Source organism: Pan paniscus, chromosome 19 (genome assembly GCF_029289425.2).
Source record: "Pan paniscus chromosome 19, NHGRI_mPanPan1-v2.0_pri, whole genome shotgun sequence".
Taxonomy (NCBI): domain Eukaryota; kingdom Metazoa; phylum Chordata; class Mammalia; order Primates; family Hominidae; genus Pan; species Pan paniscus.
The window spans coordinates 20,581,835-20,649,802 of record NC_073268.2 but is presented as its reverse complement, the minus strand read 5'-3'; the positions used below and the strand labels follow the sequence as shown (position 1 = coordinate 20,649,802).

Here is a 67,968-nt window from a genome sequence, read left to right as displayed (position 1 = left end):
GACCCAAAGGGATGCTGGAGAGGCCACTGGGGAGGGAAAGGAGTGGGAAGCAGAGGCCTGGCGGGCCGAAGCTAAAGGGGACTTTGGAGTCATTGGGTCAGTCTCCAGCCTCTGAGATTGTTCGTGGATGTGCTTCAGCATGTCCCTGGGGCCAGGTGGTTGCTCCAAGGGCCATAGCTGAGGGCCGCCCCAAATTCCTAACCAGTTAGACAGTTCAGTGCCCAGTGGGGACCTGAGGGGCCTGGGCAGAGGAGAACAAGTCTTTAATTCTGTGCTTCCCCAGTGATGCCCGACAGCCCAGCCAGGGCCTGAGGGCCTGGGGACTCAGCCCTTGTCAATCAGGTTATCTCTGCCCAGGGTGCTCCTGGAAAGGGGCCCAGGCCTCCCCATCAGTGGGGCGTCCCTCTCACCTATTTCCTGGGATCCTCACTCCTCTATCTGCTGCAGGGTCTTCCCTAGCCTGAAGCTGCCTCTATCCCCTTGCTCCTCTCTTCCCTGATCAAATGGTGGGTCCCAAAGGCAGCATGGGAAAGAAAGGGGGAGGCTGGGGTCCTCACCTCGTGGATACCCGGGTGAAATGTGGTGCGGTAGTCTGTGGCTGTTGCCTCGGTGTCGTGAGCTGAAAACCAGAGGTCGGTTAGTATTGACCTGACTGTCCCCCACCTGAGGCTCTTCACCATCCACTGTGAGCCTCAGAGACCCAGGCATGGGCAGATGCCCCTCCTTCCCAGTGCCCCTGGGCTGGGCCTCTGGTGCCCCATCCCACACTGGCCACTCAGCAGAATGAGGCTCCCCACACTTGTGTGCTGGGCCTAGCCTTGGGCTCCCTATCTGAGCCTTGTTGAGGACACCCAGGATTCAGCCAGGGAGGCCTAGCCCCTCCGCAGTGATGAAGTGCAGGGACCTCTCCAAGGTGACTGCAGAGCCCTGAGTGGCAAATTTCAGGATCCTCCTAGGACCTCCTCCCTCCCCTGCCACCTCTGAGACCAGACTCCCTTCTCTCCTCCCACCTGCGTCAATGAGCCCGTCAGGTCAGCGCAGTGTCTCACTGAGCTCAGGCACCAGGGTGGGTCAGCCCCTTATATTCCCCACCTCCCACCCTCATTTCCAAGAGGGGCCTCTTAACTTTAATCCCAATCTCCAGCACTTAAGTCCTGTTGACAGTAAACAGGTCCTGCCTGGGGCTCCCCACCTAAGACCTTGGACAGGCCAGGGAAGGCAGGGTGGTTCCTGGTGTCTTTCTACCTAGGAGGTTCCCCACAAGCCCCTCATTTCTCAGGACCTCTTTCCCCAAGAACAAGCCCATTTTCTGGCCTGGAAGCTGGCATTGGATGGGCACAGATGGCATGTGGGCTCATGCCCTTGTCCCAAACGGGCTGCCCGCCCTTCTCACATTGCAGGGGCACTGGATGGGTGACTGCCCCTGCTCTCCCAGCCACCTCCTGTGATCATTTCAAACAAAGCTCTGTTTATCCTTCAATCAGCCAGAATTGAGGGGAGAACGGCCCGTGGTGCTTGGGAGGAGGACTGTGGAGAAGGGGAGAGGACAAGTGCCCCTCCTGTCCCTGTCTAGGGCTCAGCAGCTCATCCCAGCTGAGGGAGGGAGAGGGGCTCACCTGCCGGCTCCTCCATCTGGGGCTCATCTGCTGGCTCCTCCATCTGGGACTTGGGGATGTCTGGGTCTTCATATTCCTCCTGCTCCAGATTCTCCTCCATCATGTCTTCATAATCATCCTGTGGGAAGTGGCCGCTGAGGCTGGGCTGTGAGGGGCTCTTCCACCCCCAGTGAAGATAGGAGTCTAGGACCGGGTCCCCAGAGCCTCCAGGTGGGAGCACTGCTGATGCCAGGGAACACCCACCTGCAGCTCCTCCATGGCGCGGTCCTGAGTGTCCAGTTGTCTACGGTGATCTGAGCCCCCAGCATAACCCGCACCGCGGGTCCCTGCAGCAGAGGGCACAGGCTGAGTGGGGCACAGGGCATCCCAGGGTCTCCTGGTCCTCCTCCAGAGGGGGCCACATGTCAGTGGAGGGGATCCACGTGTTGGAGGTGGTAGGGCCAGAGGAAGGAAGTGTGGAGGGAACGGGAGAACGAGCTGGATTTGCAGGTGTGAGGGTAGATGAGCAGGGACCGGGAGAGAGGGGCAGTGCAGGGAAGAGGTAAGTCTGGCTGGCACCAGCGAAGGATGTTTGGGGAAGATGGGCAAGTGACCCTCAGGTCCATCTCCCTCCTTCATTCTCTAGTCTTCACCTGGCTTCTTTTCTTGCCCATCCCTGGGACTCAGCTAATGCCAGGGGACCTGCTGGTCCCTTCTTCAGGGGGGTTTAGCTCCCCTGAGGGGCTCTAAACACATGCTCTTCTCTCAGAAATAGCTGCTGCCCACTGGGCATGGGCTGCAGCATCCTTGGGAGTGGTCTGCAGGTCTGGACGATGTGGTCCTGCTTCTTTCCCTGACCCCATCTTGCACTCCGTCTCTCTCGCTCTCTCCCCACCTAGCCTATTGGCCTCCTGTGGTTCCTAGAACTCACTAAGCCCTTTCCTGTCCCAGGGCCTTTGCACATCCAGCTATCCATATCCCGGACACCCTCCCCGCAACACCTCAGCCCTTCTCACATCTTGGCCCAAATGTCTCCTCTTCAGAGGCCCTCCCTGGCCACCACCTTGACCCAATCTGTCATCTTCTGGTTTCTTTTCCCTCCCTCCTTCCCTTCCTTCCTTCCTTCCTTTCTTCCTTCCTCCATCCCTGCTTCCTTCCTTCCTTCCTCTCTCTCTCTCTCTTCCTTTTTGAGACAGTCTCACTCTGTCACCCAGGCTTAGAGTGCAGTGGCATGATCATAGTTCACTGCAGCCTTGAACTCCTGGGCCCCAGGGATCCTCCTGGTTCAGCCTCCTGAGTAACTGGAATTATAGGCATGCCACAGTGCCCACGTAATTTAAAAAAAAAAAAAATCTGTGTGTAGAAACAGGGTCTCACTATCTTAGCCTGGGCTGCTGATTTCTTTCTTCTTTTTTATTTTTTTGAGAGAGGGTCTCCCTCTGTTACCCAGGCTAGAATGCAGTGGCATGATTACAGCTCACATCAGCCTCAAACTCCTAGACTTAAGTGATCCTCCCACCTCAGCCTCCAGAGTAGCTGGGACCACAGGCACACACCACCATGCCTGACTAATTTTTAAATGGTTTCTTGGTTGGGCATGGTGGCTCACACCTGTAATCCTAACATTTTGGGAGGCTGAGGCAGGCAGATTGCTTGAGCTCAGGAGTCCGAGACCAACTGGGCAACATAGTGAAACCACGTGTCTACAAAAATACAAAAATTAGCTGGGTAGGGTGACGTATACCTGTAGTCCCAGCTACTTGAGAGGCTGAGGTGGGAGGATTGCCTAAGCCTGGGAGGCAGAGGTTGCAGTGAGCCAAGATGGCACCACTGCACTCCAGCCTGGGTGACAGAGTGAGACTCTTTAGAAGAAAAACAAAACAAAACAAAACAAAAAAACCAATACATGGTTTCTTGATTGATTTGTGTTCATATTGTCTGACAATGCTTTTGGAAGGGAAACTACCTGAGTGCAAAGACCCTGTATGTCTCAATCCCCACGAAATTCCCTACTCCTAGCAGAGTGGCTGTCACATAGTAGGTGCTCAATAAACATTTACTGAATGATTGTAAGAATGGCTCTCTATTGTGGGGTTGGGGCTCTGAGACTGGGGAGCCAGGATGACTAGGCCCCAGCCAAGAGGCCTCTGAGCTCGGGGTCTCAGTTTTCTCAATTGTGTCCCTAGCAGAGAGGAAGGTGTGCCCTCCCCAGGAATGTGAGGGCAGGTCCAAGGGGAGGACAGGGGTCACCTAAGGTGGCCCCAGACTGGGTGTGGAGGTGCCTCTTTTCCCTTCTCGCCCACTACAGCACAAGGCATTGAGGTGACAGGCAATTGGGTCAGTTCAACAAAGGTTCCCACTCTGTGCCTGGCATTGTGTTGAGCACTGGAGGCTGTGGGGAGGGGGTGCCGAGCACTGGGGGCTGTGGGGAGGGGGTGCCGAGCACTGGGGGCTGTGGGAGGGGGTGCCGAGCACTGGGGGCTGGTGGGAGGGGGTGTCGAGCACTGGGGGCTGTGGGGAATGGGTGCCGAGCACTGGGGGCTGTGGGAGGGGGTGCTGAGCACTGGGGGCTGTGGGGAGGGGCTGCTGATCACTGGGGGCTGGTGGGAGGGGGTGCTGAGCACTGGGGGCTGGTGGGAGGGGGTACTGAGCTGAACAAGGCCTGTCCCTACTCTGGGGAAGCTCCTAGACGTGACAGGGAGGCAAACTGGGAACACAGGGCAGCCTCAGTGCTTCCGAGGTGACATGGACCCCAGGGGCCGAAAGTGCTGAGTGCCAAGGCTCTGTATGGCAGGAGGAAGAGCAAGACGCGTTTGCAGCACCTGGGGGTGGAGTCATCGGAGGAGGGGTCACTGGCGCTAGCCTAAAAACACAGGTGAGTTTTTCTTTTTTTTTTTTTTGAGACACAGTCTTGCTCTCTCTCTCCCAGTCTGGAGTGCAGTGGCGCGATCTCAGCTCACTGCAAGCTCCGCCTCCTGGGTTCATGTCATTCTCCTGCCTCAGCCTCCCGAGTAGCTGGGCGCCCGCCACCATGCCCAGCTAATTTTTTGTATTTTTAGTAGAGACGGGGTTTCACCGTGTTAGCCAGGATGGTCTCAATCTCCTGACCTCGTGATCCACCCACCTCAAAGTGCTGGGATTACAGGTGTGAGCCACCTTGCCCAGCTAAGCACAGGTGAGATGTGAAGGGCTGGGAGTCCAGGTGTGAGGCATGGCTGGGTGGAGCTGCACAGGTGGGCTGAGCAAGGTGGGAAAATGCCACGTGAGGGCATGGGGCAGGGAGCCTGGCCAACACAGTGAAACCCCATCTCTACTGAAAATACAAAAATTAGCCAGGCGTGGTGGCACATGCCTGTAATCCCAGCTACTCAGGAAGCTGAGGCAGGAGAATCCCTCGAACCAGGGGGCAGAGGTTGCAGTGAACCGAGATTGCGCCACTGCACTCCAGCCTGGGCAACAGAGCGACACTCCGTCTCAAAAAAAAAAAAAAAAGAAAAGAAAGGGATGTGCAAACAGCCTTCTTTCTGAGGAATGGGTGACCCTGCAGTCCTGGGGGTAGGGAGGGGATTACTGGATCTCACCAGACTGGAGAATGGGAGAGGCCCCCGCCTTGGCAGGTGGGGCAAGTGACGGGGTGCGGGGGAGGGGTCCTGGACCTGAGGATGAGGTAGTCCCTACTGCAGGGTTTGGCTTTGCTCCTGAGGACCCTGATGACCCACCTCTTCTCTCTCTTTTTCCTCCTCCCTCTCTGCTTCTCCGAAAGTTCCTCTTTCTCTTCCATCTTTATTCACTTTCTTCCTTCTCTGGACTTGCCCATGCACTTTCTTAGGCCTCAGATGCTGAGGCCTCCAGGGTGTCTAAGCCTTAGGTACTAAAAGTCCCACCCATGGGGCTGGGACTGTGGCCTTGGTTGCCTATCTGAGGAGTGGAATGGTCAGAGGGGCCCTCAGAGCTGGAGAATCCAGAGGTTCAGGCTGCCTCCCTGCCTCTGACTGGCTGAAGGGCCTTGGGCAGCTTCCAGCCTGTAGGCCTCAGTCACCCCATCTGTACAATGGGAGTGCCTTCCTGCCAGGGTTCTGAGACATCAGTGAGAGAGAAGAGGGGAAACAGAGGTGCCTTGAGCTCAGCTGGAGAATTACAGGGCGCACCCATGACCTGGATTGCCACCCGCCAGCCAGGCTGCCCCCCAGCTGCAGGCCTTGTGCTGCCTAGCACTGATAAGGGCCTGGACCCAGATCGCTGCCCCAAGTTTGGAAGTGCACCAAACACCTGGCCTGCTAGCCAGCTGGCCAGGGCCAGGCCAGATAAGGGTGAGCGGGACATCTGAGCCTAGAAGGTATAGCACAGCTGGGAAGACACGGCGGGAGAGGGGATTGACCAGATGACAGGGACAGCTTCCTAGTGGTATGGCACCACCTTTGTGTAATCAGCCCGAACTGCACAAAGAACTGTACTGCTTTAACTCTTAGAATCCCCAAAGCATTCTGTGAAGTGGTTTGGGGATTCTAAGAGGAAGAAGAGTAATGTCATTAATCCATTCTACAGATGCGAAAGCTGAGGTTCAGAGACATTTACCTGCTTCAGCCACCCAGCAGGTAGGTATCAGAGCCAGGTTACAGCCTGGACTACCTGACTCCAGCCACATCCCTAAGCACTATGCTGAGTTGCCTCCAACAAAACAACTGTTAGCTGGTTTAGAGTTAGTTGTTAAGATCACGGACTCTGCAGTCGGACTGCCTGGATTCAAAGCCCAGCCCTGCCATTTACTAACGGCACGTGACTTCAACTCTCTGTGCCTCAGTTTTCTCATCTGTAAAATGGGGGTGATGATAATGATGCCCATCTCATAGACCTGTTGTAAGCATTAAGGAAATTTACATCTGTAAGGGGCTTAGAACAGTGCCTAGCATATAAGGAGCTCTATGAAAATGTTTGCTGTCATTATCCCTGCTGCTGGGGTTACAGTCAGACTTGCCATCTTCATTTCCCCTCTGATTTGCCCTCAGTTCCCATGGAATTAGCCTGAGCTAAGTGTTTTGAGATTCTCATGTGGTAGGAGGCTCTGCAGTTCCCTCCAATACTGACCACGCTGGGCGTGGAGCCAGGTGCCCCAGGTAGACCCCTGGAAGTGTCCCAAAGGGGATACTGTGTCAGCTGACATCCTGCCTCCTAGGTGGGAGAGGGGGTGGCCTGAGGACCCCATTAGGAAGGAAGGAGTCTGGGGTGGACAAGACCTGACCCTGTGGGATCCAACAAGCTGACAAGGGCCCATACCTGGAGGGGATCAGATACTCCCCGCAACACACGCACCGGAGCCACACATACCTCTGCTGCCATTGACCACCTGCCACCCTCCTCTTTTCAGGTGCCAATGGGCCTGTTCCCTTAGGGGCAACATATGCATGGTAACATTCTCACCCCACCCACCTGCACCCCCTTGGAGGTCAGGAGCCTGGCCCACCTGGGCATAGATTCAGGCTGGGCACCTGTAGAAGCCCTCAGGGCAGGCACCGAAGGACCATCCCCAGCCCCTCCCTGCCCTGCCCACCTGCTCACGAGCCTCAGGGTCCCTCGGTGAAGTCCTGCAGCCGCTGGTGCCCTCTGCGACCAGCTACGTTCCCACTCGTTCTGACAGCACCAGCGCCCCAGGGGCAGCTCGCAAACCCCTGACTCATGCCCCCGCCTCCTAATCTGCCCGCCCCACTGGCCCTGGGAGCCCCTTCCCACCCCCCCCACCCCGCTCCCACTGGGTGCCCAGTAAACAGAGTTATCTCTTACCCACATCTGGACAGCTGTGAGTCTGGCCCACCCCACCCGCCTGGCCATCCCCCAAGGCCTCTCGGGGCCCTCCTGGTCCCCATGGTTCTCCTGACTCTTCCTTTGTGGATGAAGGTTTGATCGCTCTGTCCTCAGGGCTCCCAGTGCCCTGGCAGGAAGGCACCAGCCTCCAGAGGTCCCTGTCCTGCCTCTGTCCATCCTCCACTCTGGCCAGGCCCTTCTGCTCTGGCCCCAAGGTGCAAGGGCGCCTGCTCCTCTCGTCTCTCTTGATATCCACGCTAGGACTCACTCCTCCTCTGCAGTTTTCTCCACAAGGAACTGCTCAGCGCTCACGGGGCACGGACAGCCCCCTCCCCTCCTTGATCCAGACTAGGATGCCCCAGCCACATTCTCCCCAAGACCCTGGCTGGTTCTAAAGAGCTGGCTCCTGGACACTAAGACACTGACATTCAGTCAACCTGAAACAATGTCAGCTCAACAAAACAACCATCCCCACACCGAGCTCTTCAACTCACAAAGCTCTAATGTCTGGGCATACTGGCTCCTCTGTAGGCAGCCTGGCTCAGGCCCCCAGGCCAGAACAGCCACATTCTCAGCCCCTGCCATGCCCCTCCCCTTCAGTTCCCACCCCTACACCCCCAGTTTCTCTGCTCTGGGGGGTGACCAGAGCCTGGTCACCTCTTCGTAGGCTCTGGTTGCTAAAGAGGCAGAGACTGAAAGATGAGTACAGATCAGCAGAATGAAGAGGGGTTTTCAAGCAGACAGAAGGGGGTGTTGTGGCCATCGCTCTGGGCACAGAGAGGAGGGTGTCCTAGTACAGCTCCGGCATGGACTGGCTGAAGGAACCTGGACAAGTCCCTGGCCCTCTCTGGGCTTCCGTTTTCTCATCCATAAAGTGAGAGTGTTGGGTTCTGTGGCCACCAGCCTGAAGTTCAGACTCAAGCAGAAGAGACTCAAACACAGGGACACACAGGTGGACAAATCCCGCCACTGCAAGACCATTCACTGTCTGCACCACAAGCCTGCCAGGGGCTGAGTCCTGTGGAGAGAGAAAAGAGGAGGGACACGGGTCCTGAGGCAGAATCCTGTTTGTGGAGGACCTCGGTTCCAGGAATTATGCTGAGGCCTTCATCCTGTGGTCACGCTGGATTCCTACAAACCCCCCACTTCACAGAGGAGGAAACAAAGCCACAGAGAGGCTTTCCCAGGAAAAAGAATGCCCAACGGACCAGCATCTGCCCCGTGCAGTGCACTATGCCTGGACTTCACACGCTCTATCTTGCCAAGCTCTCTAAGCCCATCTGAGGACAACACTGTTTACGATGTTTATTCACCTCTCACAGAGAAAGGGCAGCAAAAGGAGAGCAGTGACTTGCCCAAGTCCTCTGGGCTGGTGAAGCCAGCGTGGGCACTCCGACCTGCTAATCTGCCTGGACAGCTGGTGTTCTGCCGGATCTGAGCCCCTCCCACCACCCAGGCCTTGGTGCTGGTCAGGAACAGAGAGAGGCCCTGGCCAAAGGGGGCTGGAGGTGCCTTCTCCTGCTCCAGCTGGTGGGATCTGTCCCAAACCCTGGGCCCACACTGGGTTGGCTTCCTATGGCCTGTGGCAGTGAGTGCCAAGTGAAGACCTTTGACTCCCTGACCCAGCCAGTGTGCCCAGTCCCCTTGCCCCTCTGCCTGCCCTAGGAGTCAGAGACAGCTGAGTGCAGGGGGCAGCAATGGGGCACCTCTCCTGGGGCCCGGGAAGGACTGACAGCTGGCTGGGGGTGGAACAACAAATGGCATCATCTGGCTTAGGGGGAAAATCTGGCCAGCTGTTTGGCTGTTCTGCAGGCACCACCCCCTGGCAGCCCCACCAGACAGCCAGGCAGAGGCACAGCAGCTTGGACGCTGGTTCTTTCCACTCACACCACATGTTCTAGATCATTCTTGTTGCCCTGGCTGAATGTAGATGTTTCTTTTCTAACTCTGCCCAATGTCACATTTAATCTTTTTTTTTTTTTTTTTTTTTTGAGGCAGTGTTTTGCTCTTGTTGACCAGGCTAGAGTGCAATGGCGCAATCTCGGCTCACTGCAACCTCCGCCTCCTGGGTTTAAGCGATTCTCCTGCCTCAGCCTCCCAAGTAGCTGGGATTATAGGCGCCCACCACCACGCCCGGCTACTTTTTGTATTTTTAGTAGAGATGGGATTTCACCATGTTGGCCAGGCTGGTCTCGAACTCCTGACCTCAGATGATTCGTCTGCCTCCCAGAGTGCTGGGATTACAGGTATAAGCCACTGCGTCAGGCCTCTTTTGTTTTTTGTTTTTTTTGAAATGGAGTCTCACTCTGTCGCCCAGGCTGGAATGCAGTGGCTCAATTTCAGCTCACTGCAACCTCCACCGCCCGGGTTCAAGTGATTCTCCTGCCTTAGCCTCTTGAGTAGCTGGGATTACAGACGCCCACCACCATACCCAGCTAATTTTTGTATTTTTAGTAGAGTTTCACCATGTTGGCCAGGCTGGTCTCGAACTCCCGACTTCAAGTAATCTGCCCTCCTCGGCCTCCCAAAGTGCTGGGATTACAGGTGTGAGCCACCTTGCCTGGCCCACATTTACTCTTGTTTATGCTTTTCCAGGAAGAGGTGAGGGCAACCCTCACTCATTTTATTCCAATTTGGACTTGGGTCAGTTTGATTCATCTGAAGGCCTCCATGCGCCTGGTACTAGGCTGCCCTCTGGGGAAGCAAGGCACGAGGGAGTCTTACCTCCCTTTGACTATGCCCCGGGCTGGACAGAGATGGTCATGGTCAGAAAGATTGGCACCTGGAGGGTTTGAGCAGAGCCCCAAGATGCCTTGAGCTGTGCCCTGAGTGGCCCTTCACACACTGACAGCCCATCCTGCTCTTTCCTTGGAGTCCCTCTTGTCACTACTGCTCTACCACTTCCTAGAGCACTAAGGGAGGAGCCCTCAGATTCCCCTCCCCAAGGTCCATATGTGTCCTCATTCAAATTTATACTCCTTTGGGAGAAAGCCGGGAGCCCAGGCAGATGTCGGCAGGAATGAAGTGAGCTGAGGGCGAACCCCGTATGATGTTATTTCAGAGCATACAGCTCAGATCACGGGTTGGGATGGGTTGTCCCAGAGGGAGACTCTGTGGGCAGAGGGTGGAGTTCTTCTGAAAGGACAAGACTTTCTCATTTTCTTTTTCCTTTTTCTTTCTTTCTTTCTTTCTTTTTCTTTTTCTTTTTTTTTTTTTGATACAGAATTGCACTCTGTCACCCAGGCTGAAGTGCAGTGGCGTGATCTCGGCTCACTGCAACCTCCACCTCCCCGGCTCAAGTAATCCTCCTACCTCAGCCTCCTGAGTAGCGGGGACTACAGGCGCACACCACTATACCTAGCGAGTTTCGTATTTTTTGTAGACAGGGTCTTGTTATGTTGCCCAGGCTGGTCTCAAACTCCTGGCCTCAAGTGATCTTCCCACCTCGGCCTCCCGAAGTGCTGGGATATCAGGTGTGAGCCACTGCACCTGGCCTTACTTTCTCATTTTTTCAATCATCCTGGATGCAGTCAGCCCTCAAGTGAGAAGTGAGGACTGGGTAGTGGCCTTAGAAGGGCCAGCTGCTTTCTCTATCTTACTCTAAGGAGTAGAAGCTGAGACTAGGTAGGACGGGGGTTCGATGATGGTTAAGGGAACTGTCTCTTGCAATGGGATTGGCAATGAGGTGTCAGCTTGGCCTGTGACTGCTGAGGGCAGACCCATTCCATGTGAGCAGACCCTTACATCTTTTCTTCCATGCTCAGCCGGTAATTCTCAGCTGCTATCCTGAAGTCCTCAGCAAAGCTTGCTGGACTGGATCACCTGCCTCTGTTACCCCATGCGGATGGAGGGGAGGGTCTGAGACCATGTTTGGGGCAGAGCAGGCCATGGTTTGCGGTGGCAGCTAAGGTGAGTGGACATCCAGATGGCACGGGGGAGCCCCTGAAGGGAGGTGTGGTGGCTGGAGCCAGGAGGCTGGAGGAGGGCACGTGGTCTGGCCAAGGTGGCCTGGAGGGACCTATGTACATTGCTCGGTGAAGATATGGCTTTCTGTGCCCTCATAGACTAGGGACTCAGACCCCTGGGATTTTGCATTAAAGGGAAGTGTCCCACAGCTGGGACATGTGGGCTGTAGAGGACCTCCTCGGGTTGGAAGCCCTGTGTGATCTTGAGCTGACCACACCCTCTCTCTGGACTTCCTTTTCCTCTCTGGACTGTTGTGACCACATGGGATGACAGGTGGGAAAGAGCTTGAAAATAGTCTTCTCTAGATGCAGGCAAGGGGCTGAGTAGTGAACGGGAGAAGGAGCCACGGGGCTCGTGTATCAGGCAGCCTGAGCCAAGGCAGCAGGGCAGGGACCACGCAGCGATAGGAGTTCATGTCCAGCAGGGAGTGTATACAAACCTCAGAGGGAGGATAAGGGATGTAAACAAGGGATGGGCCCGGAGGGACAAGTAATGCAGGAAGTGTGAGGTCCCCAGGGAGACCATGCTGGTGGAGGGCCCAGAGTTGTGAGGTGCAGCCCTGAGCAGTCTGGGGGTGGATGGAAGTGGGGCAGGGTGCACACACGTTAGGAATGGACCAGTCATCATTATCACCTGGTGAGGGAGTGGGGAGGTGCGGGGAATCAGGCGGGAGAGCTGGGGGAGGGGGCTGGAACTGGAAAGGCTCTCAGAGCTGAGCCAGTCCAGTCCCCCTACCCTCAGAACGCTGTGCCCCGTGACCCTCATCACCAGCACCCTCGGCTGGGCCCTGGGGAGTCCTGGGAGGAAGGCGGTTTCTACTGTCTAGGGGCAGCCAGGCCAGATCTGTGCAAAAATAACTCACCCTGAGCATCCTTTCAGAGATACATGCTGGGAGTTCTGCAGGGTCCCCTGAGAGCTGAGGAGGAGGAAGAGGGGAAGTGGGAATTCCAGCAGGACTTTGAAGGATGGGGGCAGTTTCTCCAAATGGGAGGAGGAGGGAGGTCAAAGGGCAGGTTTGGGCCAGTGTGATAGCTCAGGCCTGTAACCGGCACTTTGGGAGGCCAAGGTGGGAGAATTCCTTGAAGCCAGGAGTTCTCAAGACCAGCCTGAGCAACATAGCAAGACACCATCTCTACAAAAAGTAAAAAAAAAAAAAAAAGTTACCTTTTTAGCCAAGTGTGGTGACACAGGCCTGTAGCCCTAGCTACCTGGGAGGCTGAGATGGGATCGCTTGAGTCCAGGAGTTCAAGACTGCAGTGAGCTATGATGGCACCACTGCACTCCTGCCTGAGTGAGTGAGACCCTGTCTCTAATAAAGAAAATAAATAACTATTTTGGTGGCTCACACCTGTAATCTCAGCACTTTGGGAGGCTGAGGCAAGCAGATCACTTGAGGTCAGGAGATCGAGAGCAGCCTGGCCAACAAGGTAAAACCCTGTTTCTACTAAAAACACAAAAATTTGCTGGGTGTGGTGGCTCATGCCTGTAATCCCAACTCCTCAGAGGGCTGAGGCATGACAATCACTTGAGCCCAGGAGGCGGAGCCCAGGTTGCAGTGAGCTGAGATCCTACCGCTGCACTCCAGCCTGTAAAACAGAGGAAGACCCTATCTCAAAAAATAATAATAAATAAATTCAATAATTTAAAAAACAAAAACAAGGGCAGGTTTGGAGAGCTGTGGGGTCAGCTTGGCTCTGCAGAGAGTTCAGTGTGCGGGGGTGTCCTGGGAGGAGGATCTGCTTGAGGGGCTCAAGGCAGGCTGTGAGCTCTCTGAGTCTTGACACTCACCTTTCTCTGAATGTTCTCTGTTCTCTTGGCTTCTGGATCTTTCCATGCACTGTTCCTTGTCCTGAGATGCCTTTCCTTTCCAAACTTGCTGGACCAAAGCTTTGACCTTCAAGGTTCATTGTTTGCATTCCCAGCTCTGTGAATTCCTTCTCTCCCGCCAACCTTCCAACCCCTGGAGATTGACAGGTCCCAGCCCAGCACCTACCTGTGTCATTGCCTCTCTGCTCCCTACTGAGATGGTCCATGGTCCTGTGTGTCTCCTCCACAGATCATGTTCCCAAGGACAAGGACCCTCACTCAGGTCCTTAAACCTGACCAGGGCTCTGCCGGTAGTTGATAAGTTTATATGAGTTTGTTGACTTGAATGAAATCAATACAAAAATCTGTCCCTTTGCTGGGTGCAGTGGCACATGCCTGTAATTCCAGCACTTTGGGAGGCCGAGGCAGGAGGATCACTTGAGACCGAGAGTTTGAGACCAACCTGGGCAACACAGTGAAACCCTGTCTCTATTAAAAAAAATTCTGTCCCTTACCCCACTGCCAAAAGTATAGGTGAGAAAACTAATATTTGGGCTGGATGCAGTGGCTCATGCCTATAATCCCCGCACTTTGGGAGGCCAAGGTGGGCAGATCACTTGAGGTCAGGAGTTCGAGACCAGCATGGTCAACATGGTGAAACCCTATCTCCACTAAAAATACAAAAATCAGCCAGGCATGGTGGCACACATCTGTAATCCCAGCTACTCGAGAAGCTGAGGCACGAGAATTGCTTGAACCTGAGCGGTGGAGGTTGCAGTGAACCAAGATAGTGCCACTGCCCTCCAGCCTGGGTGACAGGGCAAGACCATGCCTCAAAAAGAAAAGAAAACTAATATTTGAGAAAGGTCAAACAAGTGATACATTAACAGTCTTATTTTATTCGAATCCTTTCCCTAAACACAAGCAAGCAAAGAAACAAACCCTGAGCCTCCTCCAGTCCTCTCCATCCACTTGGTTCCTCAAATCCCCAAACCCAGTTGCTTCCTTGACTCTTAATTTTCCCTCACTCCCAATCCCCACTTCCAATAACAGCTCATTCTACTGGATCTAGCTTCATGCTTCTATCCTCTTCTCCCCATCTCCACTGCCCACCCGCCGGGCCCCTCATCATGCTCCTCCGTCACCCCAGGAGTCTCTCACCTGGCCTCCTGGCTTCACTTAGGCCCCCTACAATGCGGTTGCCACACAGCAGTCAGAGTGACCTTTTAGAAACATAAATCAGAGGATATCATCCTGAGTGTAAAATCCTTTGTGACTTCCCCACACCCATTCCCTACTCCGGGCAACTCCTGCCCTCTGCTCACCTCCTCTGTTCCTCGAAAGCACGAGTGCCATCCTGTCGGGATGCTCCTCCCTGATCTCCCCATGGCTGGCTCCTTCTCACCAGGCAAGTCTCAGGTCAAATATTACCCCTGCAAAAGGCCTTCTAAGGCCTTCTTTCATCACCCAATTGGACAAAAACCCCAGCCACTCTCGCTGTGGCAAAGAAAATCAAGACAGACTGTGTGAGAGAGAAAACTCAAAATTTTAGTGGCTTAAGCAAGATAGAAGTTTATTTCTTGGCTGGGCGCGGTGGCTCACACCTGCAATCCCAGCACTTTGGGAGGCCAAGACAGGCGGATCACTTGAGGTCAGGAGTTTGAGACCAGCTTGGGCAACATAGCAAGACCCTGTCTCTATTTTTTTTGTTGTTTTTTTTGAGACAGAGTCTTGCTCTGCAGGTAGGAGGAAGGGGTAAAGAGGAATGTGTCCCCTTTCTTTATTTTATTATTTTTTGAGATGGAGTTTTGCTCTTGTTGCCCAGGCTGGAGTGCAATGGCGCCATCTTGGCTCACTGCAACCTCTGCCTCCCAATTCAAACGATTCTCCTGCCTCAGCCTCCCAAGTAGCTGGGACTACAGCCATGCGCCTCCATGCCCGGCTAATTTTGTATTATTATTATTTTTTTTTGAGACGGAGTCTCACTCTGTTGCCCAGGCTGGAGTGCAGCGGCACGATATCAGCTCACTGCAACCTCTGCCTCCTGGGTTCAAGCGATTCTCCTGCCTCAGCTTCCTAAGTAGCTGGAACCACAGGCTACACACCACCATGCCTGGCTAATTTTTGTATTTTTAGTAGAGACGGGGTTTCACCGTGTTGGCCAGGCTGGTCTCCAACTCCTGACCCCATGATCCACCTGCCTCGGCCTCCCAAAGTGCTGGGATTACAGGCGTGAGCCACTGCACCCAGCCTAATTTTATATTTTTAGTAGAGGTGGGGTTTCTCCATGTTGGTCAGGCTGGTCTCGAACTCCCGACCTCAGGTGTTCTGCCCGCCTCGACCTCCCAAAGTGCTGGGATTACAGGCGTGAGCCACTGCACCCGGCCTGTGTCCCCTTTCTTTAAGGGTATTTCCCAGAGGTTGCTTCTGCTTACATCCCATTGGCCCAGACTCAGTTCCATGGCTACATTTAGCTTCAAGGGAGCCTAGGAAATGTAGCTTTTATTCTGGGAAGTCCTGTGTTCTATTACACTGGAAGAAGAGGAGAATGGAAATTAGAAGGCCCCTAGCAATCTCAGCCAGAATCATATCATCATATCACCTACTAAATTATCTTTTCCCTATCAGCTGATGCTTTCTTTTCTTTTCTTTTTCTCTTTCTTTCTTTCTTTTTTTTTTTTTTTTTGAGACAGAGTCTTGTTCTGTCACCCAGGCTGGAGTGCAGTGGCACAATCTCGGCTCACTGCAACCTTCATCTCCCAGGTTCAAGTGATTCTCCTGCCTCAGCCTCCTGAGTAGCTGGGACTACAGGCACCCCCCACCACACCTGGCTAATTTTTGTATTTTTAGTAGAGACGGGGTTTCACCATATTAGCCAGGCTGGTCTCCAACTCCTGATCTTGTGATCCACCTGCCTTGGCCTCCCAAAGTGCTAGGATTACAGGCATGAGCCACCGTGCCCGGCTGACAGTTTCTTATTTAATTATTTGTTTATTATGATCTATTGCTGCCTCTAGAACATAAGCTTCATGGGGGCAGGTCCTTTGCCATCCTTGTCTGTAGTCATGTCGCCAGTGCCTAGGCACACAGCCTGGCAAAGGCGGGCTCTACATTTTTACTGAATGAATGATTGAATGACTCCCCACAATAATGATTTGAGAATGCATTCTCGTTCCCATCTTAACAAGTGGGGAAAATGAGACTCAGAGAAATTAAATAACTTGCCTAAGGACAGTTGGCAGTAGGGCCAAGATTTGAACCTTGCTCTCTGTGGCTCCAGCACTCTTTCAACTCTTTCCACTTCACATGCTGGCTCCCCTGATGTCTCAGCTGCACCCTGGATCAAGTTAGATGCCAGGAAACATGGCTGGGTGCGGTGGCTCATGCCTGTAATTCCCAGCACTTTGGGAGGCTGAGGCAGCAGGATTCCTTGAGCTCAGGAGTTCGAGACCAACCTGGACAACATAGGGAGACCCCCATCTCTATTAAAAAAAAAAAAAGAAAAGAAAAGAAGGCAGGAGGCAATCACCTGGAATCTCTTAGTGCAATTTCCCCGGGAAATTCCACCCCAAGTTCTCACAAATATCATTCCTATAGCCTCTAATGGGATCAACATAATACCTTCCTGCAAATCAATGGGTGAGGATGTCACACAGAATCCATGAAATCAATCCTGCTGGAAGTAAGTACCGGATACTGTCTGAAACTCCAGATGAACTGATAGGTTTCTTTATTTCAGACAGAGCAGGGCCATCTAAGTCATCAGGTTTCCCTTTTTACCTTGGCTGCTAGGAAACTTCGAGTTTTAAGTAAGCACCCAGAACGCAGAGGCAGCCCCAACCTCAGGTAAAGTGCTGTAATGAACAGAATGTATGTGATTTGGAACCAGGGAGCCTAAACTTGAGTCTCAGCCAATGCTCCTGTGAGCAAGACATTTAAACTTCTCTGGACCTTAGAACCAAGATGATAAACACGTAACTCCTCCGTGCCAGGGCTGTTAAGAGGGTTAAGTGAGCTAATGTATTGGCAAGCTCTCCAGAAATGATTTGATGCTGCATAATGGTCAGACTGTGTCACATGCAGTCACAGGGTACACTCAGCTCACAGGGGCTGAGCTGTAGCTTCTCATGTCCCAGGAATTATTGAACAAGAGAATGAAGTGGTCAGGGAAGGCTTCAAGGAAGAGACACCTTGAAGGGTGGGTGGAACCCTCTGATGGAGAAAATTTGACAGCGTCATTCCTGTACCCTGTAGTGCTGACCTCCCAGGTCACCTCTAATTCCCATCCTGGCCTGCATCTTCCCATCCTTTTAGGTACCCTCTAACCATTACTAATCCCACGGTCTAGTCTCTGTCCCCAGGGGTGAAAATCAGCCCACGGGTGGATAGAGCTGCCCTCAGATGGCTCACAAGTTTCCAGAGACCCAGGGGTTCAAAATGACCAAGTCAACCAGCAGTTACTATTCCTTTATTCGTTCAACACCTGCTCACACGGTCGGGCATGGTGGCTCATGCCTGTAATCCCAGCCCAGCACTTTGGGAGGCCCAGGCGGGTGGATTGCTTGAGCCCAGGAGTTTAAGACCAGCTTGGGCAACATGGTGAAACCCCATTTCTACAAAAAAATATAAAAATTAGCCAGGTGTGGTGGTGCATGCCTGTAGTCCCAGCTACTAAGGAGGCTGAGGCAGGAGGATCGCCTGGGCCCAGGAGGTCTAGGGTGCAGTGAGCCATGATCATGCCACTGCACTCTGGCCTGGGTGACAGAGCAAGACCTTGTCTCAAAACAAAAACAAAAACACCAGCTCACACAAGGGTCATCAAAGAGCGTTTAGATGCTTGAGGGGATGGATACCCCATTCTCCATGATGTGCTTATTTCACATTGCATGCCTGTGTCAAAACACCTCATGTACCCCTTACATGTACCCCATAAATATATACAATTACTATGTGCCCACAAAAATTAAAATAAAAAAAGGAGGCTAGACGCAGTGACTCATGCCTGTAATCCCAGCATTTTTGGAGGCCAAGGCGAGTGGATCACCTGAGGTCAGGAGCTTGAGACCAGCATGGCTAACATCGCAAAATCCTGTCTCTACTAAAATACAAAAATTAGCTAGGCTCGGTGGCAGGCACCTGCAATCCCAGCTACTCGGGAGACTGAGGCAGGAGAATCGCTTAAACCTGGGAGGCAGAGGTTGCAGTGAGCCAAGATTGCACCATTGCACTGCAGCCTGGGCGATGAGAGTGAAACTCCATCTCAAAAAAATAAAAATAAAATAAAAAATAAATAAAGAGAGTTTAGTCTTGGAAAAAGCCCCAGCCCAGGATGAGAGGCTGAAATCTGGGCTCTCCCCAACTAGCAACATCTGACCCTCAACTTCCTCATCCATACAAAAGACTTAATCACACATCACAAAGACCATCCTCAATAAGGGGTGCTGTCTTTACTGTCAGCCTGTACTCAATCTTCCTAAAACTTGAAGAAAGTAGGGTACAGAGAGGTGAAGTAAATTCCCCGAGGTCACACAGCTCATAAGCAGCAGAGCTGGATTGGGACTGGGGATTCGCACACTGAAACTTGGGATGGGGGTAGGGAGGGGAAACTCTCCAGGAAATGGCTCTTCTCAGTCGGTGAGATTTTGAGGTCAAACCAGCTGGAGGGAGCCAGGCTCTGGCAGGGCAGCAGCAGACCGGAAACCACAGCCGACTAAGACTGACCTTGGCCTGTAGGGCTGGCTGGGTAGGGCGGGGACGGCCTTGGTTCCCAGCCCTGATTCACTACGTCATCGGAGTCGGTGGCTGAAGACCTCAGCTCTGTCTACTCAGGCTTAGGTGGCCGGGACGCAGGCCTGGCGTAGGGGGGCGCCTGGAAGGGCCTGCATGCAGGTGCAGAGAACCTGCAGGGCGTGAGACCCGCATAGGGAGAGTACCTATCCTATGTCTGGGGGGAATCTATGCTGGGGAGCCCTGTGGAGGAGGACCTATGGCCGGCGGCCCCCTCTTCCTTCCCCTGACCCTGCACTCCTGGCTCCCTCCCACTTCTGACCCTTCCAGCTGTTCCATGTGGCCTCAGGATAAAGTCCAAGTTCCTCCTTCTGACCTGGCCCCTGCTGTGAACTTGCTCTCCGTCCCCAGCCTGCCCTACTGGTCCTGTCTCTGCGCACTCCCTTAGCTTCATTCACTTTAAAATTGAGCTCAGGCCTCTCTGCAGTCCAGCTTCCACTCCTTCTTCGACTTGGACCTGGCGTGGACGACTGGCCTTCCTCTCCTCTCTCCTGAAGCCCGTCGGACCTCCGCCATGCATGCCTCCCCTTCTGCTAGGTCCTGAGGACCCACCTGTGACTCAGTCACCCTCTGCTTTCAGGGCAGCAGGCACACAGTGGCTCAGAACAAGGGGTGATGGGGGCTGACTGCCTGTGGTCACTGCTGAGGAAGCTGCCTCTGCACTGCCCCAGCCCCCACCAAGGCGTGACCCTTTGAAATACCCGGAACCACAGAACAACCTCCTCTGCTGTGGGGTAAAGGTAGAGGTCGAGGGTCAGCCCCAGGCAGCATCCCAGGTGCCATCAGAGGGCCCCTGATGCTTGGAGCCAGGGTAGGGAGGCGCTGTGTCTAGAAGGGTGCACTTGGGCTCCCCTGGACAACACTGGCTGTGTGAAAGGAACCCCAGCATTAAGGAGGGGTTCCCCCACCCCTGCTATGCATTTTATTTAAAGCCAACCAAACACTGTTAAAATATGAATCACGGGCCAGTTGCAGTGGCTCACACCTGTAATCCTAGCACTTTGGGAGGCTGAGGTGGGCAGGTCACTTGAAGCCGGGAGTTCGAAACCAGCCTGGCCAACATGGTGAAACCCAGTCTTTACTAAAAATACAAAAAAATTAGCCGGGCGTGGTGGCACACACCTGTAATCCCAGCTACTCTGGAGGCTGAGGCAGGAGAATTGCTTAAACCCAGGAGGCGGAAATTACAGTGAGCTGAGATGGCACCACTGCACTCCAGCCTGGGCGGCAGAGCAAGAGTCTGTCTGAAAATAAATAAATAAATAAATAAATAAATAAATAAAATAAGAATCACTGCAGCTGTGAATCCACATTAACCCAAAACAGCAGCAAGTGACTGGCCCACCCATACTCCTGGCTAGGCCTGGGCTGGACAATGGAAGGGGGAGCAGGGGGGTGGGTGGAGGTAAAGGGAAAGTCTCTCTTGCATCTGTGCCCAACGTGCCTGCGTGTCCTAGGGTATGTCTGTATGACAAGGCAGCGGCTGGTGTACCCAAGGGGGTGAGGATGGCATTGTGGGCGATCAGCTCCCATCTTCCCTCTGGCTTGCCCCTGTCTTTTCTCCCCTACAAATCCCCTGGTTCCTGGTGCCTCTCGATGGCTGATCCAACCTTCCTTAGGGCAGGTAGCTCCTCTTCTCAGTCCTGGCCTCCCATCCAAGCCCATGAGGGCCCCTTCCTTGCTGGAAAAACTCTGTCTGTGTTAGTCCTGGAGGAGGGAACAGATAGTTCCCCCAGAAAAGGGCCAAGCCTCCTTGGGGAGCAGCTCCAGCCCTTCTTGGTCTGTCCTATCTGCTAAGCCAGATGTTTGGGGCCTCCACCTGACAGCTGATGGCAGGGTCTGTCACAGGGCCAGGGCTATGGGTGTGTCCCCCACTGTGTGTGTTTGGCAGGGCAGGTAGGGGAGCAGTTAAGCCAATGGCTTTGAGAGGGTCTGGTGTCTTACTAGTTGTGCGACCTTGAATAAGTTCCCAGAGGTCTCTAAAGTCAAGTTCTTCATCCTTATGGCCAGGCATAGTGGCTCACGCCTGTAATCCCAGCACTTTGGGAGACCAAGGTGGGTGGATCACCTGAGGTCAGGAGTTCGAGACCAGCCTGGCCAACATGGTGAAACCCCATCTCTACTAAAAATACAAAAAATTAGCTGGGTGTGGTGGCAGCTGCCTGTAAACCTAGCTACTTGAGAGATTGAGGCAGGAGAATCGCTTGAACCTGGGAGGCAGAGGTTGCAATGAACCGAGATCTCGCAACTGCACTCCAGCCTGGGCGACAGAGAGAGACTCCGTCTCAAAAAAAAAAAAAAAAAAAAGTTCTTCATCTTTAACACCCAGCCTCCTAGAGAGGTTGTGCTGATAGGAAGACGTTGCACAGGCAGCCCTTAGCACAGCTCCATGCACACAGTTGAGTTTGATAAATAGTAGCGATCACTTTTAGGAGAAAACCCCAGTGGGCATGGGGGCTGCTGTGGGAGCCTTCCCTGTGCTGGGCCCTGAGACCAGGGGCCTCTGCCACCTTCAGGATGCTCCAGGCAGGGCGTTAGATGCCCAAAGGCCTGGCTGATGGAGCAAAAACCTCTCTGGGCCCCAAACCCCTGGCCCTGGCTTCTCCTCCTTTGTGGACTTTCCCAAGTAGGGGACTTGAGAAGCCCACCCCTAATCCCAGCAGGAAGGTTGAGCTCTGGGGAGACCTCATAGGAAAAACCCCAGAAATGTTTATTCCTCCTCTGTGCCTCAGTTTCCCTGTGTGGTGGGAAGTCAAGCGGACCTTAGCTGACTCCACTCAGACTCAGCTGTCCCTCTGAGAGCCTGGAGAAGGACAAGGAGCCCCCAAGTCCAAGCTCCCCCTCCTCTGGCTCCTTGTTTCTTTCTTTTTGTTTTTAGTGACAGGGTCTGGCTCTGTCACCCAGGCTGGAGTGCAGTGGTGCGATCACAGCTCACTGCAGCCTTGAACTCCTGGGCTCAAGCGATCCTCCCATCTCAGCCTGCCAAGTAGCTGGGACTACAGCCACACATCACCATGCTGGGCTAATTGTTGTTGTTGAGACCGGGTCTCCCAATATTGCATCAGCTGGTCTGAAACTCATGGACTCAAGTGATCCTCTCACTTTGGCCTCCCAAAGTGCTGGGATTACAAGAGTGAGCCACCACTCCCCAGCTCCTCTTGTTTTTTTTAGGTTTTTTTTTTTTTTTTTTTTTTGAGACAGAGTCTCACTCTGTCACCCAGGCTGGAGTGCAGTGGTACGTTCTCGCTCACTGCAACCTCTGCCTCCTGGGTTCAAGTGATTCTCCTGCCTCAACCTCCCAAGTAGCTTGGATTACAGGCATGTGCCATGATGCCTGGCTAATTTTTTGTATGTTTGGTAGAGAAGGGTTTTTGCCATGTTGTCCCGGCTGGTCTCGAACTCCTGACCTCAAGTGATCCACCTGCTTAGGCTTCCCAAAGTGCTGGAATTACAGGTGTGAGCCCCCGCGCCCTGCCACCTCTTGTTTCTTTTTGAACAGACTGTGGAGCAGCCAGTCAGGACCCAGAGCCACAGGCCTGTCCCTGCACTGGTTAATTTCAACTGGCTCTGGGCCCGTGGTGTTGAAGGGGCCCTGGGTGGGGTTGGGTGGGGAGTAGAGACTGGTGTCTATGGGGCCCAGGCTTCTATCTCAGAACCCAGCGCTGTCAGCTGAGAGACTTGGGAGGGGCCAACATTAACCCATCTTGCTTTGGAGGAAACATACTGGTTCCGATATCAGCCGTGGGGTGGGGCGCGGTTTCCAGTCTGTGCCTCAGTTTATCCTTTGGAAATAGGAAGAATGGAGTTTCCTAGCCTCCACTTTGAGAAGATGGGGGAAGTTGGTTCATTTATTCATTCAGGTAGTCAATCTACAAACATTTATTTTGAACCCACTCTGCACCACCCATGTGTCAGGCACTGTGCTAGGCACCTGGGATACAGAAGTTTGAAACCAAAGCTGAGGGACCTGGAAGCCTCCAAGCCTAGGGGAGAGTAAACACACCTAATCCTGGGTCTGTGCAGAGAGAAGCAGCAGCCCAGAGCCTGTAGGAGCCACTCATGCACCAAGTTACACATCATTTTGGCCAGCAAACCCCAGGAATTAGTATGGATTTCCTCCTGTGATTTAGCAGAGAGGTAAACGTGCTGGAAGCCTGTAGCAGGTGTGTCAATGATGAAATGAGCCGGCAGTTTGGTGGCTCCTGCCATTCCTTCTTCATCTCAGTCAGGAAGGCCTGGAGGGTAGATGCCATGAAGGACTGCCAGTAGCTGTGACGTATAAATACCTCTGTCTTCTGCCTCATCTGCCCAGCAGACCCTGGATTTGCAGGACCTCACCATGGGGGTGTTTGCTCACACCAGGACTCTTCGCCACTGGAGGCCACTGACCACACTAAATGTGGCCCCACATCCAGATTTTAATCTCTAATACTTTTCCACTCAAAGGAAATAAGATTCTTAGGATGATAATGGATTCTCTGTCTTGGGGTGTGAAAAAGAAAGTTAGGTCCTGGTGCAGTGACTCACGCCTATAATCCCAGCACTTTGGGAGGCTGAGGTGGGAGGACTGCTTGAGCCTAGGAGGTCGAGACCAGCTGAGCAACATAGTGAGACACTGTCTCTACAAAAAATTTAAAAATCAGCTGGGCTTGGCCGGGCGCAGTGGCTCAAGCCTATAATTTTAGCACTCTGGGAGGCTGAGGTGGGGGGATCACAAGGTCAAGAGATCAAGACCATCTTGGCCAACGTGGTGAAACCCCGTCTCTACTAAAAATACAAAAATTAGCTGGGCGTGGTGGCGCACGCCTGTAGTCCCAGCTACTCGGGAGGCTGAGGCAGGAGAATCACTTGAACCTGGGAGGTGGAGGTTGCAGTGAGCTGAGATCACACCACTGCACTCCAGCCTGGCGATAGAGCAAGACTTTGTCTCCAAAAAAAAAAAAAAAATTAGCTGGGCATGATGGTGTGTGGCTGTAGTCTCAGCTACTTGGAAGGCAGAGAGCAGAGGATCTCTTGAGCCTGGGAGGTTGAGGCTGAAGTGAGCCGTGATTGTGCCAGTGCACTCCAGCCTGGGCAACAGAGTGAGACCCTGTCTCAAGACAAAAAACAGAAAATCAGGATGTGACTTGAAAATCTGGTTGATCCCAGGAAGCAAGAAAACTTTCAAGGATGTCAGAGGCAGTGCTGAGAAGCCCATTGCTGGTAGTTTGAGCATCAGCAAGACAGAGAATTAGGCTAACCTGAGATAAACCAGGAAAGCATCAGGGCTACACAGACAGGAGGGCTCGAGGGTCAAAACATGCTTGTAATCATGGACAGGCCTCTGCGGGATCAGCGGGATGGGGGGATGGGGCATGAGATGAAGGCAAAAAGCAAGCAAGGACAGAAGAGACACCTCTACTTTAAAGAGAGTTTGGGTCCAGGTACAGTGTCTCACGCCTGTAATCCCAGCACTTTGAGAGGCCAAGGTGGGTGAATCACTTGAGGTCAGGGGTTCGAGAACAGCCTGGCCAACACAGCGAAAACCCATCTCTATGAAAAATATAAAAATAAGTTGGTGTGTCCCGGCGTGGTGGCTCACGCCTGTAATCCCAGCACTTTGGGAGGCTGAGGCAGGCAGATCATGAGGTCAAGCAATTGAGACCATCCTGGCCAACAAGTGAAACCGCGTCTGTACTAGAAATACAAAAATTAGCTGGCTGTGGTGGCTTGTATCTGTAGTCCCAGATATTCGGGAGGCTGAGGCAGGAGAATCGCTTGAACCCAGGAGGCGGAGATTGCAGTGAGTCTAGATCGCACCACTGCACTCCAGCCTGGTGACAGAGGGATATCCTGTCTCAAAATAAAATAAAATAAAATAAAATAAAAAATAAAGAGAGTTTGGAAGTTTACCATCACAAAGAAACCCTCAGTTTGCCAGATAACCAGATTTAGTATGTTTCAAATAATTTGATTGGTGTATGCTTTGTCAATTGTTTAGGGTGGCCAGGTGCTGTGGCTTATGCCTGTAATCCCAACACTTTGGGAGGCCGAGACGGGAGGATCACTTGAGCCCAGGAATTTGAGACCAGCCTGGCCAACATGGCAAAACCCCATCTCTACAAAAAATACAAAATATTAGCTGGGCATGGTGGCATGCACCTGTGGTCCCAGCTACCAGGGAAGCTGAGGTGGGAGAATTGCTTGAGCCTGGGGAGGTCGAGGCTGCAGTGAGCCGTGATTGTGCCACTGCACTCCCACCTGGGTGACAGAGTGAGGCCCTGTCTCAAAAAAAAAAAAAAAAAATTGTTGGGCGGGTGCAGTGGCTCACGCCTGTAATCCCAGCACTTTGGGAGGCCGAGGTGGGTGGATCGCCTGAGGTCAGGGGTTCGAGACCAACCTGGCCAACATGGTGGAACCCCATCTCTACTAAAAATACAAAAATTAGCTGGGCATGGTGGCAGGTGCCTGTAATCCCAGCTACTCGTGCCTCAGCCTCCTGAGTAGCTGGGATTACAAGATTACAGGCAGAAGAATCGCTTGAACCCTAGAGGCAGAGGTTGCAGTGAGCCGAGATCGCACCACTGCACTCTGGCCTGGGCGATAGAGTGAGACCCTGTCTCAAACAAACAAACAAACAAACAAAAAACCGGGCATGGTGGCTCATGCCTGTAATCTCAGCATTTTGGGAAGCCGAGGTGGGCACATTACAAGGTCAAGAGTTCGAGACCAGCCTGGCCAACATGGTGAAACCCCCGTCTCTACTAAGAATACAAAAATTAGCCGGGCATGGTGGCACATGCAGGTAATCCCAGATGCTTGGGAGGCTGAGGCAGGAGAATCGCTTTAACCTGGGAGGCAGAGGTTGCAGTGAGCCGAGATCATACCACTGCTCTCCAGCCTGGGCAACAGATTGAGACTCCGTCTCAGAAAAAAAAAAAAAAAAAACTGTTTAAGGCGTTTAAAGTGTTCAGATAAATCATCCATAATTTCATTACGGTGTGTAATTGAAGCAGAGTCTCCAGGGCCCATGGGATCGAGTTAAAAATCCCAATGCTAACATTCACCAGCTGTGTGACCTTGGGCAAGTCACTTCACCTCTCAGGGCTTCAGTTTCCTCAGCTGCAAAGTGGGAACCAGATGATAATAATCGAATGTCCTTCATGGGGCTGTTGTGAGAATTAAATGAAGAATATGTTCAAAGCACTTCAAACAGTGCTTGATGCATAGTAAATGCACGATAGTATTTTAATTTTCATTGTTTAGGTAATTCATGTTTTTTAAATATAAACATGAGTACTTTTATTTATTATTATTTTTTGAGACAAAGTCTCAGTCTGTCACCCAAGCTGGAGTGCAGTGGCACAATCTCAGCTCACTGCAACGTCTACCTCCCGGGGTCAAGTGATTCTCATGCCTCAGCCTCCTGAGTAGCTGGGATTACAGGTGTGCACCACCACACCTGGCTAATTTTTGTATTCTTAGTAGAGACAGGGTTTCACCATGTTGGCCAGGCTGGTCTCAAACTCCTGACCTCAAGTGATCTGCCTGCCTCAGCCTCCCAAAGTGCTAGGATTACAGGTGTGAAGCACTGTGGCCGGTCTAGGTAATTCATGTTTAATATGTTAGGAAAAATTTAATTTGTCGAACTCCTAAGTGTTAACTTTTGCTTAGGTGAATATTAAAGAGATGTTGATTGTTTAAAGAGATATCGATTATTTGATAAACCCATTAGCTTAATAAACTGCACATGAAACCAAGTTTTGGCAAGAGTGAGGTTTTCTCTCCATTCAGTAAACGTCCTTGGATCTTGAAGAATTTAATAAATCACCTTCCCTCCCCCAGCTCCACCCATCCACTGGGGGCTCAGGCTGTTCAATACCACTCCCTGCCACCCTGAGTCCTCCGTCAGCTACCGACACATACCCAGGCCTCTGGTCTCCCTCCCTCAGTCGACCCCTCTCCAAGAAGCCCACTCTCCCTCTACTCATGCCTCCCCCAAAGCCCGAGTCTGTCCTGTTAAACCCACCGGACAATCCTCCTTTACCTAGAGCCATGGCCCTATGGCTCTCCTCCCCTTCACAGCTCAACTCAGAGTGACACTCTCTTCTTCCTCCGCCAAGCCTCTCCCCCATCTCCCCTTTCCATGAAGAACCTATTAATGGCCACGTCTAATGGGTGACCCCAGATCCCTGGCTGGATTTTTTTTTTTTTTTAGACAGGGTCTCACTCTGTCATCCAGGTGGGAGTGCAGTGGCACAATCAACAGCTCATTGCAGCCTCGACCTCCTGGGCTCAAGCAATCCTCCTGTCTCATTTTTTCTTTTTTTTTTCTTTTTGGTAGAGATGAGATCTCATTATGTTGCTGGTCTTGAACTCCTGGGCTCAAATGATCCTCCCACTTCTGCCTTCCAAAGTGCTGGGAGTACAGGCGTGAGCCACTGTGCCCGGCTCCCAGCTGGATTTCTCTGCAGCAGTTGACACACGCAGGCTGTCCCTTCTTGGAAATATCTGCACCCCAGGTCCTCTCCTATCTCTTTGGTGGTTTCTTCTTTATCTTCCTGGCTAGCTAGTCTTCCTCCTATCACCTCCCCCCACGTTGGTTCTCCCCCAAATCCATCCCTCCTGAGCTATCTTCTCCCTCCACTCTGCACTTTCATAGTGCACTGTCACAACCTGGCCCTCCTCCAGGGTGGCCTATCTCAGCCAGTTATGCCCCTTCCAGCCATTGCTCACGCCAGAAACCAAGGAGTGACTGCAAAACTTCTGCCTTATCTGGCCAATCACCAAAGGGCCAACCATTGGCTTCCCTGTAACTGGATGACCTTCTCAAGCCCAAGCGGGAGCTTGCCACTTCCTACTAACGTTCATATGCTGATATTCAAATTCTTCTGTCTAGCTTCCTGTTTCATTCCTCTTCTTTAGTCTGTTCCACTATTAGCCCAGGGCACAGCACACAGTAGGTTCTCAAATTTTTTTTTTTGAGACGGAGTTTCACTCTTGTCACCCAGGCTGGAGTGCAGTGGCGCGATCTCAGCTCACTGCGACCTCCACCTCCTGGGTTCAAGCAATTCTCCTGCCTCAGACCCCAGAGTAGCTGGGATTACAGGCACACGCCACCATGCCTGGCTAAATTTGGTATTTTTAGTAGATTTGGGGTTTCACATGTTGGCCATGTCTCGAACTCCTGGCCTCAGGTGATCCACCTGTCTCGGCCTCCCAAAGTGCTGGGATTATGGGCGTGAACCACCATGCCCAGCCTCAAATGTTTGTTGAACGTGTATGCTAAAAGGTAATGGTAAGAAGATGAGAAAAATATATACGATGCAGTTCACAATGGCTAAAGGTAGAACAATTATAGAATTTAAAGTAAAATAACACTACAGTAGTTCCCCCTTATCTTCAGAGAATATGTTCCAAGACCCCCAGTAGTTGCCTGAAACTGTGGATAGTATGGAACCCTGTATGTGGAGAGTAAGGAACCCTATATATATTATGGTTTTTTTTTTTTTTTTTTTTGAGACAGAGTCTCACTTTGTTGCCCAGGCTGGAGTGCAGTGGCACGATCTCAGCTCACTGCAACCTCCACCTCCCGGGTTCAAGTGATCCTCCTGCTTCAGTCCCCCCTCCCCAGTAGCTGGGATTACAGGCACATGACACCATGCCTGGCTAAGACAGGGTTTCATCATGTTGGCCAGGCTGGTCTTGAACTCCTGACCTCAGGTGAACTCTGCCTTGGCCTCCAAAGTGCTGGGATTACAGGCATGAGCCACTGCGCCCGGCCTATACTGTTTTTTCATATGTACACATACCTATGATAAAGTTTAATTTATAAATTAGGCACAGTAAGAGATTACAACAACTAATAAGATGGAACAATTACACTGTATTAAAAGTTATATGAATGTGGTCTCTCTCTCTCAAAATATCTTATTGGGCTGGGCATGGTGGCTTATGCCTGTAATTCCAGCTACTCAGGAGGCTGAGGTGGGAAGACAGCTTGAGCCCAAAACTTGAAGACCAGCCTGGGCAATAGAATGAGACTCTATCACTTAAAGAAAAGAAGAAAGGAAAAGAAAAGAAAAGAAAGAAAGAGGAAGAAAGAGAAAGAAAGATAACTAAAGTGTTGGTAAGCCACAGAATGTTAGAAGATACTTATAACACATATAAGTGACAAAAAATTAATATCTGGACCAGTGTGGTGGCTCACACCCATAATCCCAACAACTTTGGAAGGCCCAGGCAGGAGGATCCCTTGAGACCAGCCTGGGCAACACAGCAAGACTCCATCTCTACAAAAAAATCTAAAAATTAGCAGGATGTGGTGGTGCTTGCCTGTAGTCCCAGCTATTTGGGAGGGTTAGGTGGGAGAATCGCATGAGCCCAGGAAATCAAGGCTGCGGTGAGCTGTGATGGTGCCACTGCACTCCAGCCTGGGTGACAGAGGGAGATCGTCTCGAAAAAAATTAATATCTGGAATATACAAAGAACATATAAAGAACTACTACAAAGCAATTAAAAAACAAAACAAAACAAAAAACAGTTCAATAGAAAATGATGAAAATACTTTGAAGAGGAACTTCACAGTAGAGAAAATCCAACTGACCAATAAGAATTTGATTAATTTTATTATTTTTTTAGAGACACGGTCTTTCTTTTTTTTTTTTTGAGACGGAGCCTCGCACTGTCGCCTAGGCTGGAGTGCAGTGGCACGATCTCGGCTCAATGCAAACTCTGCCTCCCAAGTTCATGCCATTCTCCTGCCTCAGCCTCCCGAGTAGCTGGGACTACAGGCACCTACCACTACCACGCCTGGCTAATTTTTTGTATTTTTAGTAGAGACGGGGTTTCACCGTGTTAGCCAGGATGGTCTCAATCTCCTGACCTCGTGATCCGCCTGCCTTGGCCTTCCAAAGTGCTGGGATTACAGGCGTGAGCCACCGCACCTGGCTGAGACAGGGTCTTTCTATGTTGCCCAGGCTGGAGTGCAGTGGCTATTCACAGGCGTGATCCCACTACTGATCAGCATGGGAGTTTTGACCTCCTCCCTTTCCACCCTGGGCTGGTTCACTCCACCTTAGGCAACCTGTTGGTCCCCAACTCCTGGGAGGTCACTATATCGATGCTGAACTTACTGTGGACACCCGATCTGCATAGCGCACTACAGTCCAGGACAGGCCTCAAGCAATCCTCCTGCTTCAGCCTCCCAAGTAGCTGGGACTACAGGCTCACATCACCTCACCTGGCTCAATAAGCATTTGAAAAAATAGCCAATCTCATTAATATGCATGAATATACCAACTACAGTAAAATGTCTAACAACAATATTCAAAGTCAGGGACAGAAGAAATGGAAGTATACTGTTATAAGTTTCCTTTGTAACATCTTTATTGAAGTATAATTCACATGCCATAAAATTCACCCATTTAAAGTGCACAATTCAGTGGCTTTTAGTACTCCCCGAGTTCTACAACCACTACGTTCTAAGTTTAGAGTATTTCCATCACTCCAAAAAGAAATTCCATGCCCATCAGCCATCACTCCTCATTCCTCCCTCCAGCCCTAGGCAACCATTAATATTGTTTCTGTCTCTATAGATTTGCCTATTCTAGACATTTCATGTAAATAAAATCATACAATATAGGCTGGGCGCTGTGGGTCATGCCTGTAATCCCAGCACTTTGGGAGGCTGAGGTGAGCAGATCACCTGCGGTCAGGAGTTCGAGACCAGGCTGGCCAACATGGTGAAACCCGTCTCTACTAAAAATACAAAAATTAGCTGGGCATGGTGATAGGAGCCTGTACTTCCAGCTACTTGGGAGGCTGAGGCAGGAGAATCGCTTGAACCTGGGAGGCGGAGGTTACAGTGAGCAGAGACAGTGCCACTGCACTCCAGCCTGGGCAACAAGAACAAAACTCCATCTCAAAAAAAAAAAAAAAATCATACAAAATAGGTTTTTTGGTGGCTGGCTTCTTTCACTTACCATGATATTTTCAAGGTCATCCATGTTGTAGCATGTATCAGTATTTCATTCCTTTTTATTGCTGAATAATATTCCATTGTATGCATATAATACATTTTGTTGGTCCATTCATCAGTTGATGGACTTTTGGGTTGTCTCCACTTTTTGGCTATGGTGAATGATGCTGCTTCAGGGGGTATTCCTGATGGGTCTGAGCCCCTGGTTTCCATATCCATTCAGATCATGGTTTTGCTGCAGTTGCCCATTCAGTTATCATCACTCATGGAGTCAACACGAGGTGACCAGTCAATCCCCTGAGGTCTAGATTTATTCTTCCTGCACCCATTATATAGCAGCAATGTCTCCTCATGATAATCAGGGTTGATTACCCTGCCAGGAGAGTAGCTTCTTTTTATTTTGTCTGCTGATCTACTGGCCCGAGGAGCTCAAAATGATCATAAGGCAGCCATAGCTTCAGTTTTAGTGGAATCCTTACTGAGTGGCCTGATAGAAGCATTCCCTTCACCTACCCTTGGGAATCAGAATCACCAATCATGATCACTAGTCTACCAAAATATAAAGTGGCAGGAGGTAAAGCTGGACACCGTGGTGCACACCTGTAGTCCCAGCTACTCCGGAGGCTGAGACAGGAGGATCACTTGAGCCCAGGAGTTCAAGACTGTTTTGTGTGATGATCCTGCTGGTAAATAGCCACTGCAGTTCAGCCTGGGCAACACAGCAAGCAGCTGTCGCTCTCTCTTTTTTTTTTTTTTAAAGGCAGGGCTCAGTGGCTCATGCCTATGATCCCAGCACTTTGGGAGGCCAAGGCAGGAGGATTGCTTGATACCAGGAGTTTAAAACCAGCCTGTGCACCATAGTGAGACCTTGTCTCTACAAAATTAAAAAAAAAAAAAAAAGTAGTGTGGGTGAGAAACACATATTTCCCAGTGGGTTCCTGGGAATGATGGTGAGGGGGATCACTCCAACTTCTACTCCTAGGTTCCTGGAACCATGTATTCTAGCTATAGCAGACACAGCACCATATAATGACTATTGGTTCCAAGTAGATACTGTAGCTTTTTTTTTTTTTTTGAGACAGAATCTTGCTCTGCCACCCAGGCTGGAGTGCAATGGCGCAATCTCAGGTCACTGCAAGCTCTATCTCCCAGGTGCGGTGGCTCATACCTATAATCCCAGCACTTTGGGAGGCCAAGGCAGGAAGCTCGCTTGAGCCCAGGAGTTCGAGACCAGCCTGGGCAACATAGCAAAACCCTGTCTCTACACACACACACACACACACACACACAATTAGCCAGACACGGTGGTGTGTGCCTGTTGTCCCAGCTAGTTGGGAGGCTGAGGTGGGAGGATCATCTGAGCCCAGGGAGGTCAAGGCTGCAGTGAACCATGATCACTCCATTGCACTCCTGGGCAACAGAGCGAGGTCCTGTCTCAAAAATAAATAAATAAATAAAAATAAAAAGAAGCTGAAGGACATCTACTGGCCAGGCTATCTTGTCCGCCCGGTTGCTTCGTACCCCTTCTGCAGAGGTTGCTCACCGTGGGGTACCAATAGAGACATAGTGCAAACTTTGTGCTCACTCCAGCAAATCCATCCATTTGTCCTCCCCTCACAAAAACCCGTCTCAGATCTTCCAGCCTTGCTCCTTCTAGGTCTCTGACCTATCAGACAAGACTCTGGCCTCTACCTAGTAATCTGTGTATATCCTTAGCTCAAAGCCCTTTTCCTTCCACCTTATGTTGCTGACCAGGTGCGAATGTCAGCAGCTCTGTCATCAAGGGGGTTTCCCCTCACCACTGCCTTTCAGGGCCACCCTTGACTGTGGCTGTGATGTGGCTGAAGTTCATTTTCAGTCCACACCAACCTAGGAAGCCATTTTATCTGTAAATTAGATCTGGGGCTTTTTTTCCTCCTCTGTCAACTGGTGATAAAGAACTCCCCATGAGGCCAAAGGTGTGAGTTGAGGGAGAGGCATAGCTGCAACAGGGGTACGTGCGCTGGGGGTCTGGCTGCCTGTTCACGTAACTTACTTGTGCGCTTTAGGCTGAGTAGTCCTCATCTGGAATGCACCATTTCCATGGTAGGATGGATTATTGCTGCACCTGCTCAACTGTGTCACTTGGTGTCATCTGACAGTTCCTGCTTCGCAATGGGCAGCTCTGATCACATCACCATACCTGTCCAATGGTCAGGTCTCTGCAGCACAACCGAAGACGTTTTTTTTTGAGACAGAGACTTGCTCTCTTACCCAGGCTGGAGTGCAGTGGCACAATCTCGGCTCACTGCAACCTCCACTTCCTGGGTTCACGCCATTCTTGTGCCTCAGCCTCCCGAGTAGCTGGGACTACAAGCGTGCACCACCACACCTGACTAATTTTTGTATTTTTAGTAGACAGGGTTTCACCACGTTGGCCAGGCTGGTCTCGAACTCCTGACCTCAGGTGATCCGCCACACCCTTGACCTCCCAAAGTGCTGGGATTACAGGCGTGAGCCGATGCACCCGGCCAGAAGATTATTTTTTAAAACCGGAACAGTCCTCTGCTGTAGATGGCATGGCCTTTCTCCAGAACCTTCTGGGCTTGCCAGAGACTCCCCAAAGCGTCCTATGAATCACAGATAGATGGCATGTGCTAGGCTATATGAGCCCAAGTGGCAGGGAACTTTGCATTTTGGCCTGGACTGAAAAAAACCTCTCTTGTTGTGGGCCCCACTCAAAACCAGCAGCCTTCGGAGTTCCCTGAAAATTAGTTGGAGCAGTATTTCCAAGTGTGGCATGTGCCATCTCCCATATCTGAAGGGGCCTGCCAGGCTTTGTGCATCTTTCCTAGGGATAGGAGACACATGGTGGTGCCAGCTCACTGGACTCTGACAAATTTTGCAAAGATCCTTGAGTCTTTGTAGGATTTATCCTCCAACCTCTGGCAAGCACGTGCCTTGCCACTTTCTGTTCACCAGGTTCCATTAGCTCAATGTCGTCAGTACAATGGATTGTGTGATGTTGTGTGGAATGCCAAGATGATCAAGGTTTCTGCTCTATTATGACAGAAAGCAGGACAGTTAACATAGCCCTGGGGTAAGACTGTGGACGTGCACTTTTGTCTGTCCCCAGGGAAAGGAATCGACTTTTTTTTTTTTTGAAACTGAGTCTCGCTTTGTTGCCCCCGCTGGAGTACAGTGGCTCGATCTCGGCTCACTGCAACCTCCCTCTCCCGGGTTCAAGTGATTCTCGTGCCTCAGCCTCCTGAGTAGCTGGGATTACAGGTACCCACCACCACGTCTGGTTAATTTCTGTATTTTTAGTAGAGACAGGGTTTCACCATCTTGGTCAGGCTGGTCTCAAACTCCTGACTTCAAGTGATCTGCCTGCCTTGGCCTCCCAAAGTGCTGGTATTACAGGCGTGAGCCACTGAGCCTGGCAGGAATCTGCTTCTAATCTTACTTCCTTCATCAAATTAACAGTCATGGACTAAATGGCAGGGAATCTGTTGATCTGTTCTAAGAAAGCTAGCACATCTGGCACAGCACTCAATCAGGGCGCCACTTGGTTATGTGCACCCTCATCTACAATGATCCGTCTGGTTTTTGCAAGAGCCAGATTGATGAATTAAATGGGGATATCCTGGGAACCACCATTTTTATATCCTTTGTGAGTGACTCCAACCACTGCCATTCCACCTGGGCTGGGGCATTGCTTCTGATTTACTCTCTTGGGAGGGGGATGAGGAAGCAATTTCTAATTGGCTTTTCCTACCCTAATGACTCTTGTTTCATTCTTTTTTTTTTTTTTGGAGATGGTTTCATTATGTCGTATAGGGTGGAGTGCAGTGGTACAATCTCAGCTCACTGCAATCTTGACCTCCCGGGCTCAACCAATCCTCCCACCTCAGTGTCCTGAGTAGCTGGGACTACAGGAGTGTGCCACGATACCCAGCTAATTAAAAAAATTTTTTTTGTAGAGATGAGGTTTCACTATGTTGCCCAGGCTGCTCTCAAACTCCTGGGCTCAAGTGATCCTCCCACCTTGGCCTCCACGCTTGGGATTACAGGTGTGGTAATGGCTCTTATTTCAGGAAACCAACATGAGAGATCTGCTATCTACTAAGTACCTCTATTCCACTATGTATTCAGGGGCCAGGGAAATAACCATCAGGCAGACTGATGGGCCAGATCTCCTTTCATCACCTGGCCTCCGTGTGCCCCACCTTAATACATGCCCATGATGGCATTTTGGTTCCTTAATATTAGTGTCAGTTCCAACTCTGTATCCAAAAGCCTTGAAAGATCTGAGTATTTCCCTTTCGCCAGGATGCAGTTGCTCTGATAAGCAGCTGTAAGTACCTTTGGGGGAAGAATAGGATAATTACCATGATATAAACTTGCCATGGCATTGTAGGATTCTTCCTGAAGGGAACTGGCCCCCACTTCAGTGAAAGGGCTCTATATTTGGCCACGTTTGGTGGCTCACATGTGTAATCCCAGCACTTCGGGAGGCCGAGGTGGGCACACCACTTGAGGTGAGGAGTTCGAGACCAGCCTGGCCAACATGGTGAAACCCCGTCTCTACTAAAAATACAAAAAATTAGCTAGGTATGGTGGTGAGCACCTGTAATCCCAGCTACTTGGGAGGCTGAGGCAGGAGAACCGCTTGAACCTGGGAGGCGGAGGTTACAGTGAGCCAAGATTGCACCCCTGCACTCCAGCCTGGGTGACAGAACAAGACTCCATCTCAAAAAAAAAAAAAAAAAAAAAAAAAGACAAAGGGCTCTATATCTGAAAACTGGTTTGGGCCTGGAAACTGGGTATGGGATGGGGATTTTCCTTTGCAGTGGCTAACTTCAGCCTTCTGCTGTCTCATTCTTGCTTGTTTTTATAAGCAAGAGATACCCTCCTTCGCCATCCTCCTATCTGGGAACACCATGGTCTCTTGGTCATCACAATAGATCCCTGCTTACATTTCTGGTCTTTCTGCCTATTACGGTAATTATGTCCACTTAGCCTCTCATGACCATGTGCTGTCGCCTGACCTCAATTCTGGACTCCTGTTATAGCCACTGACTCTAGAAAGGCTAGTTCCACAGCAGCTCCTGCTACCATTGCTCTGGCCTGCTGAGGACAGCTACCACTGACCTGCAAATGCCAGCGGCCCTGCTCCAACTAGCACCTTTTGTATCACTTTATTTATTGAGTATTTCTGGGCCCTCATGAAGAACACAGTAGGCTGGAGGGTTCTATAGTCTTATATAATAGTCATTTTATTCTGGCATGCCCACTTTTCTGAGCCTTTATTCTTCCAAGTATTCTGTCAAGGAAGTTCCAACATCTCTACCTCATTTGCTGGAACTCATAGTTTTTCCACACTTTGAAGATCTATCCCGGGGGCATATTGCAACAGGCTTCTGGTGTCCTTGCCAAGCTTTAAAATGTTAAATCCCAGGCCAGGCGTGATGGCTCACTCCTGTAATCTCAGCACTTTGGGAGGCCAAGGCAGATGAATCACTTGAGGTCATGAGTTTGAGACCAGACTGGTCAACATGGTGAAAACCCGTCTCTACTGAAAATAGAAAAATTAGCCCGGCATGGTGGTGTGCGCCTGTAATCCCAGCTACTCGGGAGGCTGAGGCAGGAGAATTGCTTGAACTCAGGAGGCGGAGGTTGCAGTGAGCCTAGATAGCACCATTGCACTCCAGCCTGGGTTACAGAGCAAGACTTGTCTCAAAATAAATAATAAATAAATAAATAAATAATAAATAAAATGAAATAAAATAAAATGTTAAATCCTTACCAGGTAGGGCATCCCATATCAATAAACGTACCCTTATTCAGCATTTTTTTTTTTTTTTTTTTTTTTTCTGAGACGGAGTCTTACTCTGTTACCCAGGCTGGAGTGCAGTGGTGCGATCTAGACTCACTGCCAACCTCCACTGCCCGGGTTCAAGGGACTTTTGTGCCTCAGCCTCCTGAGTAGCTGGGAGTACAGGCACACACCACCAGGCCCAGCTAATTTTTTTGTATTTTTAGTAGAGATGGGGTTTCACCATGTTGGCCATGCTGTTCTCGAATTCCTGACCTCAGGTGATCCGCCCGCCTCGGTCTCCCAAAGTGCTGGGATTACAGGAATGAGCCACCCGACCCGGCCTTACTCAGCCTTATATTCCACCCCCTGACCCCAGTCTAACACCCTCAAGATATGTTCCCAAACATGTTCTGCCAAATTCTTCTGGTAAATGTTCACCAGCTCCTGCAGGTCTTTTGGTGAATCATCCTTTTCTTTCCATAGATGGGACAGTGCTTCCCCACTTGGTCCCTGATGAGACTTGACCATTGTTATTGGTCTAGAGTCATGGAGGGGAGTCAACATCAGGCCTTGAAGAGGGCAAGTATCATCTTGTGAGGTGTCTGCCTCAGGTGAGGAATCTGCATGTTATCTAGGCAAGGGGAGGCTGCTCTCTTCCACCCAGGGGGAGAGGCCAATTCTGCCAGCCCAAATAACTCAGCATAATAAGGGGGTTTTAGAACAGATGTTCCCATACTAGGCCTCAGGATCCCACTCCTTCCCTCCCAGGGCCCTGACCTGCTGGGGCTTTAAATATAAAACCCTGCTACTCTTGCAATCAGATTATAGGACTGATTTTCATCACAGTCTGCCCTGCACAGGAGGTGAGGGTTTCCTTACATGCTGCCATAGAGGTCTTCTGGTTTTTGTTTTGTTTTAAGATAGGGTCTTGCTCTGTCACCCAGGCTGGAATGCAATGGCACAATCATGGCTCACTGCAGCCTCAACCTCCTGAGCTCAAGTGATCCTCCCACCTCAGCCTTCTGAATAGCTGGGAACACAGGTGCTCACCACCATACCCAGCTAATTTATTTTTTGTAGAGACAGGGTATTCCTATGTTGCTGGGGCTTGTCTCAAACTCTTGGGCTCAAGTGATCCTCCCAAAGTGCTGGGATTACAGGTGTGAGCCCGGCTTCTTCTAGCTTTTAACTATATCATAAATTGATAGCTGGCTGATGTGAGTCTGTCTTTTATTCTTTTAACCCTTTGATGGCATTAACAGCAACCAAACAACTCCTTTTTTTTTTTTGATGACAGAGTGAGACTCTGTCATCCAGGCAGGAGTGCAGTGGCGCGATCTCAGCTCACTGCAGCCTCTGCCTTGTGGCTTCAAGTGATTCTCGTGCCTCAGCTTCCCTAGTAGCTGAGATTACAGGTGCCTGCCACCACACCCAGCTAATTTTTGTATTTTTAGTAGAGACAGGGTTTGCCATGTTGGCCAGGCTGGTCACGAACTCCTGACCTCAAGTCATTCACCCGCCTTGGCCTCCCAAAGCGCTGGGATTACAGGCATGAACCACTGAGCCCAGTCTCCACAGTCCTTATAATTACCATTTTCCTCTTACACCTCAAATACTAGAGCTATTGCATAGGCAGTGCATCCCTGTCTGCATCCCATTTCACCAGGGTGACAGTCTGACAATCAGTCCAGTTCTCCAGTGGGTATTAGCATCCCACTTACCTCAGCAATGGAATCTTTGGGCCATCTGGATGATGAGTGATCCAAAACCAGAATCTTATCCTGGGGGTCTACTTCCTAGGACAACTTTGGATATCAAATGTGTTGGTTTGGGTTCCCTCCAGAAGTAGAACCTGAGTCAAGGATTCAAAGGAAAGTGTTTATTTGAGAAACACAAGTGTTTATTTGAAAAGCGATGCTAGGAATACCAAGCAAGCCAGTGGGAGACTGACATTGGAAAGAAAGGAGGCTCATAAAGGGTGTGTTATCAAGCAAGTTAAAAACGTGGACAACCGGCCGGGTGCGGTGGCTCACACTTGTAATCCTAGCACTTTGGGAGGCCAAGGCAGGTGGATCACCTGAGGTCGGAGTTCGAGACCAGCCTAACTGACATGGAGAAACCCCGTTTCTACTAAAAATACAAAATTAGCCGGGCGTGGTGGCACATGGCTATAATCCCAGCTACTTGGGAGGCTGAGGCAGGGGAATTGCTTGAACCCAGGAGGCGGAGGTTGCAGTGAGCCAAGATTGCACCATTGCACTCCAGCCTGGGCAACAAGAGCGAGACTCTGTCTCAAAAACAAACAAAACAACAAAACAAAACAAACAAACAAACAAACAAACAAAACACGTGGACAACCAGAGCTTAATCCTAAGAAGGAACTCAGGGAGCCAGTCATAATGTTTGCTGCAGGACCTGAGGGATGAGGAAGCTGGCTATTTACGCACCGATCCCCATCAGTGATTGGCTGAAGGTTGCTGTGGCTGGGAGTATAATTCCCCAGAACTTTCAGCCTGCTCAGCAGGCTCCAGTGGCCAGAGAGAGTCCTTAGGTAAAGAGCTGCAGGTTCTGGCAGCTGGAAGTTCATCCAGTGAACCCAAGAGCTTCAGGAACATGGGAGGGCACTGCCAGCATCTGCCACACTAAGGGAGGAATCCTTTCACGAGGAGATACCGCAACGGTTCCACTACCTGGAAGATAAGGCTCTCACCTGAGCTCAGGGCAAAAAAGGGGTTACCTTCTGGGATGACTGATCCCAAATGCCAAGGGTAAGCTGGGTTCTAACTCCAAAAGAAAGGCAGGGAGGACTATGTCTGGAACCCAGGGGACTCCCTAGTGTGCCATGTCCTATTTCCGTGTCCAATAGTAAAAGTTAAAAAAAAAGAGCAATACAGTTCTGAGGATTCCAATTTGTAGAATGCTAATTTCAAGAATAAAGGTTTATTCTGGAAACCTTTATTTTAAGAATAAAGGTTTGGGGGCCGGGCGTGGTGGCTCATGCCTGTAATCCCAGCATTTTGGGAGGCCAAGATGGGCGGATCACCAGGTCAGGGGTTTGAGACCAGCCTGGCCAAGAGACCAGCCTGGCCAATATGGTGCAACCTTCTCGCTACTAAAAATACAAAAATTAGCCAGGCATGGTGGTGGGCGCCTGTAAACCCAGCTACTCAGGAGGCTGAGGCAGGAGAATTGCTTGAACCCGGGAGGCGGAGGTTGCATTGAGCTGAGATCGCGCCACTGCACTCCAGGCTGGGTGACAGAGCGAGACTCCGTCTCAAAAAAAAAATAACAATAATAATAATAATAACAATAATAAAAATAAAGAATACAGATTTGGGGCCAGGCACGGTGGCTCACGCCTGTAATCCCAGCACTTTGGGAGGCAAGGTGGGTGGATCACTTGAGGTCAGGAGTTCGAGACCAGTCTGGCCAAAATGGTGAAACCCTGTCTCTACTAAAAAAAATACAAAAATTAGCCAGGTGTGGTGGTTGGTGGGCACCCGTATTCCCAGCTACTCTGGAGGCTGAGGCACGAGAATCCCTTGAACCCTTCAAGGGTAATGGAAGAGGAAAGTTATAATATCAGCTTCTGACCAGATATAGAAGCAAGGATTGTAGAAGCCATGGGCATGTTTTCTCTTGCTTGTTTTGTTATATACACTCTCTAAATATTGGTTAACTTTCCTCTCCTCCTTCTCTCTTATTTTTTATGAGGATTGTTGTTGGTGATGACCTTCATAATTTAGGTTGCAGAATACTCTAGAGGACATGTGGCTGAACTAGGAGAATTCACATCACACGGAAAGGGATCCCATTGCTGTAGAGACTTTGCGTCTCTGCTTTTGGGGGAGGGCCCCAGAGCATCTTCATTTGAGCAAAGGACAGTTGCATCTATTAGGCAAAGGGATGAAGCTGTTATTATTCAAATATGATGGATAGATGTGTAACTACTGCATAGAAAAAAGGGGTAGATAATGCCAGTTATTTGCTTATTGACTTTCAGCTTCAAATTCATTCTTATTTTCTCTGCTCTCTGATGTTGGAAGGGGGCTGGGACTCTGCAAACCAGTTCCCTAGCCTCCATTACTGTCCTGTTAGGTTCTGCTTGTAGGCGGTGCACACATGGGTGATAAAAATATAAAGAAAAGCAAGGAAATGATTATCACAAAAGTTGAAATATGAACAAGGAACAAAGCTGGAGGACTTATACTTCCTGATTTTAAAACTCACTGCAAAGCTACATTCATCAAAATAGAGTGGTATTGGCATAGAGACAGACGTATAGACCAATGAAATAGAACAGAGGCCCTCATGTAAACTCTTACACACATGAGCAAGTGATTTCTTTTCTTTTTTTTTTTGAGACGGGGTCTCGCTCTGTCACCCAGGCTGGAGTGAAGTGATACAATTTCAGCTCACTTCAATCTCTGCCTCCTGGACTCAAGCGATCCTCCCACCTCAGCTTCCTGAGTAGCTGGACCACAGGTGTAAGCCACCATGCCTGCCTAATTTTTTGTATTTTGGGTAGAGATGGGGTTTCACCACTTTGCCCAGGCTGGTCTCGAACTCCTGAGTTCAAGCGATCCGCCCACTTAGGCCTCTCAAAGTGCTGGATTACAGGCGTGAACCACTGTGCCTGGTCTGCAAGTGATTTCTTATATTTTTTTATTTATCTTATTTTTTTAGAGATATGGTCTTGCTATGTTACCCAGGATGGACTCGAATTCTTGGGCTCAAGTGATCTTCCCACCTCACCCTCCTGAGTAGCTCGGATTACAAGTACGTACCATCACACCTGGCCTATGATCAAATGATTTTTTTTTTTTTGACATAGGGTCTTGCTCTGTTGTCTAGGCTGCAGTGCTGTGGTGCAATGCAGTCTTAAACTTGATCAGGCCAGGTGCAGTGGCTCATGCCTGTAATTCCAGCACATTGGGAGGCTGAGGCAGGTGGATCACCTGAGGTCAGGAGTTCGAGACCAGCCTGGCCAACATGGTGAAACCCCATCTCTGTTAAAAATAAAAAAGTTAGCCGGGCGTGGTGGTGCACACCTGTAATCTCAGCTACTTGGGAGGCTGAGGCAAGAGAATCTGGAAGGTGGAGGTTGCAATGAGCCGAGATCATGCCACTGCACTCCAGCCTGATTTTTGACAAGAATGCCAAGACCATTTAATGGGGAAAGGACAGGTTTTTGTTTGTTTGATTTTTGTTTTTTAAACAAATAGTGCTGGGAAAACTGGATATCCACATGTAAGAGAATAAAGTTGGACTCTTACCTAACACTATAGACAAAAATTAACTCAAAATGGATCAAATACCTAAATGTAAGACCTAAACTTTTAAAACTCTTAGAAGAAAACATATGGCAAAAGCTTCCCAACACTGGATTTGGCAATAATTTTTTTGGATCTGACACCAAAGACGGGGGCAACAATAACAACAAAATAGACAAATTAGCCTTGATGAAAACTTAAGAACTTTGTGCATCAAAAAACCAATATCAACAAATTCAAAAGGTAATTGACAGAATGGGAGAAAATATTTGCAAGTTATATATCTGATAAGGAATGGATATCCAGGATATAGAGGCAGCTCCTAAAAAACTCAACACCAACAACAAAAACCAAGCAACCCAAAAATGAACAAAGGACTTGAATAGGTATCGCTCCAAAAAAAAGAAAACAAATAGCCAGTAAACACATGAAAAGGTGCTCAACATCACTAGTCATTAGCAAAATGCAAATAAAAACTACAACAAAAGAGTGTACTTTCAGGGATCATTTCCCTTTTTCTGTTTCTTAAGATGGAGCCTCATTCTGTTGCCCAAACTGGAGTGCAGTGGCGCGATCTCGGCTCACTGCAACCTCTGTCTCCTGGGATTCAAGTGATTCTCCCACCTCGGCCTTCTGAGTAGCTGGGATTATAGGCATCCACCACCATGCCTTGCTCATTTTTGTATTTTTAGTAGAGACGGGGTTTCACCATGTTGGCCAGGCTGGTCTCGAACTCCTGATCTCAAGTGATCCACCTGCCTCGGCCTTCCAAAGTGCAGGGATTACAGGTGTGAACCACCGTCCCCAGCCCGTTTCTCTCTGTCTTTTTTTTTTTTTTTTGAAACAGGCTTTCGCTTTGTCACTGAGGCTGAAGTACAGTGGCGTGATCATGGCGCACTGCAGTCTCAACCTCCGGGGCTCAAGTGATCTTCCCATCTCAGCCTTCCAAGTAGCTGGGGAATCCAGGTGCACACCACTACGCCTGGCTAATTTTTGTATTTTTTGTAGAGATGGGGTCTCTCCCATGGGCACAGTCTCATTGTTTCTATAGTTTATTACCAGAAAAGTTTCTCAGAATGTGTAGAGCACTGGAAACCATGAGGAAGAGGCATAGCGTTCTCCCTTGAGCATCAAGTTGGCTGTTGGTGTTGCTTTGCTGCAAACACCATTTGTCATTGTCTTCCTTGTCTTCCTTTAGGAGAGTAAGAGGGAGAGGACACAGTCTGGGTAGTTTCCCTGAAAAAAAGAAAAAAGAAAAGAAAACTACAATGAGATACCACCTCACACTTGTTCACACTTGTTGGGATGGTTACCATCAAACAAGCAAACAGGAAATAACAAGTGTTGGCAAGGATGTAGAGAAATTAGACCCTTGTGGCCGGGCGCGGTGGCTCACGCCTGTAATCCCAGCACTTTGGGAGGTCGAGCTGGGCAGATCACGAGGTCAGGAGATCGAGACCATCCTGGCTAACACAGTGAAACCCTGTCTCTACTAAAAATACAAGAAAATAGCCAGGCGTGGTGGCGGGTGCCTCTAGTCCCAGCTACTCAGGAGGCTGAGGCAGGACAATGGTGTGAACCAGGGAGGCGGAGCTTGCAGTGAGCCGAGATCGCGCCACTGCACTCCAGCCTGGGAGACAGCGAGACTCCGTCTCAAAAAAAAAAAAAAAAAAAGAGAAATTGGACCCTTGTGCACTGTTGGCAGGAATGTAAAAGGGTGCAGCCATATGGAAAACAGGATGGCAGCTTCTCAAAAAATTAAAAACAGAATTGCCATGTAATCCAGCAATTCCACTTCTGAGTATATACCCCAAAGAATTGAAAACAAGGTCTCAAAGAGATATTTGTACACCCATGTGCATAGCAGCATTACTCACAATTGGTAACATGTGTAAACAATACAAGTGTCCATGGATGGATGAATGGATAAGTGTCTTAGTTGCTTTGTGCAGAACTAAGTCTGCACACGCTCTAACAGAATATGTGAGACTGGGTAATTTATGAAGAACAGAGATTTGTCTCTTACAGTTCTGGAGGCTAGCTGGGAAGTCCAAGATGGAGGGGCCCACATCTGGCAAGGGCCTTCTTGCTGCATCATCCGATGGTGGTAGGCAGAAAGGCAAGAGAGCATGAGGGAGAGAGAAAGGGGCCTGATCCTCAACCTCTTATCAGGAACCCACTATCAAAACAACAGCATTAATCCATTCATGAGGGCAGAGCTCTTGTGATTTAATCATTTCTTGAAGGTCCCACCTTTCAACACCAGTGAATTGGGGACTAAGTTTCTTATACATGGCCACATGTGGTAGCTCATATCTGTAATCCCAACACTTTGGGAGGCTGAGGAGGAAGGATCGCTTGTGCCCAGGAATTCAAGGCCAGCCTGGGCAACATAGTGAGACTTCATCTCTACAAAATAAATTAATAAATAAAAAACTAATAAAAATAAAAATTAGCCAGACATGGTAGCAAGTGCCTGTAGTTCCAGCTGCTTAGGAGGTTGAGGTGGGAGGATCACTTGAGCCTAGGAGGTTGAAGGTGCAGTGAGCTATGATTGCACCACTGCTCTCTAGCGTGGGCAAGAGTGAGATCTTGTCTCAAAAAGTAAGAAAGAAGGCTGGGCATGAAGACTTACGCCCGTAATCGCAGCATTTTGGGAGGCCAAGGCAGGCGGACTGCTTGAGGCCAGGAGTTCAAGACCAGCCTGGCCAACATAGCAAAACTCCATCTCTACTAAAAATACAAAATTTAGCCATGCATGGTGGTGTGCACCTCTAATCCCAGCTACTCGTGATGCTGAGGCACAAGAATCACTTCAACCTGGGAGGCAGAGGCTGCAGTGAGCCAAGATCATGCCACTGCACTCCAGCCTGGGCAACAGAGCAAGACTTTGTCCCCCCCCCAAAAAAAGAAAAAAAGTTTCCAACACATGAACTTTGGGGGACACATTCAAGCCATAGCAATAAGCAAAATGTTGCATATTCCTACAAAAGAATATTAGTCTGCCTTTAAAAGGAGGGAAATTCTGCAATGTGTTACAATATGGATGAGCTTTTTTCTTTTCTTTCTTTCTTTTTTTTTTTTTTTTTTGAGACAGAGTTTCACTCTTGCCTAGGCTTCAGTGCAATGGCACAATCTCAGCTGACTGCAACCTCCGCCTCCTGGGTTCAAGCGATTCTCCCGCCTCAGCCTCCCGAGTAGCTGGGATTACAAGCGTGTGCCACCATGCCTGGCGAATTTTTGTATTGTTAGTAGAGACGGGGTTTCACCACTTTGGCCAGGCTGGTCTTGAACTCCTGACCTCGGGTGATCCGCCCACCTCAGCCTCCCAAAGTGCTGGGATTACAGGCGTGAGCCACTGCGGCCAGCAACATAGATGAACTTTAAGGACTTTAGGCTAAGCAAAATAAGCCAGTCACATAAAAAATAAGCACTATATGATTCCACTTATATGAAGTACTTAGAGTAGTCAAAATCATAGAACCAGAAAGTAGACTAGTAGTTGCCAGGGGTGAGGGGAGTGGGGAATGGGGAATTATTGTTTAATGGATAGTTTCAGTTTTTCAAGATGAAGAGTTAAGAAGTTGGACGGTGGTGATGACTGCAAAAAACTATGAATGTACTTAGTACTACTCCATTGTACACTTAAGAATGGTTAAGATAGGCCGGGCGTGGTGGCTCACGCCTGTAATCCCAGCACTTTGGGAGGCCAAGGCAGGTGGATCACCTGAGGTCAGGAGTTTGAGACCAGCCTGACTGACATGGCGAAACCCTGTCTTTACTAAAAATACAAAAATTAACCGGGCGTGGTGGTGCATGCCTGTAATCCCAGCTACTTGGGAGGCTGAGGCAGGAGAATCACTTGAACCCGAGAGGTGGAGGTTGTAGTGAGCCGAGATCACTCTGGCCTGGACGACAGAGCGAGACTCTGTCTCAAAAACAACAACAACAACAACAACAACAACAACAACAACAAAATAAACCCCAAAAGAAGATCATGTGCCCTCATTTGGAGAAAGAGCAAAAAAACCCATCATGACTGCCCCTGGCAATCTGGAGGCAGGAGAATGGTAAGAGGGACTTCTACACGTGAGGCAAGAGCAAGATGATGGAGGAGGGACTGAAAAGACCAAGGTTATACTAACATCGGAATGTGTTAATATGCTAAAAAATTGGAAAGATACAGAGAAGATTAGCATGGCCACTGTGCAAGGATGACGCACAAAAAATAATTGAAAAAAAAAGTAAAAAATAAAAAGACCAAGGTTGAGGTCCCAGAAGCCAAGAATTGAGGCTGAGGCTGCGTAAATGTAAGATCCCATGCTAGGAGTCAGGATCTCTCACCAGTCTCCAGGGTGTCAGACAAGGCTCTTTCATCTCCTCCTCCTCCACTTGGGGTGGCAGAGGGTCCCTGCCTGCTGACCATTTTCAGATGTGGGTGCAAATCTGAATCAATGTAGAGACATCAGCAGTCCACTGGCAGAGCATCAGGTGAATTGAGCAGGTAGGCAGAGTTGGAGAATAGGTGTGAGTGAGTCCTGGGAGGGATGTTCCTAAGGGCAGATGGAGAAATTGGGTAGAGGCCCTTTAATAAACACAGAAAGGCTTTATGTGGGAGTTGCGGATTCCAGCAGGTGAAGGGGAACCCTCCCCCCACCCCGCCCCGAAAATCCTGGAACAGGTTGAATAGAGGAACAGAGCAGGTGGGAGCAGGGACGTGAGAGAGGAATAGGAGGCCAAGGGCGGTGGGAAACCAGACTATGCCTTCATTTCCCCCCACCCCCGGGGAGAAGCTGCAACCAGTTTTACAGGACACTCCTGGCCTTGCCCGAGATCAATGACCCCATTCAGAGAGGGTTGATGGCACGACGCGGCAATGCCAGCAGCCAAGGGGTTAACCTTAGGCCAGCTGGCTCTGGGGTGGTGCGAGGGGGTGGGCCGCCACCCCCTCCGGTTGCCTTGGCACCACTGTAGGCGCCTGCTCTGCTGCTGGGAACCTCCGCAGAGCCCAGGGCCCTTCGTTGCCAGTGTGCTCCCCACTCTCTGTCCCAAGTGGTTCCAGGCGCTGAGCCCTTAGGCTTCGTCTGGATTCCCATCCTCCACCCCAGGAGAGGTTGGCTCGGCCCGGCTGGTGCAGGCGGGTCCAGCCCAGGCACAGACATGCAGATGCGCAGTCTCCAGGGCTGCTCCTTAGCCTCCTGGGTTAGCAGTCGGGAGCCACCTGCGCTTTCTCGCCGAGAAAGCCGAGGCTGAACGGGTAGTGGGCAGGGAGGGGACGGGGGTGGGGCGGGGGGGGGGTCCCGGAGGTGAAGACCTCCTTTCCCCTGGCGGCAGGGGGAGATCAGAGACACCACGGAGCACAGGTCAGAAACAAGGGAGTAGAGAGGTCGGAGCCAGAGACTCGAGGCGAGGAGGAGCGAGGAGTCTCGGGCCCAGAGTGTGGGGGTGGAGGGCAGGCCCCCTGCTCCTCCTTCCAATCTCTGCTTCTCCCGGGTACCCCTCCGCCCTCCGTGGGGCCCGGGCTCTGCCCCTCCCCCCAGACCCTGCACCCTCTGCGGATTGGTCCTCGGCCTGCTGGGGGGCGGGGCCCGAGGGCCCTGACGTCACTGGCCGAGGGGGGCGGGCGGCTGAAGGAGGGGGTGACGGGGCCCCGGCTCAGCACCTCGGAGAGCTCCCTCCCCGGCCTTGTTTTGCTCTGGCATCGCCGCCAGGGGAGGGAGCGAGGGGGCCGGGCACCGGGCGCAAAGGCAGGGGGATGGCCATGGAAGGGTTGAGGGGCCCCGTCGGACAGAGGGCCCAGCCGTGATCCAGCGACGGGTTTGGGGCTCCGGGAGGGGTGGGGGGCAGCGGGCGGCGGCAGCAGTGGCCGCACATCTGGATGGAAGCGAGCTTTGTCCAGACCACCATGGCTCTGGGGCTGTCCTCCAAGAAAGCGTCCTCTCGCAACGTGGCTGTGGAGCGTAAGAACCTGATCACCGTGTGCAGGTGGGCACCGCTAGTGGGCGGGGGCTGGGGTGGTGAGGGAGAGGGGTTGGGGTGGACTGCGGAAACCCGGACTGAGCGCTGCCGCGGAGAAAAGGGAGGGGAGAAAAGGGTCGAGAATAATGCGTCCACTGTCCCTCCCAGGCCCAGAACCCAGAGGGAGGCTGCAGTCTGGTCCCTACCCTTCTAGGCCAAGCCAAGCCTATGCCCGGGCCTGGGCCTGGGGGGTGAGGGGTGTTTAATTGGTACTGTAGCTTCCTGTGAGAACCAGGAAGTGACACTGTGTGAGGGGGAAGGGGGTGGGGATGGCTGGCTCCCTTGCTGGGAATGGGGCGGGATGGACAGAGGGGACCCCGTGGGGGGATGAATGCCCTCCAAGCATACCCTCATTGGCACCCATGTCAAACTGACCTCTCTGGGGTGGGGTTCTCCAATGCTCAGATTCTGGAGCAGGGATGGGCAGGGTCAATTGGGCATGGGGGCAGAGCCCATGAATCCTTCCAGGGAAGGGTGAGGGGCACCACCCAAGACGTGGGAAGGACCAAGAGCCTGGGTTCCAGGTTCAAGGGGAGAAGATCGGGAGGGCAGGGCCACTGGTCTCTGAGGGTGGAACGGTTGCAGGGTTGGGAAGATTCTCCGCGATTGCGGGGCCCAGGAAGTGATCCTGTCCACTTCAACCTGCAGTGACTCACCCTCCCTGCCCTGCCCTGTCCCAAAACCAGGGCATGGCCAGCTGCTCAGCCACTCCCCCTGCAGCCCACACCTGCACTCTCCTCTGGTGCTGGGATCCCCTGTCAGCTGCAACCTCCCCTGGCCCCCATGCCTATCAGGTGTTGCCCCCTCAGGGCAGGGTGCTCCTGGGGGCAGGGCTCACTCTTCCCTCGCCAGCCCCACCTGCCTGCCACATAGGCCTCAGCTCTGCTGAAGCCCACCCGATGCCCTGAGGCCCACTAGTGCCCACCTGATGCCCTGGCTCCTGGCTCCCATAGCTCCTTCCGGGTTCCTGGGCACGCACTCAACCACACTGCATCTGTCTCCCAGCACTAGTGCCCAGCACAGTGCTGTGCACATCAGACCTCTGCAGAAATGCCTGGAATGTTAAGGAAGGAGAGAGTGTAGCAATGGCCCAGCCCACAGTGCAGGGCACTGCCTTTACCCTCATTTCCCCCAACCCCTGCCAGTGTGTTATAAAACAAAGATTTCTGTCCTTGGGGCCAGAAGGTCCTAGGTTCAAGCTCTTACTCCATCAGCTTTAGCTGTGCCACCTTGGGGAGGTCTCTTAACCACTCTGGGCCTTGGGTGCCCCATCATCCCCATTTTAGATGTCACAGCCACACCAAAGAATGAAAATGGCACCATCCTTGTAGGAGCCTAGCTCAGTGTCTGGCACACAGAAAGAGCCCTGTCCTAACGACGCTCTTCCTGTCCCTCTCTGCTGTCTACCTGCTAGGTTCCTCTTTTTCTCTTGCCTGCCAAGGTAGCTGAGCATCTTGAGTACATGGGGGGAATGAGGGAACTCTCCTTGACATAGGCCAGAGAAGGAGAAGTTGAAGGGCTGAAGGTGGCTTAGAGCTGGGAGGGAAGGATAGAGTTTTGGGGGGTCAGGGATATAACAAAGGCTCAGTAACCCCCAGGCCCCTACTGCCTCATCACTGTCACATGGTTTGCCTCCAGCTCCCAGAACAGCTCCCTTTAGCAGGCCATGGGCTCCCCTGGGCCCTGGCCTCCCTGTCTCCATGGTAACCTGCAGCAGCCACTGCATCTCCTATCAGGGAGCACACCACAGGGCTCCCGGGGACAATGACCACCTCTGCGGCACCCCTGAAGACAGATACCATATGGCTGCCATGCTGAACCCAGTCCAGGCCCCATCATGGCCTGACCCAGATGACCAGGAGAAATCAAGCTGGCAGGAGGGTGCGCATAGTGAAGCTGGAATAATGCCCCAAACACAGGCTGGCTCTCAGCAGGGCCAGCCTTCCCAGCCACGACCCCGCTCCTCACCATCCCTGCCCAGTGGCCCTAGGCACCTACCTTCTCCCAACCCTGCCTGGGCTCTCAACCAAAATGTAATGAGGCAGGTACGATTGTTCCCATTTGCATTTGACAAGAAGGGACTCACAGAGGGGCCCAAGGCCACATGAGTGTCACAGGGAAACAGGATTTGAATCCAGCAGGCTGCCTCCCTCTAGTGCAACCCCAAGACTGACCTGGCTCTGATCTCAAGGCAGATCAACTCCAAGTTCAAAAGGAAGGGGGACGAGGGCTCACCTGTGCAATTGGCCTGAGAGCCGCAGAGGTCAGTGGTCCAAGGCTGGAGACTTGCAGAGTAGAGGACAAAGGGCGGTGGAGCAGGGGCTGCTCCAGGCCTTGGTCATCACAACAGCTGCCAGGAGGCCACAGATGTAGCAGAAAGAGCAGAAGCTTCAGAATCAGAATCAGACATACCTGCTTGACTACTCATAAGCCATATGACTCTGAACAGATCAGTCAACCTCTTGGACCATCAATTTCTCTACCTGTAAAATGGGGATGAGAGTAATAATAAGAGGACCTACCTTTCAGGGCTGAGCATGGGTAAGGGAATGCATGCAAAGTACTGTGCTTGCCACATTATAGGGCTTGACAAATATAAGAAGAAAAGGACATTTCCAAGCAGCTCCCATTTCCCTGGACACCCCGCCCCTGCTCTGCCACCCACCGCAGGGAAATCATGGGATGTTAGGAACTGTGTCCTCATCCCTGCCCTACTCCATTGCAGGGATGGCAGGGGGAGATTGCAGGGGTAGTGACTGCAGAGGGAGCCTGAGGCTTAGACAGGATTGGAGAGGGGGCACTGCATGGCTTCAGTCCTTCAGCCCCACAGGCTTCCCTTAGTCCCTTCCTCCCAAAGAAGCCAGGCCCCCAAGCCCCTTCCAGGGATCTGCTGCCAATGCCCCCTCCTGCCCAGTGTCTGTGTCAGGCCCATACCCCACACCTCCCCACCCCACCCCCGCCCAGCTCTGCACTGCCTGGTTCTGGGCAGCTGGTGTGTGGGAGGCCAAGCCGGGAAGGAAAGGGGAGAAGGGGGTATCTGTGTGCTGGGAGCCCACCTGGCCACCTGCGCATGCCCACACTCCATGTGCACAGTGCCAACTCACATGCCCTGGTACAGGTGACCCCCATCCCCAAAAGGGACTGAAGGTTGCTCCAGCAATCACAGAAGACAGCTCAGGGTGGGGCACACACTGGCTTCTAACACCTAGTTGACCCAGGCCTCGCACACACAGACCCTGAAGGGTGGTCTAGGGGGAAGGGGCTCCGGGACCGCCCCCGGCTTGTGCCTCATCTTCCTATTTTTTCAGTCCCTCTCACCCCTTGCTCCTGAAGCTTCCTTTCTCTGTCTGTCACCTCTCCTGTCACCCACTTTGTCAATCAGTCTACCACCTGTCACCCTTCCTCCCCATCTGCCACCCTCTCACTCCACATGACACGGTACCTCTATGGTCACTGTAGTCTTGCCTGTCTCCCCACTCGCTCTGCCGCCCACCACATCCATGCCCTTCCTGACCTCTTTCTTCTCTGCTGGTTGCTCCCTGTCTCTCCCTCCATCACCTGTTTCCTCACCTGACACCCCACTGCCCCATCTCCCCACCTCACCGCCCAGGTTCTCTGTGAAAACGCTGCTGGAGAAGTACACAGCGGAGCCCATCGATGACTCATCGGAGGAGTTTGTCAATTTTGCAGCCATTTTAGAGCAGATCCTCAGCCACCGCTTCAAAGGTGGGCCCAGCGCCCCTCCCCCAGCGGTCCCTCCCCAACTCCCAACCTTTAGCTCCCAGCCACCTCTTTCTGATATACTCCATGGACTCTGAACCCCCTCATTGACCCTGGCCCCCATTCTGGGCCATGCACAGAAGCTTGTGTACAGATCTGGGAAGAGGGAGAGGCCTTTGGCCTACAATCCCCATCATGGGCAAGCGATATGCTGGGGTGCCCACTGCACACGTGCATGTGTGTGCACAGATCTTTGTGGGAGGAGGCTGCTTATGCTTATGCATGTGAGTGCCTCACTACATGGACCCTCTCCAAACTCCCTGGTCTTGCTGAGCCCCCTCCCTGCCCTGGCTCAGCCTGTGCCCCAGCAGGTCCAGTGAGCTGGTTCAGCTCAGACGGGCAGCGGGGCTTCTGGGACTATATCCGGCTGGCCTGCAGCAAAGTGCCCAACAACTGTGTGAGCAGCATCGAGAACATGGAGAACATCAGCACAGCCCGGGCCAAGGTGAGGGGCCTGAAGCAAGCAACTGCTCTCTGCTCTGGACACAGGGGGCCTGCCTGTTTCTTGGTTTTTGCCCCCTGTCCACAGCCCAGGGGTGAAGGGCCCACACCTGATGCTGGACACATGAGTCCCTCTGGGGCAGCAAGTAAAGGTGAACATGATTTCCAGGGCCGGGCATGGATCCGGGTGGCACTGATGGAGAAGCGCATGTCAGAATACATCACCACGGCTCTGCGTGACACCCGGACCACCAGGTCAGACTTCCCAGGCAACTCAGACCACAGGTCTCAGGGTGCACCTGCATTGCCCAAACACAGCTGATCCTTAAGTTCCTGCAGCATCCTTCAGTTCCTGGACTACAAGTCCCAGCACCAGCACGCATGGCTGATTTCCCTCTTCCAGCCTGGCCTGCAGTCCCAGGACGAACTCTTTTTTTTTTTTTTTTTGAGAAGGAGTTTCGCTCTTGTTGCCCAGGCTGGAGTGCGATGGCGCGATCTCGGCTCACGGCAACCTCTGCCTCCTGGGTTCAAGCGATTCTCCTGCCTCAGCCTCCTAAGTAGCTGGGATTACAGGCATACGCCACCATGCCCAGCTAATTTTGTATTTTTAGTTTCTCCATGTTGGTCAGGCTGGTCTCAAACTCCCAACCTCAGGTGATCCTCCCGCCTTGGCCTCCCAAAGTGCTGGGATTACAGGCATGAGCCACCGCTCCTGGCCCCAGGACAAACTTTTACCACCACCACCACCACCACTTGCAAGTCAAATCTAATGCCCATTATTCGCCATCAATGCCCAGCACGCTCCACCCTTGCACACCTCTGGATGAGCCTCAGCCATGCACCATCTCAAGTGTTGGCTTGCTCCATGATCTACAACACAGCCCTTCTGTCTCTCCAAACAACGAAAGCAGTTCTGTACTTGCTATTCACGGACACAAAGTCCTTATATGGGGAGTTCAATCCCTGCACTGTGGGTTCACAGGGAGGTTGGGTGCCTGAGGCAAGGGGTTACAAGGAGGAGTGTGCCTGTGTGGGCAGGTGCATCTGAAGCTGTCTGGGTGTGGCGGGGGGCATATACCTCCCCATCCCAATTGGCCATACCCAGCCTGATGTTTTTACTGAATTCCATTCCTCAGTCTACACGTTTCAAGTTAACACGTTTTTTGCGCACCTACTGTATACCAAGCACTAATGATTAAGACTTGCTTCCTGATATGAAGGATCTGGGTAACCCAGTACTTGATGAGGAAGGGGTAGCTCAGAGGGAGGAGTCGGCTCAGGGAACACCCATTCTAGGTGATGGGGCCACAGGTGCGAGCCCCAGGCTGAAGGGGGAGAGAGGCTCCAGGCCTGCGTGCAGATCAGGAAGGAGAATTGGCCTTCCTTCAGGATGGGGTGGCAGTAAGCCAACAATAGCAGCTCTGGGTGGGGGGGGGGGGGCGCTCCAGGGGCCTGCTGCACCCTCAGGCCCTCTGCCTCCCCACAGACGGTTCTATGACTCTGGAGCCATCATGCTGCGGGATGAAGCCACCATCCTCACCGGAATGCTGATCGGACTGAGCGCCATCGACTTCAGGTGGGGTCTGCCTGACGGCAGTGGTGGAGGGGGCTGTTTCCCCCATAAATGTCCTACCCCAACCCCTCACACCCACCTCCAACCCTGTGGCTCCTCTGCCTCAGCTTCTGTCTAAAGGGGGAAGTCCTGGACGGGAAGACCCCCGTGGTCATCGATTACACGCCCTACCTAAAGTTCACGCAGAGGTGAGCGGCTCCGTGACTGCGGCGGGGCGGGGGACGGGGCCTCGGGACATCCTGGGGACGTCCTGGTCCCACCGCCCTCGGCGGCCAGCGCAGACGCGCGGGGGGAGGGGCGGGACCGGCCGTGCCCACTGCTCCCTCTCCCAAGCTACGACTACCTGACGGACGAGGAGGAGCGGCACAGCGCCGAGAGCAGCACGAGCGAGGACAACTCGCCCGAGCACCCGTACCTGCCGCTCGTCACCGACGAGGACAGCTGGTACAGCAAGTGGCACAAGATGGAGCAGAAGTTCCGCATCGTCTACGCGCAGAAGGTGCGCGACGCCGGCGGGCCCGGGGGTCGGGCGGGCCGGGCGGGGTATCCGGGCATCCCGGGGCGGGGCGGGGATGGGGGCCGCGGCCGGGACGTCCTCCCAGCCGCCCGGGCTGAGCCGGCGCCCCGCAGGGCTACCTGGAGGAGCTGGTGCGTCTGCGCGAGTCGCAGCTGAAGGACCTGGAGGCGGAGAACCGGCGGCTTCAGCTGCAGCTGGAGGAGGCGGCGGTGCAGAACCAGCGCGAGAAACGGGAGCTGGAAGGCGTGATCCTGGAGCTGCAGGAGCAGCTGTGAGCGCACGGCCTGCCCTAACCCCTGACCCCCGCCGCCCCGACCACATCACCGGGTGAACCCCATCTTCACTTCCATCGACTCTAACATCACCCGACACGAGCACCCACCTCTCCAGCATCAACCCTCTGATCCAGCCAGCCCCACCCCGAGATGCCCACAATGATCTTCTAACATTGCCCCCAGCATAAGATCCAGTGACTTCCAACAGCCAGAGCCCACCCTTCACCTTCAGTTATCTTCAGCTAGAGTGGCCATCCAACCTTACTGCAGGGACCCCACGTCACTCACAAGGACCTGCGGTGTTGCTCTGCAACCTTCAACACGATTGCATTCATCGCCTCACTCACCTGCACCACAGGCTCACTGACCGTCATCACCCGCCGTGACCCCTGACCTCACCCCTGCCGATCCCTGTAACACTTCTTCTCTACGCCTTTCCACCACCCTGATCTTGCGGCAAGATCCCCAAGACGATCTTACCCTTCAGGGATTCCCACACTATCCTCCACTGACGTCCCCATCACCCCAGCTGACCCCAACAACACTGCACCATTCCCTCCAACTCCCAATATTTGTGCACGAATCCCTGTCACCCCTCCACCCCAGTACCACCTCCACTTCCTCCCGGGATCTGGCCCACTGACCCCAACACCGTATCCCCATTTTTGCCGCTCAGATTTCATTCCTGACCCCTCCCTCATCCCCTTGCTGAATCTCCCTTCCTCACTTCTCCTACTTCCAGCCAGGCCTGACTCCTCCTCCCCCTCCCAGGACAGGTCTGATCCCCAGTGACCACGCCCCTCTGGCCCAGGGTTCCAAGGAGCTCACTACACCCCTGGTCAATCAATGGCCCTCACTGGGAACGCTTAATGGGGCCGAGGGCGCCAGCAACTCCAAGCTCTACCGGAGGTAAGCCCCAGCCAGGTGGGGCTTGGGCCTGAGAGCGGGTCGTCCTGGGGAAGAAGGGCTTCCTCTACCGGCGCACCAGCTCTCGCTCTGCCGCAGACACAGCTTCATGAGCACGGAGCCGCTGTCAGCTGAAGCCAGTCTGAGCTCAGACTCCCAGCGCCTGGGAGAGGGCACGCGGGACGAGGAGCCCTGGGGTCCCATCGGTGAGCTACCCCAACCCAACACCCAGTACCCCTCCAGAAAGGGCTGAGGCAAGGCCCTGAGGCCTCAAGGCAGGTCCTCATTCATTCTCTCAGTCTTTTTTTTTTTTTTTTTTTTTTGAGACGGCGTCTCACTCTGTCATCCAAGTTGGAGTGCAGTGGCACAATCTCAGCTTGTTGCAACCTCTGCCTCCCGGGTTCAAGGGATTCCCTTGCCTCAGCCTCCCGAGTAGCTGGGATTAAAAGCACCCGCCACCACGCGCAGCTAATTTGTGTATTTTTAGTAGAGACGGAGTTTCGCCAGGCTGGTCTCGAACTCCTGACCTCAAGTGATTCACCCGCCTTGGCCTCCCAAAGTGCTGGGATTACAGGCGTGAGCCACTGTGCCCGGCCTCTCTCAGCCTTTCTTGAGGGTTTAGCACAGCAATCGAGAGCTTACTTTGAGGTGGCAGAACCCAGCATATGCAGAACCCAGCATAAATCTGGCTGTGCCTCCTCTGACCATGTGAGCTTGGTCAATCACTTTACCTCCATGAGTCTATTCTTTGTAAATGGGGATGTTGATAATCACCAATGTTGTCATATGGTGAGGGCTCAGTGGCTTTTTAGTGTCATGACATCCTTGGGGGCTCACAAACTCTCGGGGAACTCCTTAGACTAATTTGCTCTTATCTCATGCACACTGTGAACTACTTGCCTGACCATTGTTTCCCCCTTCTCTTTGGCTGCCAGGAAGCTCAGAGCCAAATTAGTGGCTCCCTTCGAGCGAATGCCCAGGACTTCAACGCATGCACTTTGTGTTGACCTCATCCCTGGCTTCACCTTGGTTTTTCCCATCCTAGTTCTCCCTATGCCTGAATATCCTGTCTTTTCTTTTTTATAAGCAACCACACTGTATTGGATGACCCTAGATCTTCTTTGAGACAAGGCAGGCTGTGGCCATGTAGCCCCATCACACTGTGTTTGTGATTGTCTGTGTGTCTGTCTCCCCCACCAGACTGTGAGCTCCATGAGGGCAGGGACCGTGTCTTGTCCGTTCTCTGTATCCCCAGTGCTTGGAACAGAGCGAGTGCTCACTGTGTATTTAATAAATGGACAAAGAGAGAGGATGACCCTCAGGGGGAGACAGAGACATCAACTGACGATTACAATACAGTGTCCCCAGCACCGTGCCTGGCACAGGCAGGTGCTTAACCAAAGTTTAACTGAAAATGGCAAATGCTGTGGAATATGCCAAGGTCTCCTGGGGGGTGACTTAAGGGCTGCCCCTTCACTGCCCACCCCTCTACCAACTCCCACACATGTAGACTGGTCGCTTGGCCTCACCCGCCCTCTCTCCCCAGGGAAGGACCCCACGCCCTCCATGCTGGGCCTCTGCGGCTCCCTGGCCTCCATTCCCAGCTGCAAGTCCCTGGCGAGCTTCAAATCCAACGAGTGCCTGGTGAGCGACAGTCCCGAGGGCAGCCCAGCACTGAGCCCCAGCTGAGGAACAGCATGGGCAGTGCCAGCCCCACCTGCCAGGGGCCATGGACACCTGCCACCTTTCTTCAACAAGAGTCCCCCAATCCAGGCTACCCTTCCAGAGAACGCTACCCACCCAGCCAGGGTTCTCTCGGGGAAGATCTCGTCTGCTCACCTTAGCTTTCTGCCTTGGCAGCACGGGCTGCGGAAGAAAGCACGCTGGGCCAGGAGGCAGGGGTGCCCAAGCCACAGGGAGCCCCTGGGGAAGCCTGCTCCATTCTTCTGGTGACCTTGGCGCTCCTTCACTCATCTCCCCTGCCCCCTCAGGAGCTGGTGGCCCAGCTTCCACACCCCCACCTCCCAGTCTCTAGCCTCTCCATCTGTCTGTGTATGGCCTGGAGTCACTCCTTCCTCAGCCCCCAGGGCAAGAGAGCTCTGTGGGGGATCAGGCAAATAAAAACCAGAGGACTGAGGGCAGCCTTTCTATGTGGGGGGCTGGGGAAGGGCCCCGTCCTGAGGTCTGAAGGAAGTGGAGTCAGTGCCTGACCTGAGACCAAGGTCAGGCAGCACTGGCATGTGCCCTGTGGGGACAGGCAGGCCAGCACTCAGGGAGGGGGTAGCTTCTGTGTCCAAAATATTAGGTCTGCCTAGGGCAGGCCCAAGACATGCAACTGCCCCCCAACCCAACAGCCTTTAAGAACTTGCTCAAAACCAGGCTGAGGCGGCCGAGCACGCCAGGGGCAGGATGGAGGCACACCCTGTAGGGCCAGTGCCCTGTGCTGGCCTCAGCAATGGTGCTTTGGCCCAAAGTTGCAGACCCCTCTGTTAGGCCAGAGCCTGGCAGTTAAGCAACCCTCACTCCTCTGCTGTCGCTTAAGTGTGCCCTTAAGGAGAGGTGTTACCATCCCCCATTCTTTTTTTTTTTGAGATGGAGCCTCGCTCTGTTGCCAGGCTGGAGTGCAGGGGCACTATTTCAGCTCACTGCAAACTCCGCTTCCCAGGTTCAAGGGATTCTCCTGCCTCAGCCTCCCGAGTAGCTGGGACTACAGGCGCCCACCAGCATGCCCAGCTAATTTTTGTATTCTTAGTAGAGACGAGGTTTCACCGTGTTGGCCAGGATGGTCTCAATCTCCTGCCCTTGTGATCCACCTGCCTCAGCCTCCCAAAGTGCTGGGATTACAGGCGTGAGCCACTGTGCCCAGCCCCTACCACCCCCAATTCTAACCCTAACATGGGGGGGAGGTCCCCAAAGGGACTTCACCACCAGGATGTCTACTTGTGGTCCCTCACACTCTAGGTCCTCACCCCGACTCTCGCCAAACTGGAGAGGTCCTCTTCATAGGTGCCACTCTGGGCAGCCAAACCAGCACCAGGGTCCCTCCCAAGCCTCCTTCCCAGCCACCCCAGGCCCCAGAGGGACAGGCACCAGGCAGAAGTTCATCATCTTTAGACTTAAGGAATTAACAAGGGTCAGGGAGACTACACCAGGCTGAGGGCTTCTTGGTTCCTGGAGACATGCCCAGCTACAGCAAACACAGGGAAACACGAAGGGGGCAGCTGGAAGATTTGGTCTTGAACTTGGGGGGTGGGTAAGTGATGATCCCCACGACTGGAGCAGCAGGAAGAAGTTGTGTCTGAGGAAGTGCTGGGCCGCCCAGAGGGACAGCCCTGCCCTGGAGCTTGTCGCCGGGAGGGAAGGGAAACAAGCCCCCTCCCTCAGTGCTGAGGAAAAGGCACTTGGCTGGGTCTCCTCCTGCCCTCTCCCCATCCGTGGGAGAGACGGGGTCCTTGCCTCCTTGCCCCTTTCAGCCGCCCAGAAGCCGGTCCTGGTTCAGCCTCTGGAAGAAGCTTTTGCCGAACTCATAGGTGCTGATCATGATGGCACAGGAGGGGGCAGCCTTGATGATCCGAGGAAGGAAGCCTGCAGTGGAAAGGAGGCCCGGGTCAGGGGTCAGGTCGCAGGTCCGCCATGCCCCCACCCCTGACACCCACACACTGACCTGCAAAGAGTCCCTTGGTGCCCGACTCGGCCCGGATCCTCTGCAGCAGCAGCCAGGTGGAGTCCACATGCAGGGGGTTCACTGCAAACGCGAGGCCGGCTCAGTGAGACCCCATTCAGGACCCCACCTGTCCCCTGCCACAGCAATCTGGGCCCTCACCTCTCACAGCCTCCATCGCTCCCAGAGCGACCTGGCGTTGGGTCTTTACCACGTCAAAGGGTAGAGTCAGCACTGCAGCCACCTGGTGGGGTGGGCGGGGAGAGGGCTCAGCTCCACTTCCTGGACCCCCAGCCCTACCTCCCAGATGGCTCTTGCGGCTGGGAGAGACAAAGGCCTCATGGGGTCTGCTTCTGGGCATCTCCAAAAATCCTCAGGCCCCCCCGCAGGGAGACCTCCGCTGGCCTCACCTCCAGCCCAGTCCACTCACCGTCCCTGAGATGCCACCAGCCACAAAGCTCATGCCCACAGAAGTCTGGTCCTTCGGCCTGAGCCCATTGAGCCAGCTCTTCACCAGCTCATAGTTGAACCAGTACAGGGCTTGGGGTGGGGGATGCACTGATTAGAGACGGGAAGGGCAAGGAAGTGGCCCCAGACCATCCACCTTTCACTGCCACCACTCCCTCCCAGCTGTGAGTCTTGTCTGCTACATGCAGGCTCAGAAGCAGGCACTCTGTAGGAATTAATCTCCTGACCGCCTGGGCAAATACTCTACCTGCTAGGCCCACTTCACAGATGAGAAACCCATGGCTCAGAAAAGCTAAGTAACTTCATGGTCACTAGTCACAAAGCTGGGACTTGGCTGTAGACCCTTTGTGCATCACCCCAGGGTTCCCTCACCCACCCCCTGCAGCTTGGGTGCCTACCTGAGAAGGGCACATCTCGAAGGGCAGTGGGGCCCCAGCCCAGCCACAGTGAGCGCCAGCCACCCTGAGCCACTGCAGTTCGAACACAGGCACCCAGCTCCCGGTACGACACATGCTGAGCCTGCAGCTTTGTCCGCATAAGCTCCAGGGGGCTGATCACAGTCACGGTGCCCACTGTGTGGGGATTGGGGGTGACAATGGGGAGAAGTGAGGTCACAGGTCTTACACGGCATCACCTACCTGCTGTCCCAGGTCTGGGGACCTAGAACACCCCCCCATCCCCAGGCTGGCAGAGGTTGGGGCTGGGAGCTGGGACTGACTGGGCTTGGGCAGAGGTGGGGACAGAGGGAGGTCAAAGGCCCAAGACTATGCTCACGGCGGGCCAGCGCGCCAGCCACCATGGGTGCGTAGAGGTCAGAGGTCAGGGCTCGACCACACAGGAAGGCCTTCAGTTGGTCATAGGCAGTGAAGTAGATGGCGGTAGCTGGCACAGTCATCACCCTGGCGATACAGAGAGAGGTTAGCTGGGACTCCCAAAAGGACCCAAACTTTTAAAGCATCACCTGCCCCACCTAGCCATTCAACAGGGAGCAAAGGGTCAGGAAGTACCAGAGGAGAGTGTGCAGGACCCGGCTACTCACAGGGTGGCGGGGAGGCCGCTCCAGAGGGTCCTGGTGCCCTCGTGCCTCACGATCTTCACGAAGGCATCCTGGCCAAGCAGGCACCAGCCCAGGGGAAGAGGAGGGACACAAGTGATGTCTGTGATGGGGCTGGCCCAGGCTAGGCCTTTGCCTGACGCCCTCAGCCTCTGCCCACAGCCCTCAGGCCTCCCTGCCTCTACACATGCAGTACCCCAGCTGGGTCCAGGCGGACACCTGGTCACCCTTCAAAAACCTTATGGAGGCCAGGCACGGTGGCTCACATATGTAATCCCAGCCAGCACTTAGGGAGGCCAAGGCGGATAAATCACTTGAGGCAGGAGTTCGAGACCAGCCTGGCCAACATGGCAAAACCCCGTCTCTACTAAAAATACAAAAATTAGCAGCAGGTGGTGGTGCACGCTTGTAATCCCAGCTACTTCGGAGGCTGAGACAGGAGAACCACTTGAACCCAGGAGACAGAGGTTGCAGTGAGCTGAGATCACGCCACCGCACTCCAGCCTGGGTGACAGAGCGAGACTCTGTCTAAAAGAAAACAAACACCCCATGGAGGTACTGCCTTCTCCGGAAGCACTTCCTGACTGAACCGGCTACCTCTGCGTGCCTTGCCCAATCCCTTTTTTCCTGGGTCTGCTGCCCAGCCAGACCGAACTCCTCACGGACACCGACGAATCCCTATGGACCCAGCTGCTCCTCACCATGGTGCCAGTGAAGCGGGTAGGGTCTTGAAACCAGGTGGCACAGCGGGCACCATTTGGGCACAGGTACAGAGGCTCCAGGACACCATTGCAGTACAGGAGGCACTTCCCTGTGGATTGGAGAGAGGAGGACACTGGGGAAAGGCAGGGGGCATTATAATGACAGGATCCTAGAACCTTGCAGGGAGGCAGTGGGCCCCTATCCCTGGAAGGCCAGTAAAGGCCAGGTCCCTGTGTGGATGTTCTGGTGCAGGTCACAGGACTGGCTGGCAGGACCTGGGAGTATATGCTAGTCCATGGCTGTGGAGCCCACTGGTGCCCTGGGGACAGGGACAAGGACTGTCTCCCCCTTGCACCCTCCCATGCTCCCTGTGGCTTGGGGCACTCACATTTGGTATAGGAGAGGCTCCACAGTCTGGAGGAAGGCATCAGCTCTAAAATACAAGGCAGCCCCTCAAGTCAGGAGAGCCCCCACCCGCCCTAGGGACCCCATCTCTGGGAGATCTTTTTATTTTATTTTTTGAGATGGAGTCTTGCTCTGTCGCCCACCCTGGAGCATAGTGGCACAATCTCAGCTCACTGCAACCTCCACCTTCCCGGTTCAAGCGATTCTCCTGCCTCAGCCTCCCAAGTAGCTGGGACTACAGGCGCATGCCACCAAGCCTGGCTAATTTTTGTAGTTTTAGTAGTGAGGGAGTTTCACCACGTTGGCCAGGCTGGCCTTGAACTCCTGATCTCAGGTGATCCACCCGCCTCAGCCTCCCAAAGCGCTGGGATTACAGGTATGAGAAACCACGGCCAGCCTCTGGGAGATCTTTCTTTTGCCCAGGCACCACCCCTCACTAGTTCCAGGTCAGGTACTCACCGCTGGCCATGGAGGGCCGCTGAGACTGCAGGCGAACCTTCACCACGTCCAGGGGTGTCACTGGGGGAGGAAGCGGGTCTGAAGGCTCCTTTCAGGACCCCACCCCTAGGACTCCTCCCCCAGGACCACACAGCCTCCAATCTCCGGTCTGCCCCATCCCCACCTGCCCCCACCCCACCTCCCCAGGTCTTACTGAAGAGAGAGGTAACCACAGCCCCGGCGCCTGAGGCCACCATTTGCTGGAGGGGGCTGATGCCCGCAGGGTCCTGGTCAGCCATCTTGAAGCTTCAGTCCTGAAAACCAAACCTCAAACAGACCACAACTCCAGGGATGGCAGGAAAGGAGGCTGGGCCACTGTGAGCCTTTTGTTTTGAGACGGCGTCTCGCTCTGCGCACTGTTGCCAGGCTGGAGTGCAGTGGCACCATCTTGGCTCACTGCAACATCCACCCCCGTTCAAGCGATTCTCTTGCTTCAGCCTCCCAAGTAGCTGGGACTACAGGCGCGCACCACCACGCCTAGTTAATTTTTGTATTTTTAGTAGAGACAGGGTTTCACCATGTTGGCCAAGATGATCTCGATCTCCTGACCTCGTGATCCGCCCGCCTCAGCCTCCCAAAGCGCTGGGATTACAGGCGTGAGCCACCGCACCCGGCCCACTGTGAGACTTTAACCCAACCCTCATCCACCGCCCTCGAAACATCTGTTGCCTCAACAACCCTGGCAGGGACTGTCCGCCCCCCTCCGCCGGGGAAACCTAAGGCTCGGGGAGACGAGGTGGCCTGCCCAAGGTCACTCAGGAGTGGTTCCGAAGGAAGCTAGGGTGCCAGACCTATCGCTCGAATGCAGTAGGAGCCAGGGTCCTTCCCTCGTCCACCTCGCACGTGTCCACTGCGCACCTCGTACGTGCAGGCGCGGATTTGGCCCTCGTGGCCCCAAAATCAGAGTACCTGTGCTGCCCCCGCAGCCCCCACTCCAGCACCAAGGCCCCGGGCAGGCACCTGCGAGCCCAAGTTACTGGGCGTGGAGGGACGGCCGGGCACCGAGGGTGACGTGTAAACAGATCCGGTGACCACGAAGGGCCCGTCGCCTCCTCGGGACTGCAGGCTGGGATGCCCGGCCCTCCCCGCCCGGCCGGACGGGCCAGACCCGGGGCCCGGAGAGAAAGAGCAGTCTCTGGCCTCCCGCCCCAAAATGCAGGCCCGGGGCGCAGCCGGGAGAGCGGGAAGTAGGGACGTAGGACCAGGATGTCTCCCCGACCCTCGGCGACACTCCCGGCCCCGAACGGCGGAGAGCCGCCAGGTGAGGGGGACCACGCCAGCTCGACGGCCCCAGCACTTGCCCTGGCTCGCACGGCCGCCCGGAGACCCCCGCTTCCGTCTCCGCCCCCAGCCCCGGCCCAGTGCCGCCTACCTGGCTCTAGGTTGGTGCTCGTGCGGCGCGGCGCCCAGGGCCAGGCGGGCCCATACCGGTTCCGCCGCCTGTGCGCGGTCCGCGCGCGCTCGCAGCGCACCTAGGCCGACGCCAAAAGCAGCCAAGGGGGCCCCGCCCCTACACCGCGCCACGAGGCCCCGCCCGCCGCGGGCCGACCAGCCGCAAGCCCGGAGTGTCCCCGGCTCCGCCCACTCGCGTCCCCGGCTCCGCCCACTCGCGTCTCCGCCCGGACCTGCGGCGGTCCCGCCCCCTTGCCGGGGCCGCGCGGGCGGGTTCCATGCCTGTCCAGCGCTGAGAGCTGCCGGCCAACTTCGCGGTCTCCACGTCGCGCTTAACGTGGCAGCAGCACGCACTTCCAGCATCTTTTTTTAGACAGCATCTTTTTCAGCCTCGCTCTGTCGCCGAGGCTGGAGGGCAGTGGCGCGATCTAGGCTCACTGCAGCCTTGACCTCCCGGGCTCAAGCGATCCTCCTGCCTCAGCCTCCGGAGTAGCTGGGACCACAGGCGCGCGCCGCCACGCCCGGCTGGTTTGTTACTTTTATTTTTGTCTCCCTATTTTGCCCAGGCTAGTCTGGAACTCCTGGGCTCAAGCGATCCGCCCACCTCGGTCTTCGAAAGTGCTGGGATTCCAGGCGTGAGCCGCCGCGCCGGCCTTAACAGCGCATTTTCACCAGCCCCGCCCCGGCCGCGCGCGGCACTGGAAGCCCCAGCGCCTTCTGGACGGCGAGGGTGACGCACTGGCCCTCTTCCTCGGTGTCCTCAGGTGCGTGGCGGCGGCAGTGAGAATGAGTTCTTCGAGATCGCCGGGAGACCACACAATAACGACGAAGTTACTTGCCGGGCTACCCGCCGAGACTTGAAAACTTCGCGGCGACTTCTCTCGCCGGCCTTAGCATCGCCCCCATTTTTCAGGTTACAGAACAGGCCTGCAACTGCAAAACGCTTTGTAAACCACAGGGCCCCGCGCGGGTGTGCGCCACTGGGTTAGCTGAGCTGCAGCCCGGGCCGGGCGGGCTGGGACGTGAGCAAGCCGGGGGAGACGGGAGAGCCGTGGGGAGCCAGATCCCACCTTCGCTTGACTTTGGGCAAATCACAACCTCGCCTAAGGCCCGGAATGACTGCGCGGAGAGGAAGAGCACTGAGTGCGGGAGGGCATCGACGTTTTGGTGTTGGTTGCTCTCGTATCGTGATTTCTTCTGAGTCTCAAAACTCTTTGCAGTAGATTACTGTTGAAATAGATTATCACAGGCCGGGCGCGGTGGCTCACGCCTGTAATCCAGCACTTCAGGAGGCCGAGGCGGGCGGATCACTTGAAGTCAAGAGTTCGAGACCAGCCTGGCCAACATGGTGAAACCCCGTCTCTACTAAAAATACAAAATTAGCCGGGCATGATGGCTGGCGCCTGTAATCCCAGCTACTCGGGGGGCTGAGGCAGGAGAATCGCTTGAACCCGGCCGGCGGAGGTTGCAGTGAGCCGAGATCGCACCACTGCATTCCAGCCTGGGCAACAGAGTAAGACTCCGTCTCAGAAAAAAAGGCCGGGCGCAGTGGCTTACGCCTGTAATCCCAGCCTTTTTGGAGGCCGAGGCGGGCGGATCACCAGAGGTCAGGAGTTCGAGAGCAGCCTGACCAACATGGTGAAACCTCGTCTCTACTAAAAATACAAAAAATTAGCCGGGCGTGGTGGCGCATGCCAGTAATCCCAGCCACTCGAGAGGCTGAGGCAGGAGAATCGCTTAAACCCGGAAGGCGGAGGTTGCGGTGAGCCGAGACTGCGCCATTGCACTCCAGCCTGGGCAACAAGAGCGAAACTCCGTCTGAAAAAGAAATAGATTACCCCGTTTTACAGAAAGTGAAACTGAGGCTCGACGTGAAGAGCCGGAGATTCGAACCGGCCGGGTGCTTTTCCCAGGGCTCCACACTGCCTCCCCGGGAGACAGGAAGGCTTAAGTCCAGCGCTGCCCTCTCCGATCCCGCTTGTCAGGGAGACACTTTATTACCCGGGGCAGCCCCGTACCCCAGGCCCCACCACCCACTTCGCGTTTAGAACTTCTGTGCTATCTTGCTTATTTGTCCTAACAGAGAAACCAGCACGCGGGGGCGGTGGCGGAGGGGGGCGGGCGGGCGGGTGGAGGCGGGGGGGGGGGGGCGGGCGGGCGGGGAGAGGGGGAGTCCTAGCCTGCGCCTTTAAGAAGGGTAGGCCTCGACTTTGACGTCTCTGCCTTCCCCGCCCTTCAGGCCCCCACTGGTCGCGTCCGGCGCTGGAGGAGCCCAGTCAGCCGGCGCCTGCCGCGTTAGCACGTGGACTCCGAGGGGCCAACTATCAGCTTTCCCTGACAAAATGCCTTTGAGCTCCCCTACAGCTCTGAAACTCCAGCTTGGGAGCAGGGAGAGTGCAATCTGTGACCTGTAGAGGGGCGCTGGGCAAAAGGGCCCGAGAGAAGGCGTCCTTTCCATTCCCTTCCCATCTCAAGCTGAGTTCAGAAATGACACGAAATAATTTTATCAACTATCAGTCAAGGTCGGGCTCACGCCTGTAATCCCAGCACTTTGGGAGGCCGAGGTGGGCGGATCACCTGAGGACAGGAGTTCGAGACCAGCCTGACCAACATGACGAAACCCCGTCTCTACTAAAAATACAAAAATTACCCAATGGTGGTGGTGCGCACCTGTAGTCTCAGCTACTTGGGAGGCTGAGGCCAGAGAATCGCTTGAGCCCGCGAAGTCAAGGCTGCAGTGAGCTGAGATCACATCACTGCACTCCAACCTGGATGACAGAGGGAGACTCTGTCTCAAAAAATAATAAATAAATAAATAAATAAATAAATAAACTATCGGTCAAGGTGAGAGCCTACTCTCCGCCAAGGTTCTTTACAACTTAGACGTTTTGGTTTACGGAACAGGGGAGGAAACTGAGGGCTCTTGTGTGTAGTGACTTTACTCGTGTGGAGGAGAACCCAGACTTTCCCCGCACACACTCTCCCGTTTTACGGATGAGAAAAGGGGGGCCCCAAAGGTCAAATCGCCCCAAGGTCACTCAAATGAAAGAGTCAGCATTAGACCCCCCAACGTGCCTGAGCCAGATGGGCTCCCACCCTGTCCAGTTCTCAACCCAGATGCTGTGTTCCAGCAGCACCCTGACCTGGCTTTCCATCTCACCTGCCTCTTACAAGCAAGTGTCTTAAGGCCTCTAAGCCTTAGTTTCCCCATTTACAAAATGGGCTGATGGTGATGATAACGCACCTTCCTCTAGGGATTATGTAAGGATTTAATGCATTAATGGCTGCGACGTGCTTAGAACCCTGGCACGTGGCAAGCATTCTATGACAACTACTACTGTTGCTGTTACTGTATTGTTATTAATTGCTCTCTAGAACCTGTGGCATGGAAAGTTCCCCAGATTCTGGCCCCACCTCTGCCTCCAGTATGCAGTGATGTATAATAATAACTTCTTATACCCAGAACGAGGGTCACCAGTGCAAAGTAGCACAGCCAGGAATCAAACCTGGGGACCTCTGAGCCTGTTTCCCCAACAGTACATTGAGGGCCTTGCACTCCATTTCTGGTTTTCTTTTTGTGATGCTCTTAAATAGGATCCTTAGAGATTTGTCGATACACCTGTTTCCTCATCTGAAAATAAGGACGATATCACCTGCCCTGCCTAACGTACAGATTCTTAATATCATGTCTCTGAAAGCTACATGAAGAGTCAATAAACAGTTCTGTGAGACCTGCCAGGGGCCCAGAGCCGCGTGGATCACAGTCCTTACCTTCTCCAGAATGTAAATACCTTGAAGCTTAGAGAACCATGAGGCCTCATGGGTGTGACCAAAGCAGTGGCCGCTGGAGAGGTTATACATGGGTGATGGGACACCTCGGGACCTCGTGAAGTCTCTCCCAAGAATGACCGTGGCAGTTCAGGGTGGAGGAGGAGCTTTGACATGCTCCAGAAGCTATGGAGCCCTGACTCAACACGCCCACCCTCGAGGAGCAAGCCTGGAAGGCTGCAGAGGTGGCCACTGGCCTGGCTGACTCAGGCAAGGTTTACATTGGTTATGCACCCAGTGGTCCTTCCAGAGGCAACATGTGGCCCCATGTGGCCATCTGCAGCTTCCTCGCACAGATGGAAAAGCAGAAACTCTCCCTTTTTAACTGTAAAAGGGGAGAAGAAAGTACCAGCTGCAGGGGTGGTTGTGGAGACTGAAGGACCAGTCCTCACCTGATACCCAAGGGGCCAGTTTATTACAAGGCTGAATTTGTCCAAGGCAAGCCCTGGGACAGGGGCAGTGTCC

The 67,968-nt window shown here is 53.1% G+C and overlaps 3 protein-coding genes, 1 long non-coding RNA gene and 2 other non-coding genes across 17 annotated transcripts in view; 3 read left to right on the top strand and 3 right to left on the bottom strand.

Annotated features, from left to right (window-relative positions):
• The window catches only part of SLC4A1 (solute carrier family 4 member 1 (Diego blood group)), a 16,706-nt gene extending 13,503 nt beyond the window's left edge, over positions 1-3,203 (bottom strand). Inside the window, exons 1-3 of the mRNA XM_003805872.6 lie at positions 1,860-3,203; positions 1,617-1,734; positions 558-619 (exon numbers count right to left, since the gene is read on the bottom strand). Of these exons, the coding sequence (XP_003805920.4) occupies positions 558-619; positions 1,617-1,734; positions 1,860-2,234 (555 nt within the window). The 5' untranslated portion in view covers positions 2,235-3,203. The remainder of the gene's footprint in view (positions 1-557; positions 620-1,616; positions 1,735-1,859) is intronic.
• Positions 3,204-30,312: 27,109 nt separating this feature from the next.
• LOC103786769 (uncharacterized) lies at positions 30,313-51,607 on the bottom strand. Of its 3 annotated transcripts, XR_008621726.2 has the most exons (7): positions 48,929-51,607; positions 46,330-46,538; positions 44,012-44,074; positions 43,045-43,221; positions 38,434-38,564; positions 32,948-33,113; positions 30,313-31,786 (listed from the first exon to the last, which is right to left on the bottom strand). It is a non-coding gene; the product is annotated as an uncharacterized LOC103786769 (long non-coding RNA). The 3 variants fall into 3 exon arrangements; XR_004667145.3 differs by lacking the exons at positions 30,313-31,786; positions 32,948-33,113 and having other exon boundaries at positions 38,437-43,221; positions 48,929-49,057; positions 50,239-51,607; XR_008621725.3 differs by lacking the exons at positions 30,313-31,786; positions 32,948-33,113 and having other exon boundaries at positions 38,437-43,221.
• Positions 43,012-43,217, top strand: LOC112437703 (small nucleolar RNA U3). Its single transcript, XR_010110750.1, has one exon. It is a non-coding gene; the product is annotated as a small nucleolar RNA U3 (small nucleolar RNA).
• LOC112437615 (U6 spliceosomal RNA) lies at positions 46,125-46,232 on the top strand. Its single transcript, XR_003026182.2, has one exon. It is a non-coding gene; the product is annotated as a U6 spliceosomal RNA (small nuclear RNA).
• On the top strand, positions 47,596-57,631 carry RUNDC3A (RUN domain containing 3A). 5 transcript variants are annotated; one of them, XM_034941713.3, is made up of 11 exons: positions 47,596-47,970; positions 51,614-51,729; positions 52,080-52,228; positions 52,394-52,479; positions 53,711-53,800; positions 53,905-53,985; positions 54,131-54,296; positions 54,428-54,585; positions 55,361-55,498; positions 55,595-55,701; positions 57,042-57,631. In XM_034941713.3, the coding sequence occupies exons 1-11, from the start codon at positions 47,864-47,866 to the stop codon at positions 57,182-57,184; spliced, it is 1,341 nt and encodes a 446-aa protein (XP_034797604.3). In that variant the 5' UTR covers positions 47,596-47,863; the 3' UTR covers positions 57,185-57,631. The 5 variants fall into 5 exon arrangements, with proteins under 5 accessions (XP_034797604.3, XP_034797606.3, XP_034797605.3 ...); XM_034941715.3 differs by having other exon boundaries at positions 47,606-47,970; positions 52,095-52,228; XM_034941714.3 differs by having other exon boundaries at positions 47,606-47,970; positions 52,092-52,228.
• A 960-nt stretch (positions 57,632-58,591) lies between these two features.
• On the bottom strand, positions 58,592-63,845 carry SLC25A39 (solute carrier family 25 member 39). 6 transcript variants are annotated; one of them, XM_003805873.6, is made up of 12 exons: positions 63,656-63,845; positions 62,438-62,537; positions 62,245-62,304; positions 61,769-61,813; positions 61,380-61,489; positions 60,664-60,731; positions 60,399-60,523; positions 60,023-60,196; positions 59,587-59,696; positions 59,319-59,400; positions 59,160-59,240; positions 58,592-59,080 (listed from the first exon to the last, which is right to left on the bottom strand). In XM_003805873.6, exons 2-12 carry the CDS (start codon positions 62,520-62,522, stop codon positions 58,965-58,967), a joined length of 1,056 nt encoding a protein of 351 aa, XP_003805921.1. In that variant the 5' UTR covers positions 62,523-62,537; positions 63,656-63,845; the 3' UTR covers positions 58,592-58,964. The 6 variants fall into 6 exon arrangements, with proteins under 6 accessions (XP_003805921.1, XP_003805922.1, XP_063454728.1 ...); XM_003805874.5 differs by having other exon boundaries at positions 61,380-61,513; positions 63,656-63,812; XM_063598658.1 differs by lacking the exon at positions 61,769-61,813 and having other exon boundaries at positions 63,656-63,811.
• Between the last annotated feature and the right edge of the window lie 4,123 nt (positions 63,846-67,968).

Bases quoted from the DNA above. Each gene is read 5' to 3' on its own strand.
- RUNDC3A (XM_034941713.3), top strand. From the start codon at position 47,864: ATGGAAGCGAGCTTTGTCCAGACCACCATGGCTCTGGGGCTGTCCTCC. The intron at 52,480-53,710 runs GTCAGACTTCCC...GCCTCCCCACAG, and splicing joins CGTGACACCCGGACCACCAG to ACGGTTCTATGACTCTGGAG. The intron at 54,586-55,360 runs GTGAGCGCACGG...TCCCCCTCCCAG, and splicing joins CTGGAGCTGCAGGAGCAGCT to GACAGGTCTGATCCCCAGTG.
- SLC25A39 (XM_003805874.5), bottom strand. From the start codon at position 62,522: ATGGCTGACCAGGACCCTGCGGGCATCAGCCCCCTCCAGCAAATGGTG. The intron at 60,732-61,379 runs GTGAGGAGCAGC...CTGCTTGGCCAG, and splicing joins CCCGCTTCACTGGCACCATG to GATGCCTTCGTGAAGATCGT. The intron at 60,197-60,398 runs GTGAGCATAGTC...ATCCCCACACAG, and splicing joins GGCTGGCGCGCTGGCCCGCC to TGGGCACCGTGACTGTGATC.